At 39.0% G+C, this 72,089-nt stretch overlaps 1 protein-coding gene across 3 annotated transcripts; it reads left to right on the forward strand.

Annotated features, from left to right (window-relative positions):
* The first annotated feature begins 21,344 nt into the window (after positions 1–21,344).
* LOC136218582 (alpha,alpha-trehalose-phosphate synthase [UDP-forming] 1-like) lies at positions 21,345–58,812 on the forward strand. 3 transcript variants are annotated; one of them, XM_066005551.1, is made up of 19 exons: positions 21,347–21,791; positions 21,897–22,076; positions 22,255–22,720; positions 22,997–23,094; positions 23,233–23,621; positions 31,419–31,533; positions 31,681–31,782; positions 33,179–33,329; positions 46,769–46,857; positions 47,387–47,435; positions 52,661–52,761; positions 53,903–54,090; positions 54,943–55,060; positions 55,758–55,934; positions 56,011–56,133; positions 56,211–56,298; positions 56,397–56,527; positions 56,614–56,712; positions 58,078–58,811. In XM_066005551.1, the coding sequence occupies exons 3-19, from the start codon at positions 22,330–22,332 to the stop codon at positions 58,459–58,461; spliced, it is 2,793 nt and encodes a 930-aa protein (XP_065861623.1). In that variant the 5' UTR covers positions 21,347–21,791; positions 21,897–22,076; positions 22,255–22,329; the 3' UTR covers positions 58,462–58,811. The 3 variants fall into 3 exon arrangements, with proteins under 3 accessions (XP_065861625.1, XP_065861623.1, XP_065861624.1); XM_066005553.1 differs by lacking the exon at positions 55,758–55,934 and having other exon boundaries at positions 21,345–21,791; positions 58,078–58,812; XM_066005552.1 differs by lacking the exons at positions 21,347–21,791; positions 21,897–22,076 and having other exon boundaries at positions 22,088–22,720.
* Positions 58,813–72,089: the final 13,277 nt, after the last annotated feature.

The raw sequence follows: 72,089 nt of genomic DNA on the forward strand, positions 1-72,089 counted from the left end.
TAAGAAACTTCATGTCATTTATTATGCAAGTCACACAATGTCCAGTGCACAATTAAACTACACCACAACTGAGAAAGAAATGTTAGCTGTAGTTTTTGCATGTGATAAGTTTAGGTCATACTTGTTAGGTTCGAAAGTTATTATTTATACTGATCATGCAGCATTAAGATATTTATTTGCTAAAAAGGATGCAAAACTGCGTCTAATTAGATGGGTTTTATTGTTACAAGAATTTGATATAGAAATAAAAGACAAAAAGGGAGTAGAAAACCTTGTCGCCGATCATCTATCGAGACTTGAAGATGAGAACGGTCCCATAGGTGAAACTAACGGTATACGAGATGATTTCCCTGATGAACATCTCTATCAAATAAAAAGTGTCATGTCGCCATGGTATGCGGATATTGCAAATTATCTTGCAGCCAATATTGTTCCGGAAGGATTAAATTTCCAACAAAAGAAGAAATTTTTCTTCGACATTAAACAGTATTTTTGGGAAGATCCTTTTTTGTTCAAGACTTGTGGTGACGGGATAATTAGGAGATGCGTTGGTGAAAATGAATATGAATCCATAATGTCGGAATGCCATTCTAGCTCTTATGGAGGACATAATGGAGCTAACAAGACAGCATCTAGAATATTTGAATGTGGTTTCTTTTGGCCTACGATGTTTAAAGACGTCCGTTCATTTATTACTCGATGTGATAAGTGCCAAAGAACAGGAAATCTAGGAAGAAAAGATGAGATGCCCCTCACAACCATATTAGAAGTTGAAGTCTTCGATATGTGGGGAATAGATTTCATGGGACCTTTTCCCCCTTCTTTTGGTAAAACTTACATATTAGTTGCCGTTGATTATGTTTCAAAGTGGGTTGAAGCAATTGCAACCCCGACGAACGATTCTAAAGTTGTCGTTAATTTTCTTGACGATATATTTTGTAGATTTGGTTGTCCAAGAGTCATCGTTAGTGATGGCGGTACTCATTTTATAAACCGAAGTTTTGAAACGCTTATGAAAAAATACGGAGTACGCCACCGCGTGTCTACGCCATACCATCCTCAGTCAAATGGTCAGACGGAGATATCAAATAGAAAACTCAAATGGATTCTAGAAAAAACAGTTTCATCTTCAAGAAAAGATTGGTCTTGTAAACTAAATAATGCGTTATGGGCATACCGTACTGCATTTAAAACACCAATAGGAATGACTCCATACCGCTTAGTGTATGGGAAGGCATGTCATTTGCCAGTTGAATTAGAACATAAAGCCTATTGGGCTATTAGGGAACTTAACTTTGATTTACGACAAGCAGGTAAGAAACGTTTGCTCGATTTAAATGAGTTAGATGAGTTACGCCATCTATCTTACGAAAACGCAAAGATTTATAAAGAAAAAGTGAAAAAATGGCACGATGCCAAAATTAAAGTCAAACACTTTAATGTTGGGGATAAAGTGTTGTTATTTAATTCACGACTTCGTTTATTTCCAGGAAAACTTAAGTCCAGATGGATAGGACCATATTTAGTCGTCAAAACATTCGATTATGGTTCTTTAGAACTGGAAGGTCCTAACGGAGTTCGTTTTAAAGTTAATGGTAATCGATGTAAAATCTATTACGAAAATATTTCACAAATAGGAATTTCGTTCGTAACTAGATTATCTGGCGTATAAATCACTCAGTTTTTCGATCACAGTTTATTTTGTTTTATTTCTTTTTATATTTTTGCTCATTTTATTTTTATTTTTATTTTATTTTATTTTATTTTTTCCAAATGCCATTTTTGTGATTAGATGATTTTATGTTATGATTTAAATGCATAAAATATGTTTATTTCATGATTTTAGGTTTAATTTTAGGAAATTAGAATGCAAATTGAAGTTTCAGGCAATTCTCTGCCGAGAATTTGGAATTCTCTGCCGAGAATTCTATTTTTCAGATTTGTCCAAATAGGTTAGGTTTTCTCTGAACTTACCGAGAATAATAAATTCTCTACCATGAATCAGGAAATGGGTTACGACGCCTGATTTCCGTAAGGAAATCAGCGTGTCGCGATCGAGAATTTGGAATTCTCGGTCGCGACACGCGTTTTTCCTGCACAATCAGGTCTGAATCATCCTAAACCTTTTGACGAACCCTTTGACAAACGAAACCTTAAGTTTTTTCATTTCCGAAAGGTGTAATTTTATACCTTTTCATGATTAAAACAACACCTATTTTCATCTTAAAATCTTATAAATTAGTCCTAGAAGATTCAAATTCTGTTACAACTATTTTCATCTTTGTCAGATTTCTGATTTCTTCAAACACCATTTTTCTTTAGGTAACAGAAACTTTGTTTCTTTAAAATCTGCACCATGCCTACCAAATACAAACCTTCAAGGCACGATGCTGCCTCAAGCAACAAACGCCCAGACTTATCCAAGCGATATGGGGCGCCTTTTCCTATCTTCAATCACGATGAAGGTAGGCGTTACTGGAATCTCCGTTATAAATTCTTCACTGAAATGTTGTATATGGATGAATTTCTTAACACCCAACTTAGCATTAGTGATGACATAAGCCGCTATATGGAACGCCTAGGGTGGACAAAATTCGCCAAAATGCGATTTCCAATAATAGGCGACTGGATACTCGAATTCTTTTGTACCGTTCGTTTCACTAACAAACGACGGGTACGTCTCAGTTTTCATCGAGATGGCGAAATCTTCACTTTCGGCTATCCCGAGTTGCATGCTTGGTTTGGTTTTCCCCCGAGGGATACAATCAAACGTCATCCAGGAAAAGACATGACATCCACGGATATTTGGAGAATGCTCACTGGATTTTGGCAATTCAATTCAAAACTCGCCTATAATCACTCCTTTCGCTCCAACTCCATGCTGTATTTGCACAAATTCCTGTGTCACAGTTTATTCGGTCGCACATTCAGTAGTGTGGTCCGTGACACAGATCTTTATGTTCTTGGAGATATATTCCAGGGAAATGCAGTAGATTCTTCAAAAATTCTAATGGAGGGTCTTGTCGCCGCTTCTCGATCCAAGGATAAGAAGATTGGGTTCGGTAATATAATCTGTGGAATAATTCTTGGTACCAAGGGTACCATTTATGTTCCCTGGAGTGATGATGAATTCTTCCCGACGATAGACTATGAATTTCTCGAGCACGAAGGACTTGTGAAACGTGTCTTTTGCGCAGGGCCTCACTTTCTGTCTGCCCCGGAACGTGAAACTTTCGTGCAGTTTCAAATTGATCGTATTAAGGCTAGAAATATCCCGCTTGACAGGGATGAGTATATAGAATAGTTTAGGTTTATAAGTTTTATTTTTGTAAATATTTGTGTATTTTGTGTTATTTAGTTTCATTCTTTGTTTTCCTTATAAATTTTTTTATTTCATTTCAGTTCATTTATTAATTTTACAATGGTTAGATATATGTTTGTTCTATTTCTTATATAATCATGGTTAAATCTATATATAATCTATAATATTGAACAATCATGTTTTTCTTAATTAACACATATATCCACACTTGATCCAATTTCACAAATTTCATTCATTAAGTTTAAAACATTAATTTATTCACTTACTTAAATTCATATAATTAATATATATTTATATGCACTTATTATGCACTTAATATCATTCTTTTAACTTATATGCATAAATGAACATTTAAGTTTCATTAATTCTTCATAACCAATTTATTACACTTTAATTCAAATTATTAAGGTTAAACCTTTGGTTTTCCTTGCCATTAATGTCATTTATTTTAGTTTTTAAGTGCAGGGACACTTTATATTACATTCAGGAACCAATCCATCAACAAAATTGCACAAACCAAGTCATTAGGCATCCAAATAGCCAGTTTTGACTAATTCTCTACCGAGAATTAATAATTCTCAGTATGAGCAGCAAAAACGGACGGATTTCGGGGCAAAAATTCCCTGAAAGTCGCGTGCCGCGGCCGCGGCTTTGCTATTCGCGGTCGCGACACGCGTGTTATATGCCCTTTTGATTCCGATTTTGACACAATTTTTTCCTATTCCTATTCCTATTCTACCTATACATCTACCTAATCACCCTATATAACCCTACCTCTTACACAAACCTCACATCACCTCTATTTTTACCCAATCCCTTACTTCAAACTCTTCCCCAAAAACCTACTTTTACTCTTCCCAATTTATTCACTCCAATTTCTATCCTCTTTTCCATTCAATCACTTCCAATTACAACTCCCAAACTCATCTTCAAGCTTTGCTTTTTCTCTCAATTCCTTTTTCTTCTTCTTCTTCTTCTCAAACCCTACCCACCATTACCATGGTAAGGACTAAGCGTGTTGGTAACAAGCCCGCTGTTACGGAAGCTAATCGCCTTCGGGTTCAATGTGGAGCTTATTTCGACATCGCTTTGGCGGAGGAAGCCGCTCGTTTCAAACATTTTTCACAAGCCGACCGCCAATTTGTGGATATGCACTTCCTAGACTTCCATTCGGTAAGAGCATTGAATTTCTCTACTAGAATTGATGCTTTTATTGAGGCGTTGGGTTGGCAAGAATTCGTTAATATGCGTTTTCCGCGTATAAATGAATATGTGGTGGAATTTTTGGTCACTTTGACCATGAACAAGAAGAAAACCTCAATCTCTTTTAGGAATAATGGTACCACTTACACCATTGATTATGAAGCAATGGGAAACATGTTTGGTTTCCCTACTTCTGATTTTTATGATAAGCCTAAGGATTTTGATAATGATGCTGTTTGGCAAACTCTTTCGGACCAAGACTATTTTAATTAAAAAAACACCTCAAGCAAGTTGATTAAGGACAATTGTGTGTTCTTCTTTCACAAATTTTTGAGTTTCTCCTTGTTTGGGCGTGTTGAGAGTTCAAAGATTCAGGTTCGGGATTTGTATGTTTTGGATAGTTTATTTAAAGGCTTGAGGATTGATAGCATTGGCATGTTGTTCGATAATTTGTTCCGTGCTTCGAGGGCTACTACCATTCAGATCCCTCTTTGTAATTTTATCACCGCTATTGTGTTGGGAGCTCGGGGTGAATTGGCTGATTTTGACATGTCCACCTACCGTGGGTATGTTCCACTCTTGGACATTTTGGCTCTTGAGCGGGCTCATTTATTGCTTCCGCAAGGTCCCCCCGTCTTTATTTCGTATGCCTCCCGTATTGCCCACCTTCGTGGCACTATGGGTGGTGGCGCTTCAAGTTCTCAATTTGTAGGTACCAAAGGCGGCGGAGAGGCGGAAGGCGAGGAGGATGAACCCCAAGCTCAACCTCAACCCCAAGCACCTCAAGCGGATAATCCGGTGGATTTGCGGAGGATTTTGAACCAAATCAATTCCAACAATCGTCAAATGAACTTAAGAATTGATGATTTGGTAGAAAACAACATGGTGATGAATGACAACCTCAACCTTTTGAGGCGTGAGCATAGATCGACTCGGCATCGGATGCTTTCCTTTTTCCGACGCCGAAATGTGGAAACTTCACCTACACCTCCGGATTCCCCGCCTCAAGCATAGGTTGTTTTCTTTAATTTTATTTTTATCTTGTTATAATTTGGTACAATTTTTAATTTTCCTATGTTTGGTACAATTTTCCATTTTTAATTTTATGTTGAATGTTTCATTTGCTACAATTTATATCTTTATTATCGTATGCCTTCTTTCGTATTTAATTTTTATGTTTTCTCCATTTTTGCACCAATGAGGACATGGTCCAATTTAAGTGTGGGAGGAGATATACATATATCATTTACACTATACGAAAAAAATGCAACACTAATATATTGCAACACATTTTTTTTTCATATGTTCATAAATTAACCATAAGTTAATATGATTATTTATTTAGGTTATCATTATCGTTAGAAAAAATATTTCTATACGAATACGGGTAATATTTTTCAAAATTTTCACAAATCTCCGATACGATTTTAAGTACAATTGTCTCGAGTAAATGTATTTAAGTAATAAATTCTTTATTTTAAATCTCTATTTTATATCATGCAATTCATGATACAATAAATCTTATTTTAAATTTTCAATTAGGTTTATAGGCATTAAATTGAACTAACATTTTTAGCTCGGTTGATTTCGTCTTACATTAACACCAATTGAAGTTTTTAAGGAAACTTTAGCCATAATACATGTTGAATTTTAAGTCAATATAGGATGAATGTGCTATCTTTCTTTTTCCCAAGTTACAATTTAATTCATATTAATTAATCAATTAGTTGAATTCTTAACTTTTGGCCACGATTGAGACCAACCTTATCACAATCGAGGTATGAAAGGGAAGAAAATTAAGTACCGTTTACTTTTGGCCACGGTTGCGACCACCCTTATCACAATCGAGGTATGGAAGGAACGTTAAAAAAATATATAATAAGCGTGTTTAAGTTTAAAGTAACGATTGCGTCCACCCATGGCATGGTCGGTACCTCTTAAGCAAACACTAAGCAATAACATACGTATAAGGTTACGATCAAGACTGCCCTTATCTCGGGCGTAACCAAGTAAATAAATTAATCCAAGTACTTATTTAAATAATATATCTCACATATTAGTTTAGGTTTGGGAAAGGAAATTTGGTGCTTTGAAATGCCTTGAGACGAAAGACTCAAAAACATGTGTGCTTATATCGTCCCGAATGCTTCAATTCCAAATTGGAAATACAAGACGAGTGATATATCGTATATTATATTAAGTTAGTTTGATGTTTTGCGTATAAATTTGCCATGCGAAGTTAGTCTTTTCGGCTTAACTAATTTAAAAGATAATACAGAGATATATGTTTTATTTTCATAAAGAGATTAGTTAGAGAATAAATTCAGTGAAATTTTGCTCGGGACTAGCAAAAGATTAAGTGTGGAGATTTTTGTTAAGCCCAAAATATACCTAAAATATCATCGATAATTACATCAATATTGCTACGAATTCATGCTATTTATAACTGTTTAGAAAGCTTTTACTCTCGAATATGTTTCTTTCTTGTAAGGTACATAAATATTTGGTAAAATCCAAATAGGAATGAAAAGAGCTCAAAAACAGAAGAAGAACCCTACAAAAGGAGTCGAAGACGACGAAAATTAATAACGCCAAATCGAGGACGAGAACGAAAGTCGAAGACGACGAAAACGTTCCGTGCCGCGACCGCGGCCCCCCTATTCTCGGTCGCGACACGCTCCCTTCAGCTTCTCCTTCCCTTCATTCGAAGACCAATTGATGCTCCCCCATTCTCGGTAGAGAATTTAATATTCTCGGTACGAGCAGGAGTCTGTAAAAGCCTAGTTGCACACTTTCGTTTTCGACGAAACACGATCGTTCGGGTGGATAAAGACGTCCTTTCACAATGGATACGATCCTTCACAATGGACACGACACTTCAATCAAGACTCTTCAACATCTATAAATAAAGAGTTGATGGAGAGTTGAAGAGATGTAGAAGAAAGAGATTAGTATACAATTTATGCAGAAATTCCGAGTCAAGTGATTCAGAAGTTAGATTTTGATTCTGTAAAAAGCAATATGCTGTACACACATTGTTTATTCAATAATAACAAGTTCAGTAGCATTTAGACATTGTTCCAATTTAGTTTTCATTTTGGTAGTAGACCGACCCAGTCTCTATTACGAAGATTCAACGAGAAGATTGAGTAGAGGATCCGCCCTTGAGCCTGACAAACTCTAACGAAACCCAAGGAAAGGATTAACAACCCGTTCACTTGCAAGTCGTCGAATGTTTCCATGCTCCATGTTCTCTGTAAACTTGTATCAATTTATATTTCATCTAATAAAGTCCGTTCTATTCGATAGATTTTTATGCAGCACTTTGGTAAAGGATCCGAAGTGGATGCTGGTGTTTTCATTAAAACGTATTTAATTCAAAATCTTTACAAGGAAACTTTGTTGAACACTTAGGCAAATTATTATCTCGAAAGAGTTTTAATTTGATTAAGGGCAATTATCCCGGATAGGGTTTTGTCATGTTCAAAGCCAAATAATTAGAGGTTCCGTCATTTATTTCATCTTTATAATTCATACAAAGTTTAAAGTTGTTTTCTTTGCTTAATGCAAACAAATACATTTGTTTACTTTTCTAAAAGTACTAAACGTTCCTATCTTGCAAATTCATTCTTAAATCAGAGTATTTTCTAACATCTTCATACTATAATCTAATTCTTATTCTAGCAATTTCAAAACCAAAACCGATTAAATGATTTTCCATATTATAAACCTTAAAAGTAAATTTAACCGATTCTAAATAAGTTTTGTTTAAAAAACGTTCCCTGTGGGATCGATATCTTTTATTACTACAAGCGTATACCGTGCACTTGCGGAAATCGCTCAACAGTTGTCAAAAACATCTTTGAAAAACGCTTTAGACACTCTCTCACTATGGAGCGGTATCCCAAGATATTTGCCCAAAGATTTGGTAAGAGGAATGCCCAACATCTCACTCAGCCGTCTACAGAGACCTTGTTCCATATTATTAGAACACAACATCCGGGATTTTTGGATGTTAAGTTTTTCCCCTAAAGCAGAGCAAAAGCAACTGAGAATATCCATAATCACACCAATTTTCTCCTCACTCCATTCGACAAAAATAATCACATCATCCGCAAAGAACAAGTGCGTCACAAGGGGGCAAAACTTGTTAATGGACACATGATGGAAACCCCCAATAGCCACAGCCTCCTGTATAGGGTGAGTCAACCTCTCCATAGTAATAACGAACAAGAAAGGGCTCATAGGGTCACCCTGACGAATGCCTTGGGAAGGAACAAAATCATCCGACATATCCCCAACTAGTCATAATTTAACTTTTTTAATATAAAATACATTAACTGGATGGGTTGGATTGGGCTTGAGAATTAGCTCCCTTAATCTGGCCCAGTCTGGCCAGAACCTGATGCGGATATAGTACGAGTTGGGCCGTACTTGAATAAAGTAAGGGTGTTGTTATACCCAGCCTTAAATTCCCACCCCTAGTCCCGTGAAAGGATGAAAATGCCCTTTCAGGGGTTTTGGATCGGAAGTGGCTTTTTTTTGCCCTCCCGACACGCGTGCGTGTGGCTATCACGCCCCACCGTGTGGTCGGGCGTGGTAGCCACAGGCTCGACCGCAAGGTGGGGCGTGATAGCCACATGCCCGACCGCACGGTGGGGCGTGATAGCCACACGCCCGTGTGGCAAAAAAAATATAGTCCATGTCGAGTAAACCCGTAAAACCTGTAAAATCGTTATACGAGTAAACCCGCAAAACCTGTAAATACGATACAATTTTAATTAAAACCTGTAACAATAATATAAGTTCATGAATAAATATTATTAATTAAAACAAATAAATTCATATACATCAATCAATGTAATCTAGTCCATGCCGCTCTCCTGTCAGCATATATATTGTCCAAGTGACGAACACTCGGTTCACGAAATCCATGCCATTGGGTGGCAATGGGAGGCACTGAAAATCCAGGTCTTAAATAAAGACGTATGTAGTGTTCAAAACCCCCCAAATGATAAATGACAATCGCTCGCTCCAGTGGTCTTCCATCATCCGAATGCATCGACAGTATGGTACAACATCCTAACTGTGGCGCAGTAAAAAGGAATATCACTGCATTCAACACAGATGCAGCATCATATAAGTCATCCAGACTCACCATCCAGTGAGATTGACCACACCCCGCTCTTGTCCATCTAATACGCATGAGGGCATCATCTAGTCCGTTCCAGAACACTAGCACATACAGATCATGGTGGGCCTGCACTCATTTTCTATAAGCACTCTCATCAGCTTCCACTTCTCCTGATTATTTGTGACAATGTCGGCTAAAACACGAAATCCACAGTTACCATCTGATACAACATCTAGGTATTCAGTAATATATGAACATATGAAGTTCGTCAGTGATAATATATTTACTTTAACATGAACTTATTTATCACGAAAATAAAATATACATGGCATCGCGTTGTTATGTACAAAAGACGATGAGCTTCAGCCTCGACTTCGACTACTCCTCGAAGTAGAAGACCGAGCACGACCACGTGCACCTTGACTGTACTCCCATGCACTCGGATTCCGATTCATAGATGAATTCCCCTTTGGTCTACCCCTAACTGTGTCTTTGACCTCGGGTTCTTTGTAACTACTTTTATCCAGGTTAATTTGATCATGGATGTAGACAGATATGCTACGCGCCATTGCAGGATCTAATTTGTCAACCTTTTCCATAAGAGAGTGAAAAAACCGGTGATCCTCAGACCCGTCACCATATACGGGAGCAGTAACTGGTATGTCACTCAAACCATCAAATGCTAGAGCTCTCCAAAAAGGATGGATGCGCTCCACACTAACCGACGTATTCGACTCAATATATTTTTTAATTTCACATGCACAAGGAATACCATGAGTCATGGGCAACCCACATCTGCATTCCTGAAACACATCCACACTCAAATCGCGCATACGTACCATCTCATCATACATTACCCGCAAACAATAATGTGAAACATGTAAGTTGAGGTACGTGAAAGGAGCTACACAGTGAGACATCGCAGATCTTCGTTTCGAGTCCTCCAGTGAGTATCTGGTTATACAATAAAACACATTACAAAACTAATTTGTACAATTAAAAAGATTAAATTTAATAACAGATCAAGATGTCTTACTTGATCGCATCGATCTGAGCCTCAATGTCCTTGTGCACCTTCGTCCACACTGTATTGAGTGCACCAATAGATGAATTCAACCACTGCTTTAACTGTGCATGTGAACTCTCCACTCGACATGTTGTCGTGTTTCCTAAGTTCAACACTTTATTCGTCCACGCTCGATAGAACTTGTAACATCCGTGTCTGAAAATTCTAATATTTATTTATTTCGAAATAAATAACGTTAATTAATTACGATTTTTTTATCAGTATTGGGTTTAATTTAATGTTTTTAGGTGTAAATTAAAAGTTTTGGTTAAGTTTTATAAAAATAAATAAAGTACAATGATCAAAATCAATATTTTATATATCCTCTTATTTCTATGTTCCAATTTTCCAATTAAATATTATGTTATTTTAATTAAAAAAATAAATAACTAAATATAAAACATGTGAATGACAAGTTGATATTACATGTCAACATTTTAATATTCTAAATACACATGTCAACCATTTAAACTAAATAGTACTACATCATCATATCTTTCTTTGAAAATTTAACACATGGTATATGAGTTAAATGTCATATGTCATAACAAAATATTAAAAGGATTAATTTGCATAGAAATTTGTATATTTTCATGTTCTTACATAAGTATATAAATGAAGGGAGATGCATAGAAAAAAAGAAAGGAAGTGAATGGGAGGAAGAGAAAGAGTAGAAAAAAACGAGAGAGAGAGGAAGAAAGAAAGGAAAAAGAAAGATAAATGCTTTATATACCCATAGGTTTTGGGGAAAACGTTTTTGACTAATAACGGAGGACGTCGGTGATCGACGACAATGTTTTGCAGCTGTCAACGGATCACACCGATTAATTTCGATGACCGATGATGACATTTCGGTAACTGTATTTTATATCTAAATTATTTTGATAACTGTATTTTATATCTAAATTATTTTTAAAATGTTATAAGTATGATTTTGAGTAAGTCTAGTTTCGATAGTTTCGTGAAAGATTCACGATTAATAATTTAGCGTCTATCAATTACTAATAAAAATATAAATTTTAGACTAGTTGTCTTTTAGATTTATCGAAGTGAAATTCCGTATTACGACTTTTAGCTGTGTAACGAGTTTAAAAGTATAATCAGTCCAAATTAGCTTCATCGGTTCCAAATTACTATCCCAGTGACCGAGAATAATCCAATAAGAATATCTCGATTATTTTAAATTCTATTAATAAAATATTTTAAACAACTTTAATAGTTAGAATTAAAATATGTTGAAAATAAAAGAACCAATACTGATATTTGCCAAGTAGAGTCGGCATAAAGTCGAATATAAAATTGGTACAAGAATTCGAATATAAAGTTAGTAAAAATAGACTTATGATAATATAACGAGTCTAACGGTATATTCGGTCTAAAATAGTCATTTCGGTGATAGATAATAAAGTATATTGTTTAATATTTTTGATTTTGGTTATTTAAAGAATAATTATTTATTATCGCGGTATTTTGGAAATTTGGTCGAAAGAAATGAATTTGACCATTTAATGTGAACTGTTTTTGGATTGAGAAAACTGTTTCGGTTGTTGTTAATATTTATGAGATTTGGATTGAAATCTAATATGATTTTTATGTTGTGATATTTGAAAGAAAGATAAAATGGTTTTGTCCAAGGAAGAAGCTGAGTTCCCCCATCATGGACATTTCGAACTCAGTCTGCATCTGTTTGCTAAACTCTTGACACAAGGATTCGTCAGTAGCACCAAATATTATGTCATCTACATAGATTTGTACAAGTAGGGTATGTTTGCCCTTTTTCTTAATGAACAAGGTTGTGTCAGCTTTTCCTCTGACATAGTTCCTGGTCAGCAGGAAGTTGGTCAACCTCTCATACCAGGCTCTTGGAGCTTGTTTCCGGCCATATAGGGCCTTCTTGAGTTTATAAACGTGGTTTGAGAATTTTGGGTCTTCAAAACCAGGAGGTTGATTAACATATACCTCTTCGTTTATAAAGCCATTAAGAAATTCACTTTTAACATCCATTTGATACAATTTGAAGTTCATGAAACTGGCATATGCACACAATATACGTATAGCTTCTAATCTAGCAACTGGTGCAAAGGTTTCACCATAATCAATGCCCTCTTGCTGACTATAGCCTTGGGCTACAAGTCGAGCTTTGTTCCTAACAACATTTCCATGCTCATCTAGTTTGTTTTTAAAAACCCATTTAGTCCATATGGACTTTTGATTCCTGGGCTTAGGTACTAAATCCCATACCTCATTTCTTGTGAATTGGTCAAGCTCTTCTTGCATAGCATTGATCCAATATTCATCATGCTCAGCATCAGCAAAGTTCTTCGGTTCATGTACTGATACAAAGGCAACGTTGCTGAGGAACTTCCTAAGCTGATCTCTTGTCATCAGCTTGTTGTCAGCAGCATCAAGAATGGACTTTTCTGAATGTCCTCTTGGAATTTTTATTTCCTTAGGAAATGTTGAGTCATTTGGAGCAGGTGTTTCTACAATCTCTGCAGGAACAGATTGGTCAGCAAAGGTAATTTCTGTTTTGTTTTTACCTTTGGTCAGCTCTTGTGCTGATGACTCAGCATATCCATTCTGGTCAGCAGAAGCTGAGTTGGGTTCTTCCTCTGTGTGTTGAGTTATTTTTCCTGCAGGGTCAGTTTCATCGAAATCTACATGGACTGACTCTTCTACTACCTGAGTCATTTTATTATAAATTCTATATGCTTTACTGTTTGTTGAGTACCCCAGAAAGATCGCTTTGGCATCAAACTTTGCCAGATTATCCTTAATGTTGAGTATAAAGAATTTACACCCAAAGGCACGAAAGTATCCAATATTGGGCTTTCGTCCTTTCCAAAGTTCATAAAGAGTTTTCTTTAATATAGGTCTTACCAAGGCCCTATTCAATATATAACATGCTGTATTGACGGCTTCTCCCCAAACATACTTTGGAAGCCTATTTTCACTCAGCATTGTCCTAGCAATTTCTACTATTGTCCTATTCTTCCTTTCAACAACTCCATTCTGTTGAGGAGTTCTAGGGGCAGAGAAATTATGGTCAATACCATTAGTTTCACAGAATTCATCAAACATTTGGTTTTTGAATTCTCCACCATTATCACTTCTAATGTGAGCTACTCTTAGGTCTTTGTCATTTTCAAGCTTTTTGATTAATGTAGTAAACATCTCAAATGTTTCATCTTTGCTACTCAGCAAGATGACCCAAGTATACCTAGAGAAATCATCTACAATAACTAAGGAAAATTTCTTACCTCCCATGCTGAGTGGCTGGATAGGTCCGAAAAGATCCAAATGTAGTAATTCCAATGGTCTTTTGGTTGAGACAATATTTTTGCTATGAAATGACTTTTTGGTTTGTTTACCTTACTGACAAGCATTACATAGTTGATCTTTTTCATATTTTAGTTTGGGTAATCCTTCAACTAGTTGCTTTCTAGCTAATTTGGCTAGGAGGTCCATGCTGACATGTCCAAGTCTCCTATGCCATAGCCAGGAGTTGTCCTTTTTAGACACTAAGCATATATTTTTTGAAAATTATTTTTCCAAACTCAACATGTAAACATTTTCTACACGAGGGGCTGTTAAAATCAAGTCATTTGTTTTTCCCTCGAGTATTTGACACTTAGTATCATCAAATATAACTTTTCTTCCACTCTTGCAAAGCTGAGCTACGCTTAGAAGATTATATTTGAGACCTTTAACTAAGGAGACTGACTCAATTTTAGGGTTACCTCCGATAGTTCCTGAGCCAACTATCTTACCCTTCTTGTTGTCTCCAAAGCTTACACTACCTCCTCGTTTAAGCTCTAGTGTGATGAACTGAGTTTCATCACCTGTCATGTGTCTTGAGCATGCGCTGTCTATGTACCAAAGTTTTGATTTCTCCACGCATGTCAAGCTGACCTGCATTTTAAACTATTCGTTTTTAGGTACCCAATTCTTTTTGGGTCCTTTCTTGTTAGTGTAAACAGGTGCAAAGTCATATTTCAACTTGTGACGACATACTTTTATAGTGTGGCCAGGCTTACCACAGAAGTCACAAAAAGGTACCCTTTGAGGGTTGTACTAAGTATAGTCAGCATTGTTGTGTTAAGCATGCCAGCATACTTTTGTGGAATGCCCTTTTCTTCCGCAGAAGTCACATTGGACAATCCGCTTGTTATGCCAACACACATCTTTTATGTGCCCCCTTTTTCCACAACACTCACATTGAGTGAATTGCTTATGCTGACTAGTACTTGCGTACTCAGCTTGGGGTTTATTTCTACTTGAGCCATTCACTTGACTCTGTAAGGTTGTGACATCCTTTCTAAGTTTCTTTGACTCAGATTGGACCTCCATGACAAACTTATGCATGATTTGCATGTTGGTATGTAAATCTGAGTTGTCCTGGAGGAGATATCGGAGGTCACTCAGCTTGACCTCTTCAATCTCGTCACATTTTATACTTGTTTGTTTTATATGTTGAATCCATACCAACAAACAAGTAGTAGGATTGGAATAGCGTGATCAAAGTAGGATGTGCCATAAAGAGGTGAGTCACAACATTGCTGCCCGGCTTCGCTTGCGTCCAATGTATGTACTCAAATATCTATAGCAAGCCGATAAAACTAACTAATTACATCTCGACCCTTAAAACTCCCAGTCCTTATTTTTTCCCTGTAATTATACACATGTCTTTGGGTCGGGCAATCCTCAGGGTGTTTTTCTTTAATTGCTGCAAAAATAGCACAAGGTTTTGCTTGAGCTACACTCATTTGACAAATAATTTTTTTTGAACCGGGACTTAGTCCGCTCATCTGTCGATAGCCCTGACGATATACAACCAATCCATGATTGTGCTGTCCTCTCTCTCCAGCAATCACATTCACCACCCAACCCCTTAATTCAGCGATTTCTAGAACCTTCACCTGGAATTTGCAACCACAGTATTTAGTTTTCGTATTCCTCCGTACTACTTCCTCCATATCCCTATCCCTATTCCTTTGAGTAATCTTTATATCACGGGCACATTTTACCAATATCCATTTTAATTTGCCCCATGTTTTGTGAGAAGCTATAGTTAACTCGAAGCCAAACCGAATCGCCGTCTGTTTTGCCTAGTTAACAGCTTTCTGTTATGACTCAAACGTCTATACAGGAAAAAATTCCGCATTGTAATCGACACTGTTACCTCCGAAGTCTTCTAACGGAACCTGCAAATGATAATTAACGAACATTAGACTCAATTACGATCAATTTCGTCAATTTTTCGGTGCATAAACCCCTAAAATCCAAATTTCAGGGTACTTGGCGTGTGAGCATTATGCCCCATCTTGTGGTGGGGCGTATGAACATCACGCCCCACCACAAGGTGGGGTGTAATGCTCACACGCCCGACAACAAAAAATCCGAATTTTTTCTAAAAATTTAACAGAAATCATTATATGCCCAATCGGAAAAATACCTCGACTTCAGCGGCTTGGTCATTATCGTCTCTTCCCGGTGATAATGGATTGCTCGCCATTATACGTGTAATCTTTGATTTCGGAAAGAAATGAGTTTGGGAGAGTTTGAGAGAGTTTAGAGATTTTGAATTTTTCTAAAGGGGCGGGTTCGTCTTTTTACGGGGCTGAGGGTGGGAAATTGGGGCTGAATATAGTAATTCACTAAATTAATTACATATCAAATCCGGTTAGATGCCTGTCCGGTCCAATCCATAAACAGGTCTAATTTTAACTATATATCAAATAAGTGGATTCAATATAATAAACTAAAAATCATACGCCTCCTGCTCCCAATATTATTCCGGTGCACTGGCTTAAACCTCCTCCGGGTTGGGTTAAAGTCAATGTGGACGGCTCTGCTTTTGGCACTCCTGGCGAGGCTGGAGTGGGTGTATTTTTCGCAACTATCGAGGTTTTCCCAAAGGTTGTTTTGATTTTTCTACCCCTCCTTCTTTTGCTTATATGGCTGAATTGAGAGCTGCTATTTTCGCAATCGAACTCGCTTGGGAGAAAAATTGACATCAGCTTTGGGTTGAGTCAGACTCAATGTACGTTATTAATCTGTTTAGACATCGTTCCATCGATGTTCCTTGGAGTATTCGACAAGAATGGTTGCAATGTCTCAGTATTTGCTCTAGGATGAACATTCTCTTTTCTCACATCTTCAGGGAAGGAAATAGAGTTGCTGACGCTTTGACAAAATTTGGAGTCTCTTCTTCAATGATCAATTGGTGGCCTTCCGTTCCTGATTTTTGCCACAGGTTTATCAATGATGATATTTGTAGTATTTCACATTTGCGTTTCTCTTAATTTTTTCTAAATTTTTCTCCTCCCATCTTCTTATTGTTTGTTCTCATTCCTCTCATTTTGTTCAAACATTCACTTTTTCCTTTTTTAATATATTGCGGGTTTGTCAGTTCTTGGGCCATGGGTGCTCACCCCGCCATAGTTCTGTCTCGTCCCAATTTCTATAAAAAAAAAACTAAAAATCATAAAAAATAAAATAAAATAAACAATTACTATTAACATATAATAAAATGTAATAAATAAATTATATATTTTAAAATTTACTTTATTATATCTAATTCATATCCTTCATTAAATACTATGCAGTAGTTACAAGTACAAATAATTTTCTTTTAAAAAAAAGTAAAAATAATTTTGGAATCAAATCCTTTTCTCTTTAAAAAAATCCGTTTTATTAACATTAATTTAATATATATGAAATTTTAGGTGAAATGCAGTTAATATTAATTGATATGATTTTATTATTGATAGTAAACAAATGAAAAAAAAAAGTTAACCTAATAGTTGAATGTGTAACTTTAATACTACAATTAAAAGGTTTGTAATCAATCAAACCCAGTGTAAATTACATACGTGGTGTACAATTTTTATCTCGTTTCACATTTTGGTGTACAACTTTCATTTTTGCACACAAAACTGTACGAACTTATGGTGACATCCCACTAAAGTGTACATCAGGTAAAAATGACTGGTCAAACCAGTCAAACTGCCACATCACTAATTTTTAACTTAATTTTTAAAAAAAAAAGTGGGACTCACTATCTTCTTCAACCTTATATTTTCATCATCTTCTATCTCCTCCATTTTATTTTACAAGCATTACTTCTCTTTCTAACTTTACCCCCTCTCTCTCATCCTTCCTTCCTCTCTCTAACTCTCCTATCTCTCTAATTCTGTTTTTTTCTCTCCTACAGTGAGTTGTAGTATCCATCCACATATAACAGTCCCACCTATACCTTTCCAATTTAACCCCACATTAAATATTACAATTAAATGTTCCAATTTTATAATTAATTAAGATAATTACCGATTTTTCATGGATACCAAACTGAGGCCATGTGATTACTTCCAGAAGTTTTTCTAAGGTTCCATAACCACATGTAATTACATTTATTTCATTTTTTCTTTTATAATCAGGAGAAGTTAGCCTTCTATTTGGGTCCTCAACGTTTGGGGGTTTGTTGTTGTTATAGGATATGGTATAGATCTGCCTGTCATAAAAGGTTTTCTGACCTTTGGTGTATGCATTTCTACCTTATTAGGACACCGACTCATTGGAACACATATTTCCTTTTAAAAACATTATGCCCATTTCTATCAATGAAAGCCTCTTTTTTTAACCAACAGATAAAAAAATGCCTAGTTTATTGCTAATTTGTTTACTAGTTGAAATTTCTCCTGTAGTCATTTTGTGGGAAACATGGACAAAGAAAATACACCTCTGAATGCTTCATTGTTGATTCAAAAAGAATTTAGCTTCAAAAATTGCTATTTTCTTGATTGGGCTTTTTTTTTTCTTATGCCTTTCTCCAATAATACCAGTTGATGGATGGGAGAGTTAGAGAAAGAACGATAAAATTAGAGAGAGGAGAGTTAGAGAGAGAAAGGAAGAATGAGAGAGAGAGAGGAAAGAGTTAGAGAGAGAAGTAACGATTGAAAATAAACGGAGAAGAGAGAAAAGGAAGATGAAAATATAAGGTTGAAAGAGATGGTGAGTCTCACTTTTTGTTAAAAAATAAGTTAAAAATTGGTGATGTGACAGTTTGACTGGTTTGACCGGTTATTTTTACTTCCTGTACACTTTAGTGAGACGTCACTATAAGTTCGTACAGTTTTGTGTGCAAAAATAAAAGCTGTACACCAAAGTGTGAAACGGGGTAAAAGTTGTACACCATGTATGTAATTGGGCTAATTACATATAACTCACAGCAGGTTTAAATAAATATATTTTTCTCATTCTAATAAGATTAATCCTTATCTTGTCAAACACTCTAAACATAATACTCAAAATGTCAAGATGCAACCGTTCCTAAGAATAAGGTGAGAGTTATCTCTAAATACATTTTAGATAAATATTAAACCTCCCATGGATTTTCGCAGAATAAATATTAAACCTCCTATGGATTTTCTCAGAGTTTTTTTATAAATAAAAATAGACAGAAGATTGGACATGCTTCTCTTCCTCTCCCATGATTTAGGAATTCAAATTCATGATATTTAAACCTCCCATGGATTTTCAATGAATTTGGGAATTTTGTTTATAGGAGAACCTCCTGATATTCCAGTTTTATGAATATCAGTTTAATTGATTAAATATATGATAGATGTAGATGATCTTCAAAATTAACAGATATAAATTAGTGTTGAGGTGTATTTTACTCATCCTTCCTATTCTTATATTCCTACTGTATTAAACATTTGTGAAAGTTTCAGATTGTTCAAATTTTTATGCATTGAATCCGGAATTGTAATTTTTTACATTCTTTTCCTGTGTATCTTCTGTTCCATTTTATATTACAAAAAAAAAATCCACAAAAGGGAAAATGAATGATAAGATTGATTAAGGGAACTAGTAGAAATATTGCAAACATAAACTATTATAAAAAAATCAGAAAAGGAGGATGAAAGAAAATAAATTGAGGAAGGAAGAAGAACTACGTCTATATAAGAACAAGAAGAAAATGGGGTATTAAAGAAGAAGAAATTCAAAAGGATGGAAGGAAAAGTGGAAAGTGAATTTATAAAAAACCCTTAGTTATTTAATGTTTAATTTTGAGTATTTTATTGTCATAACCGTTTGAGTATGACAAAAGCAGTATATTTTATAGGTTATTGATAATATTATTATATAAAATTGTTTTATTGACAAACAAAGGAAAACTAACTAATTTAATTGTAAAATTAAAATAAAATCTGAGGTTCCGTGTAATTTCCTCTATGTAATTTACCCATCCAACCCAATCCAAACTAATTTCTTATGTGATTGGATTCAACCCAACCCATGAATAATGAGATGGTTATAGAAATTACAGGTTAGTGATTTTGAATTCACGAATTCTGAAATCGAAGGTTAAAGATTCAGATGCAATGGATTAACAGAATCTCAAGGTGACGTGTAAAGTTTTGTTAAGCGAGATTATAATTATACCATTTGATAAAGCATTAGTGATTAATAGTAAATTATTGTCTTAATAGACGAAAGAATGAAACTGTTACATAGAATAAAGGTAACTTAATGAATTTTTTAAATGTTTTATTTCAAAAATACCAACTTTAACTAATGTATTTATCAAAATGTTAAAGATTAATACACCGGAACTATCAAAATCTGGAAATTAAACTTGCTTGGAATGGAATAGTACTAAAATGAGTGATTTTTCCTGTATCACCCCACAACTTTTGAGTGGTTAAATGTCTTTAATATATATGGAGTTCGAATCTCCATCTCTATTAAAAAAGGATATTGCTATTTACCGCTCCCAAATTGCTTATCACCACCCCTTTAGATAATTTTACCCTTTTCATAAACAAAAATTGAAAACTAAAAATTTGGATTTTTTGGAGAATCAGCCACATTTTGGCCTAGACGGATGCTGGATCCGCCCAGCCAATGGTCAGGTGGATGCAGCATCCGCCTGGCCATTGGCTGGGCGGATTTCGACATCCGCCTAGGCATAATTTTACCCATTCAAAATCGTCAATTTTTTTTGTGACGAAAAATGCAAAATCGTTCAATTTTTTATGCGTAAAATGCAAAATGTCACCAAAAAGATACATTATTTTTTTATGGTTTCTTTGATAAAAAACGTAAACTTTAATATTTCCGACTTCTAATCATCTATTTTTGGGGTTTTTATATTGTCACACATCAATTATTTTCATAATTTCAATCATTGTTATTCGGGTTTGTGATTTTGGAGAGAGAATTTTCAGTTTTTGATCAAAATTATGAAAAAGGCAAAAAAGTCCAAAGGAGGATGGTAACTAGTAAAAAGGAGACGGTATCTAGCAATAATGCAAAATCATCGTAAAATAGATACATTATTTTTATGATTTCTTTGATAAAAAAACGTAAACTTTAATGTTTCCTTGGATTGTCATACATCAATTATTTTCATAATTTGATTGGATTTGTGATTTTGGACAGAATTTTCAATTTTTAATTAAAGTTATGAAAAAGACAAAAAAAAAAAAAAAAAAAAAATCCAAATTAAAACAGTAACCAGTAAAAAAGGGGCGATACTTAACAATCCACTTAAAATATTATTATTAGTGTGCATTGAGGAGGCAGAGAAGTTGTGGTGGGAAGAGAAGAGACTTTCTTTTCCAGAAAAAAGGAAGAACCATTCTCGGAAATTTGCAATTTAATAGAAAAATTGTGTGATAAAATAAGAATTTAATCGTTAATGCTGCGGAGAATAATAAAGGAAAAGGTCGCGTAGGATTCAAAATTAGGTCCAAAATCCACCAATTTGATTTTGTTTCCTTTTTATTTCAGAAAGAAGAAAAAAAAAAAAAAGATGCTTCTCTCTCTTTCCAATACAGTATCTTTCGGTGTCATTTGCATGGCTGTGAAGCTTTATGCACCCTATAAAGCTTACACGAGTATCTCACTACTGCTGCCTCTCTTTTACCTTTTTCTTCACTCTCTTCCTCTACTTTATCAGAAATAATCGACAAACATTAGTCTTTTGGCCGCAATTCTGGTTTTTTGCTTCAAGCCTCTGTCGCCAATCCAATCCTTGTCTTTTACTTTCGCCTTTGGTATGTGCGCCATTGATGCCCCTTTATCATCTCAATTATTTTTATTTCCTTATTTTTACTAATGCATCTCTGTCTAAATGGAAATAAACTTCATTTCTGGTTCAGAACAATTCAGGCAATGTGTTTGTTTTATAACCACACTGAAAACAAGTAGGGAGAGACAGAGCGCCATGTTTATTTATGACCCTGCCACCTGTTTCAAAGCTCATGGTGTTCGTTTTCAATGGACTCGCTAGGGGTGGTGTTGATTCTTATTCCGTGTCTGACTATTGTTTCTGGATGTTGGTATGTAGAATTTTTATTATGAGATAAACATCAGTTTAAGTAGACCCTCATTTGGTTGCCTCTGGGCAATTCTGTGGATCCCATTCTCTTTGGCCACCATGTCACTTTTGTACCTCACTCGAAGTATGTTCTACTTCATAATTTCATCGAATTGAATTGACGGTTAAACAAAATGTAGGACATCAAATTGCTATCAAGAACAACTGGTTCGTCGTACGATTGGCGGCTGAAGGTTGGTTTCTAGAGTGAGCGTATGCCTGGAAACCAGTACAACGGTAACTCAACCCCTTACCCAGGACGCGTGCAACGGCTCTTGAGGCAAAGAGAGCTAAAGCAAAAGAACAGCAGCAAAGCCTTCCATGCAAATGAAGGGACTGATAACCGTTGGGGAACGGAACTATGTGAACATGATTTGCGGTTGAGACAAGGTGACAACTCAAGCAATTCCTATATTGAGCGATACCTGGAAGGGGCTATTGCAGCTACAAGGAGTCTCGATGAGGATCATGAAAAGGAGAATTGCAAGACTTTAAGGCAACGGCTGTTGGTTGTGGCCAACAGGTTGCCTGTCTCTGCAATTAGAAGAGGCGAAGACTCATGGTCTTTGGAGATAAGTGCTGGAGGCCTTGTTAGTGCTCTTCTAGGTAAGTTGTTTGATCTTCAATTATGCATTGTATGTTTCAGAGAATAAGGCTAGATAGGAAGGAGTAGAAGAGGAAGAATCATATGGTTGGACCCTGACCCATTGATATTTTATGACAAACTGAGTCAAACGTTTTTTTTCTTGAATTTTTGTTAGTAATAATTATCTCTCTGTGTTTGTTCTGTTAGCCAGTCTAATTACTCTAATGTTTTACTGGATCCTTAATTTTTTCTTCCTCTCAAATGAGGAGCCTTATACATTTTGGATGTCATGTAAGGTGTGAAGGAGTTTGAGGCTAGATGGATTGGCTGGGCTGGTGTGAACGTTCCGGATGAGATTGGCCAAAAGGCACTTACTAAAGCTTTGGCTGAAAAGGTACAACTATATCCATCCAGAAACTTTTGAAACTGTGTTGTTATATTATGCATTATCCGTGAACGGTGACATGGATGTCTTGGGTGTAAAAATTCCATATTCTGACCTGCTGAACAGCTTAATGGTTCGTTATGACAGAGGTGTATACCAGTATTCCTCGATGAAGAGATTGTCCATCAATATTATAATGGCTACTGTAACAACATCCTATGGCCTCTTTTTCATTACCTTGGACTTCCTCAAGAAGATCGCCTTGCCACAACGCGAAGTTTCCAGTCACAGTTTGAAGCATATAAGAAGGCTAATCAAATGTTTGCTGATGTGGTGAATAAGTACTATGAAGAGGGTGATGTCGTTTGGTGCCATGATTACCATCTTATGTTCCTTCCACAATGTCTGAAAGAGTACAACAGTAATATGAAAGTTGGCTGGTTTCTCCACACACCATTTCCTTCTTCTGAAATCCATAGGACATTGCCATCTCGATCTGAGTTACTGCATTCAGTTCTAGCTGCAGATTTAGTTGGGTAAGCTTCGATTTGTAATGTATATCTCCTAAACTACGTGAAATGTTTAGTCGATAAAGTATATATTATCTACATTGCAGTTGATATGCATATCCACTTCTATGTGACTATACTGGATTACCCCGTTTCTGTGCGTCTATCTATGATCTGAGTACATGGACATGAAATGAGATGTAGATTTATCAGTTTCATACAATAGATAAAGACTGATTATGCTTCCTTGTTATATTCAAAATTTTCTTGTTGAACCTCATCTTAACAATTTTTGCACTTGGTAGAGGAACTTGTAGACTGATTAACCCTAAGGGTTCACATTTGATGAGGCATATTGCATACACTATCCTGAAGCTTTTAACTGGAGTTGTAGAATTTCACCATCATTTATTTTTTCCTTCCTTGGTAACTTTAGTCTTAGGGTGTTTAGAAAAGGACTAGGTTATTAATTTGGGTCCGAGATATACTCTACTGTCGATGTTACTGGACCTTTGAGATCCTAAGCTTTGACATTTGGAAATGTAGAAAACAAGTAATGAAGCTAATTATATGCATAAGGGTTTCTGCATATTTAAACCTGATTATGTAGCACCATACCATATCAAGAATGATGAACTAAATCTTTTTTATATTTACCCTTAGGATCCCATATTGTGATAGACATATTGTGTAACTAAATTATAATATGCTACAGACTGCTGCCAGAAGACTTTAGGCTACTTGTAGGGTAGATATGGGGTAGATATGGGCTGCTTGTAGGATAGAGTTCACATTGACTTTAGAGGTAAATCCAAATCTGTATATATATGTACTCATGTAAGATAAAGTGTGAGAAATACAAAATACAGGAAATTACATGGTATCAGAGCCTTAGGTGCTCTAATTTTTTTTTGGGGTTTCTGGGTAGTATTTCCCAGGGAAGAAGAGTTTAGTTTGGTTTCTGGGTAGTATTTCCCAGGGAAGAGCTTGGGTCTCTTGAGCATATTTTAAGGTTTCAGTTTATCTCACCACCTGTCCCAGTCACCTTCTCCGCCTCCGACCGGCCACCTTCCGAAATCCGACCACCGTCTGACCTGCGCGTGAGCCTCACGCGCCTCCGCAACTTCCTGCTCCGCCACCACGCGCCGGCGCGTGACAGCGCGTGAGACCTCCTCTGCCGCGCCGTTTTGTCTTCCCGGCGTCGGAATCTCATTTCCGGCCACTCTGTTCACTCACGTTTGCCAGGCAAGTCCCTCTTTGACACTCTGTTCTCCTCCTCTCTAGGTTTAGCGTGTATTAACCTGTGGGCTTGTTAGTGCTGTTTACTTCCTTTTTTTTTTAATCTAAGTGTACTGTTGTTTACTTTCTTTTAAGTGTACTGCTAAAAGAAAAACAGAAAAAAGGGAAAATCTAGAAAAAAAAAAAAAAACACAGAAAAAAGGAAAAAATACATATAGTCTTTGCTTTCCAATGGCAGAAGTGGGTGAAAAGAAAATTGTCACCGAATTCACATTAGGCTCTTCCAAAATTACAGATAGAAAATTACTTGGGAGTCAAAACTATACTCAGTGGCAACGCACTATACGTAGGTTTGTCAACAGTGTAGATTTAGAAGACCATTTCACTGGTAATCCCCCACCTAAAACAAATGCTGATGCTCGTAAGAAATGGTTAATGGAGGATTACAAACTGTTTAATCAAATCCAAAACACTCTCGATCCCACTGTTGATGATGTTGTAACTCACTGTGAAACTGTCAAGGAGTTATGGGAATATCTGGAGTTTCTGTATGCTAACAAAAAGGATATGTCTCATCTTCATATGTTACTGTTAAAAAATTTATCGTGCAGAACAAAAAAATCGCTCTCTTCTGCAATATTACACTGAGGTGAAGCAGGCATACGAGGAAGAGAACAGTATGTTCCCCATTGTATCTGATGTGAAACAAATGCAAGCACAGAAAGAGCGTGTTGTTGTTCAGTGTTTTTTGGCGGGTTTACGTCCTGAATATGATGTGGCCCGTACACAGCTGTTGACGAGTGGCACACTTCCATCCTTCGCGGAAGTCTATTCTCGTTTACTCAACGTCTGTAAGGATGGTGTAATGGGTTCTAGTTCGTTGTCGTCTGACACAGTAGCATTGGTAAGCAGTGCCAATCAAGGCCGTAGAGGTGGAGACAATACTCTTCCCAATGGTAACCGTAGCTCCTCCCGTACTTGTTATCATTGTGGGGGAGAAGGGCATGTTAAGAAACATTGTTGGAAATTACATGGTAGACCGCCTCAATACTCGGGACCGAATGCTCCTAGGAGATCAGCAAATATTGCAACTCATGATGGTATCGTCCCAACCCCGTCCTCTGTCACAATTTCTGCAGATGAGTATGCTCGGTTCAGCAGCTTTCTGCGACTTATGATGCAACACAACCATCAACCTCCACCTCCGTTTCAACTGATCCAGGTAATCCTGCTGCATGTCTATCCACATCCTCTCGTAGTTGGGTTATTGACTCTGGTGCTACAGACCATATGACCGGCAACACAGGTATCCTTTATTCTTTTCAACACATGACCAATTTACCATCTGTTATGTTAGCCAATGGCTCAAGTGCTTCTGTAATTGGACAAGGGACAGCTCACCCAACATCTACTATTTCTTTATCAACTGTTTTATGTTTACCCCATTTTCCTCTAAACTTATTATCTGTCAGCCAACTTACCAAGACTCTTAACTGTTGTGTTGTTTTCTATCCTACCCATTGTTTTTTTCAGGATCTTGGGACGAAGCAGATTATTGGTAGAGGGAACCTGGTGAATGGATTGTATGTACTTGCTTCAACTTTTCGACAGGTGCCAAGATCCATTGCCTGCACAAGCGCCTCTCTTTTACAACTTCACTGTCAATTTGGTCATCCGTCTTTTCCAGTTTTGCAAAAATTATGTCCGAGTCTTCCGCGTGATTGTACTCTAGAATGTGAAGCTTGTCAATTTGCTAAGCATCATAGAGTTCCATATCCTCCGCGAATCAATAAACGTGTCGAGTCTCCCTTTTATTTGGTGCATACTGATGTATGGGGTCCATGTCCTGTTGTGTCCAAACTTGGTTTCCGTTATTTTGTAACCTTTGTTGATGATTATTCTCGTGTTACTTGGCTTTATCCTATGAAATGTCGTTCAGAATTATTTACTGCCTTTTGTGCCTTTCATGCTGAGATTCGCACACACTTTAACACATCTGTTTGTATTTTGCGAAGTGACAATGCTAAAGAGTATGTATCTAACACATTTCAATCATATCTTTCTCACCATGGTATTATTCATCAGACTTCTTGCATCGTTACCCCTCAGCAAAATGGTGTTGCTGAACGTAAGAACCGTCACTTATTAGAAGTTGCTCGCGCACTGTTGTTTCATATGCAGGTTCCTAAAGTTTTTTGGACCGATGCGGTGTCCACTGCATGTTTTCTCATCAACCGTATGCCCTCTTCTGTCCTCAATGGTCAGATTCCATACTCCCTTCTATTTCCCTCGTCTTCTTTATTCCCTCTCGCACCACGTGTTTTCGGGTGTACTTGTTTTGTTCAAGACATGCGACCACAAGTCTCCAAACTTGATCCCAAATCAATCAAGTGTATCTTTGTAGGTTATTCTCGGACTCAAAAAGGGTATCGTTGCTACTCTCCTTCTTTGGGTCGTTATTTGGTGTCTGCTGATGTTATGTTTTTTGAAAGCACTTCTTTCTTTAGTCGTGAATCAACTCCTTCGGTTAATGTGTCAAGTCCTGTTGATGATGATTATCTTGTTTACAATGTGAGTGAGCAGGTGGTTTCTGCTCCTTCCCGCCCGATCATCCATCACGTTTATTCTCGACGCACACATCCCTCAAGTGCTGCAGCTCCATCTGCTCCAGTTGCCAGTGTTCCCCCTCCTGCTCTGTCTCCAGATCCTTCCCCATCTTCAGATCCTAGTCTTGAACTTCCTATCGCTCTCCGCAAAGGTACCCGCCAATGCACTTACCCAATTTCTTCATTTGTATGTTATGATGCGTTATCACCCTCCTCCAAGTCTTTTGTAGCCTCTTTAGATTCTGTGGTTGTTCTTCCTTCCTCTCTCTCTGAAGCACTGACTCATCCTGGCTGGCTTCAAGCAATGAAAGAAGAAATCCATGCCCTTGAGCAGAATCATACTTGGGATCTTGTGTCTCTTCCATCTCAGAAGCGTGCTATTGGTTGCAAATGGGTGTTCACTGTCAAATTCAACCCGGATGGTTCTGTTGCTCGACTGAAAGCTCGATTGGTTGCCAAAGGTTATGCTCAGACTTATGGCATCGACTATTTAGAGACATTTTCCCCTGTTGCCAAACTCTCCTCCATTCGATTGTTTGTTTCGTTGGCTGCTACTTACAACTGGCCACTTTATCAACTTGATGTCAAGAATGCTTTTTTGAATGGTGATTTACGTGAGGAACTTTACATGGAGCAACCACCTGGGTTTGTTGCTCAGGGGGAGTCCGGCAAAGTTTGCAGGTTGCGTAGGTCCTTGTATGGTTTGAAGCAATCTCCTCGTGCCTGGTTTGGGCGATTCAGTGCTGTCGTACAAGAATTTGGTCTTCGTCGAAGTGCTTATGATCATTCTGTGTTCTACTCATCATCTAGTTCCGGGTGCATTTTACTGGTCGTGTATGTAGATGATATTGTTGTTACTGGGAATGATGGGATTGGTATTAAGAAATTGAAAGACTTCCTTGGTACTTGTTTTCAGACTAAGGACCTAGGACAATTGAAATACTTCTTAGGGATTGAAGTTTTTCGGAGCCGTAAAGGGATTTATCTCACTCAGAGAAAGTATTGCCTAGACGTGTTAAATGATGCTGGATTGATTGAGGCAAAGACTTGTGATGCACCTATGATACCAAATGGGAAGTTGAAGACTGGCGATGGAGAGTTACTTCCGAATCTTGAAAAATACAGACGGATCGTTGGAAAATTGAACTATCTTACAATCACTCGTCCTGATATTTCCTTCGCAGTGAGTGTGGTCAGCCAATTTATGTCATCTCCTAGAACTTCACATTGGGATGCTGTCAGTCACATTCTGAGATATCTAAAGGGGACTCCAGGGCATGGGATACTGTATCAAAATCATGGTCATCATACTGTAGAAGGTTTTAAAGATGCAGATTATGCAGGAGATCTTACAGATAGGCGTTCTACTACGGGTTATTGCGTATTTGTCGGAGGCAACCTCGTATCGTGGAAGAGTAAAAAACAGAGTGTGGTATCCAGATCCAGTGCAGAATCTGAGTACAGGGCTATGGCGCAAACTACGTGTGAACTTGTATGGCTACGGCATCTTCTTGGTGAGATTGGGTTTGCTCAGACTAAGCCTATGAAGTTATGGTGTGACAATGAAGCAGCTATTTATATTGCCACTAATCCTGTATTCAACGAAAGAACAAAACACATAGAAGTTGACTGCCACTTTACTCGAGAAAAGCTAGAAGATGGCACAATCACAACTCCATATATCAGAACAGGGGGACAATTAGCAGATGTATTTACCAAAGCGTTGCCGGGTAGTCGGGTTAACTATATATGTAACAAGCTGGGCATGATTAATATCTATGCCACAGCTTGAGGGGGAGTGTAACTAAATTATAATATGCTACAGACTGCTGCCAGAAGACTTTAGGCTACTTGTAGGGTAGATATGGGGTAGATATGGGCTGCTTGTAGGATAGAGTTCACATTGACTTTAGAGGTAAATCCAAATCTGTATATATATGTACTCATGTAAGATAAAGTGTGAGAAATACAAAATACAGGAAATTACATATTGAAATAGGGCTTCTAATTGGGTAAGATTGACCTATATTTCTTTGTTCTGAAAATACCTAAACATGGCACAATTAAGAAAATAATGAACGTGCTCCAAAGAAAGAAAAAAACATGCTATTTTCCATTGAATTGTATAATAAATGTCACTTCTATCCTAAGTAACAACAGTGAAACTAGCTAATTTTGGATCTATGCATATCTGAATATTCATCATATAGGTTGGGACATTGCCTCCATGTGCACACTCATCCCTTAGGGAATAATGGATAGTTTGTCTATAGATTCACATGGTTGATCAGTTTAATCACTTTCAGTAGAAAATGCAGGATTTTTTTTCTTTTGATTGTTTGATTATTTTACATTGGTCTGTGAATTATATTCTTACACCAAAGTTTTTGAATATCCATGCAACATGATGCAGAAAGGGTAAATCTAGGAGTCTGGGATAAGTATTGAGGGAGGATATTGGCACCTGAACTCAATACAATGTAGAGTAGAATTTGGAAATCCGTAGGTTTGATCCAACTAGATTGAGATCAATCCTCTTGTGAGTTGAGTTATAGTCATAGTTTATGTTATGTTAATGAATCCTTCTTCTACCTTTACTCTCTTTGGATATAATAAAAGTATTTGCAGGTTGTCTTGATATTCTCAGTGATTGCACTTCACTGAATGTTTTCACATAGCCTCAGTTGCTCTCATGTGAAATACATTTTTAGGTAATCAGGATATTTATTACATTGCCTTTGTATAATGTGTAAACAAATAACTAAAACATAGAACTACTTGGATGTTCCTTTCTATAAATGCAATATAACATAATTATATTTTTACGAACCAAAATTTCCAGCGTTTTGATTAAAACCATAAGTATATATTTTTGCAATTTTATAATATATTTCACAGATTTGAGGGCTGCAGGGAGTCATTATAGATTATATAATTCATTGTATTCAGCGTTATAGACCTATGAGGAGGAGTTCAGCGTTATAGACCTATGAGGAGGAGTTCTTTTGAAATTTTCTGACGTTTTTGGCAGATAGGTCTAGAGGATAGGAAGCAGACTTATACTCATTTTACAATTAATTATATCTAGCATTATGCAGAGTACAGTAAAGGATACAAAAAGGGCGGCCCGGTGCACTATGCGTCCCCGCTAAGCGAGGGTCCGGGGAGGGGTCCCACCACAAGGGTGTACTGGGAGCAAGCCTTCCCCTGCCAATATTTTTGGCAAGAGGCCGCTCCTAAGACTCAAACCCATGACCTCTCGGTCACACGACAACAACGTTTGCCGTTGTGCCAAGGCTCGCCCTTTTTGTATGGAATAAAAAATAATTTATCTTAGTTTAAGTATATCTATATAATTATATCTACACACATTTTGTATCTTTAATCTATATTCCAGTTTAACCCAGGATCTACACCCGACACTTCCAAGGTGCTATCCATACTCTTCAGGTGAGACACTGTATATACATGAGTACATACCTACTCCTTGAGGATTATGTTCAAACAACCAGATCATATTATTTGCTACTTTCTGTACTTGTACATGAATATTGTGTTTTTTTCGCCGATGATTTGTGATCTGTAGCTAATTTTTTATTTTTTATTGCTCTTTCAGCTTTATTTTCTGTTGTGGCTCTACTCTTAATGTTTCAGTTTTTACAACTTACCCTTTTACTACTCATCTTTAGTTTTATATAGCTTTTGATTGTTTATTGGTAGCTCAAGTGTTTCACATTAGCAATACAGAATATATATGTTATATTGTATTGATTGTAAATTTCAATCTAAGTTAGAACTTATGGATACTCAGAGGCATTGTTCCTTTAGTTATACAGGATTGTAACTTAGAACTGTGGTTTTTATGTTTCTATGTAATCAGTTCATCAATTGCAACATTTTTCTTGCTATAGTTTTCTACACTTGTATCAACATGTGCACATTCAAAAAAGGAGTTAGATAGTTTCATTCTCTTCTTCAGATTCCATACCTATGACTATGCAAGGCACTTCGTTAGTGCTTGTACACGTATTCTTGGACTCGAAGGGACCCCTGAAGGAGTGGAGAATCAAGGAAGGCTGACTCGAGTTGCTGCGGTACGTCTGAATACAACTATTATTGCAATTTACTTGTGTGCCACTAATTACCTTTTGTTGTTTCACCTGGCATCAGCTGTTTCACATTGAAGAAATACATGATTACCTTTGTTATACTAATTGTGATCATTTTCTTTTGCCCACTAGTTTCCAATTGGGATAGACTCTGAACGGTTCATAAGAGCACTAGAAGTCCCTCAAGTCCAAGATCACATCAAAGAATTGAAAGAAAGATTTGCAGGCCGAAAGGTAGACATGTTCTTCATTTCATAATTTTGCTTTGTATGACTTAGTTGTGACATTTGTTAGTTACTTCAAATCTGATTATTTATATTTTAACTACAGTCAGAATATAGTCAGCATTGTTTAATTTTTTCTATATAGGCAGCATATTGCTTGCGTTTGGTCAATGTAACTGTTCAAAGAGAGAACCAAAAGTTTTCTTTTTTCTAGAAGGAAATTCATTTTCCCAATCATTCAATCTCATAAAAGATGGTACTTTTGAGGAAACATTGGTGGCGCTTATAAATCTACCAAACATTACTGATCATCTTTGTTTGCCAGCTCCTGCCAATTAGATGGCTTGAATTTTATGAATCAGCTTATGATGAGACAACAGGTTAGCTATCAAGGTTTTGGGGGATGTGTGGTTGGATTTCGAATGTCCTTTTGGAGCCTCCTTTGATATATACAGTTTCTGCTTGACTATAAATTTCTGGCTTGTCTAATATTGTCTGAAATTGCAATTAGGATTTTGTCTAATTATTTCCTTTCTCTTTCTTACTATGTTGACATGATGGATAGCTAGTGCAAGTAAGAATGATTCCTTTGCCTTGTATGATCAGTTAGTTCATAATGATGACTGAAAAATTAAAGTAGTGAAAATGATTCTCACAACAAAGCCATTTGTGGAGGCTATTCCAATTCGCTTCCAGTGTGAAAGAAAGAAAGAAGAGCACAAGTTAATTTTGTATCCTGATATATTCTTTTAAATTATTTAGTACACAAGCAATCAGAAGTACTTCATGATATATATAATATAAGAACATGATATTTCTTTCCACGTATAAAAGGGCGGCCTGGTTACACGTCCCCGCTAAGCAAGGGTCCGGGGAGGGGTCCCACCACAAGGGTATATTGGGGGCAAGCCTTTGTGCTGGGACCCCTCCCCGGACTTTCGCTTAGCGGGGATGCGTAGTGCACCGGGCCGCCCTTTTATACGTGGAAAGAAATATCACGTTCTTATATTATATATATCATGAAGTACTTCTGATTGCTCATGTACTAAATAATTTAAAAGAATATATCAGGATACATGTTTTTCATTCAATTGCAAGGTTAAACAAAAAGGCTCCTTTTCAATTTAGATATAGACCTGTTTACAATATGATAGTTTTTTAAAAGATTGTTGTGAACTTATGATGAATATGTAATGCTGCTGGTGATATAATGATACTTGAGAAGCTGTGATGCATTAGGAGAGCAAAATATTCATATACCAGAAAATTATATAAGTCTTTGCCACATTTGTTTCGTAACTCTAAACTCAAAATTTCAAAAAGTTTATTGCCTGTTGCTTTTTCCCCATAGATGTGAAGGTTACTTTTCTTGCTATCTGGTTACTGATGTTTTTATTAATTTGCAGGTAATGTTAGGTGTTGATCGCCTTGATATGATTAAGGGAATTCCACAGAAGATACTTGCATTTGAAAAATTCCTTGAGGAGAATCCTACCTGGCGTGACAAAGTCGTTCTTCTACAGATTGCAGTGCCTACGCGTACTGATGTTCCTGAGTGTATGTTTCCTCATCAAATGCTTCTTGTTCCTTAACCAGTGTTGTACTGCTGTTCATCTGATGTTTTCACTAAATATCAGTTATTTGTTTGGTATATTTTGAGTGTGAAGCTTGAGGTTTAACTTGCCTAATCTATAAGAAGCAACACAATGGGTTGTGCACAAGAAATTTATACCTTAGTTATTAGGCATGGTTATGGTAAAAATATTTCTAGGTGTCAATTATACATTGCACACAATGCTAACTGATGGTGTAACTTCGTCGTCAGTCACATAAATTACTGAATGCAGAATCATATGAAAAAATTTGGGATCTTGTTTGAGGAGGATTAGATTACAATGTGTTAACTTGCCTAAAAACATCTTCAGCAGCGTCTTACATTCATTTTTAAAACTGACAATCACTGTATCAAATATAATTATTGTATAGAACCCACAGTTGTGAAAGGCACAAGGGGGTCCTGGAGCGCGACGGAAGGCACACCAAAACAAAATAACATATAAAATTATAAATAACAACAGTTAACAATTCTAAAATTACACAAATAGTCAAATAACAACAATTTTAATCTGTCCCCCAATTCCTTTGATTCCGATTCGATTTCTCCTGATTTTAAGTTACCTAGCTGTATTAGAACTAGAACACTGTAAACTCTCACTCTCACACTGGCTGGCGGACAATTTGCACAATTTGATGAATATTCTTCACGATCTTCTGCAAGTGCATTTCCCTTCGTAGAAGAAAATTCAAAGATGAAGGCTTCAAGCCTAGAAGTCAAAGCAGGCCAATCCCCTTAAAGTAAATAGAGCATGCAAGAAGCAATAAGATGTCCAGAGTAGAGTTAGGGGAAGGCTTCTTGCTCACAAAATGAAGAAAGACTTATTGAGAAAATTAAGGATTCAAACTGGTTGGCTTTTTTCATTCCTAGCGCTCATTGACATTGTATGTGGGCCATCGGGGATAATAGAAAAAAACTCTTCGGAGCTCACTATCGCTGGAACAGCCAAAGAAGATGGAGTTTCCGATTCCAATCCTGAGGCAGGAGATGGATCTAATAGTCAGCCTTCTTTTCTTGCGCCCTTGACCTTGGCATAACCCTTCCTTTTCGTACGTTGCATACAGGAAGAAAGTGCGAATGCCATGTTTATATAGGTAGGCCAACTTGTAGGGAGTCTTACCAAGTTTCAACTTGAATGCCTGCAGTCGCCTAGATGAACCTTGTAAGAGCCGTTGATGGAAGTAGCAATTCCAACCATGATTCATTGCTTCACTCCCCTGCTACACTCACTCTATCGATGACTGTTCCCTCTGCTGCTATCATGTGCTTGCTCGAGCAATACCTTTGGGCACTCGGTCGCCCGATCTCATCAATCAAAACAAATCATTTCTATCCAATTCGGTGCCTAGCCTGACACTTCTTTCTTCTCTTATCAGATTTTTTTTTTTTTTTTGGTAGGAAAGGAAAGGAAAAACAAAAAACAAAAAAACCTCAACCCGGGATCAGCCTAGGGAAACTGACTCCCACCATATCCTCCAAAATCAAAGAAGAAATGAAGCCCGGAGGGGAAGAAAAGGTAGAAAGACCCAACAACTCAGAGTGCCCTTCCAACGCCAGACGATCCGCAACGCGGTTTTGCTCTCTAAAGATATGAGCAAACTCAATAAACTCAAAAGAGGATCTGATCCTTATAATACTTTTAATGATGTTCATATTATTTCGGCAAACAGCGTTGCCTTCTGAAATCATTCTATCCGCTTCTTGGTTGTCCGATTCAACAAGAATCTTTTTCACCCCTAGATTTTTAGCAAGCTTAAGACCTGAAAAAATACCCCAAAGTTCTGCCGAAAAGGAAGAACCAATGCCCAGGTTCTGGGAGAAGCCAGAAACCCATCTACCGCCATCATCCCTAAGGATACCTCCTGCAGCAATTCTCCCATCACTAAGACAAGACCCATCTGTGTTGAGCTTAACCACCCCTTCCCTTGGCCTACGCCAGCCTAAAAGACTAACCTCCTTCCTCTGAACAGCTCTAGCCAAAGGGTCATCAGCAAAACTATCAACCATGGTATTAAGTCTCTTAGAGAAGAACTCAAGGACATTAGGCTGAAAAGACTCTCCACCTCCAAAGATCTTCTCATTCCGCCATTTCCAAAGCTGATGGCAAACCACCACAAACAAACAGAAGAACCCCCTTCTCCCCAGGCAGGAGAACCCCTTTTACTCCATCAACAAACCAATCATTCTCAGAATGGGTAAGAAAGGAAGAAAGCACATCCCTCGGGAGAATTTTCCTCCACACCTCTTTACTATCCTCACAATCCCTGAGAGCATGGCACAGGGTTTCCTCAGAACCTCTACATCTCCCACAGGCTCCAGAATCCACCAGATGTCTTCTTTTTCTCTCCGCATTAGTAAGCAACCTATTCCTAGCCCCCAGCCACAGGAAACTTCTCATGCGGTACGGCACTTTTAAGGCCCAAATCGTCTTCCACACTCCCGGGGAAGAAGACTCCAAACCCTGATTAAACGACTGAAAAGCAGATTTACACGAATAGGTCCCATTGTTTGTCAGGGCCCAACAGTAACTATCCTTGTCCTCCAAATGAGTACTGATCTGAATCCCTCTAATAGATAGGAGCGTTTCCAGATTGAGGAAAGACTCAAATTTATCCCACATCCACTCTCCCTCAGAGTTCACAACGTCAGCAATCTTCCAGTCATGGATGTCCAAAGGAGGCAAGGAAGTACAAACTTCCAACAAAGGTTTTTTCCCTAACCAAATATCCTTCCAGAAACTGATTGACCTGCCATTACCCACATTCCACCCAATACCATGACAAAATTCAGCAAAAATAGCATTGATACCTTTCCAAAGAAAGGAGCAATTAAGCACTCTATCCTTTGGACCCCCAAAAACTTTATCCTTTCGATACTTCCCACAGAGAAGCTGGACCCATAGGGCCGAAGGGGATTGCCACATCCGCCACAGGAGTTTCATTAATAAGACTTTATTATTGTCTTCAGCTCTCCTAATGCCCAGACCTCCCATAGCTTTAGGCTGACAAACCTCTCTCCAAGGAACAAGGTGAATTTTCCTTCCCTCCTCAGCTTCGCCCCACAGGAATCTACGATTAATTTTATCAAGATCTTTAAGCACAGGGCCAGGAAGATGACAAGCCTGCATAATGTGGTTGGGAGCCGCACAATTAACAGATTGGATCAGCGTAAGGCGGCCAGAGAGAGAGAGAGTCTTAGCTTTCCACGTGACACATTTCATATTAGCCTTATCCAAAGTATCTTTAAAGGACATTTTAGAAACTCTAGCACTATGAAAGGGGACACCCAGATACTTCCCCAGAGAGTTGGTCAGAGGAATACCCGAGATATCACTCAACTTCTTACAAACTTTTTTATCCATATTGTTAGAGCACATCATCCTGGATTTTTGGATATTGAGCTTCTGACCCGAGGCCGAACAGAAACACTCAAGGATGTCCATAATCAAACTCAACTGCTCTTCATTGCCTTCTAGAAAAATAAGAACATCATCTGCAAAGAAAAGGTGAGTAACCTGAGGGAAGAAACGATTGATAGCCACCGGGTGGAAATTCCCACTATCGACAGCATCTTGGATCAGATGAGACAACCTTTCCATTGCGATAACAAAAAGGAAGGGACTCATAGGATCACCTTGACGGATACCTCTGCCCGGAGAAAATTCCTCTGACATATCCCCATTAATCATAACTTGAAAAACAGGAGAAGAGATGCAAACCTTAATAAGGCTCCTCCAATTTTCAGGGATCCTAGCTCTCTCCAGACTCTCCATAGGAAACTCCAGTTGATGCGATCATAGGCTTTCTCCAGGTCCAACTTAAGAGCCACAATGCCCTTCTTCCCCTTCCTAATCTTCATAGTGTGGACCATCTCTTGGGCAATAACCACATTATCCATCATTTGTCTACTAGGCACAAAACTACCCTGATTCTGACAAATGATATCCGGGAGAATGCAACGAATTCTATTAGCCACAATCTTTGTAACAGTCTTATAGAGAACATTACAAAGACTAATAGGCCTCATATGCAAAAAGGAGGAAGGCTTCTCAATTTTAGGAATCAGAACCAGAAGGGTTTTGTTCACCAGCCCAATATCTTGAGAACCATTAAAAATACCTATGATAAAGTTATAGATGCCCTCCTTCACCACCTCCCAGTGCTTATGGTAAAAGCCAGCAGGCAGGCCATCAATCCCAGGAGCTTTAGTCGCCCCAATACTCAAAATAGCTTGATCAATTTCCTTCACGGAAATAGGTCGGAAAGCATCCCGAATAGCCTCCTCCCCCACCATAGGGAAGGTAGCCACAGAATGAGCCCTCTCCAGCTGAACAGGTTCCTCTTTAAACATATCCTTATAGAAATCCAGGGCCAAATTCCGAATAGCATCATTCTCATAGACCCAATCACCATTGGGGTTCTTAATAGCATCAATTCTATTCCTCTGCCTCCTAATGATGGTAGAGAGATGAAAATACTTGGTATTACGATCCCCATCTTTGATCCAGGATTTCCTAGACTTCTGAAACCAAAGAAGCTCCTCCTGCCTGAGCACCGCTTCAAGCTCCTTCTGAAGGGTACGAAGAAGGCCATTCAAACCATGATCAAACCTAACCTCCAATCTATGCTGAATGCCCTCAATTCTATTTAGTAACTTCTTTTTCCTCCTGATGATATGCCCAAAGACATTCTTATTCCACCCCAACACATTAGTCCTGAAGACATCAGCAGCTTGAAGGACATTCGAATGAGGTTTCCAGTTATCATGGACGAACTCCTTAAAATTAGGATGAGATTCCCAAGCCAACTGATAACGGAAAGGCCTCTCACCCTTAGGACGATTGCCTCTCAACAGTCTAAACAAAATAGGGCAGTGGTCCGAGTGGCGGAACGGCAGGTTCAACACAGAGCACTCAGGGAAGGTAGTCTGTGCTAAAATATTAGCATAAACCTTATCCAAACGAACAAAGGTACTATTGCGCTTCCAAGTGAACTTATGCCCAGAAGCCCCAAGGTCCGAAAGACCACATAAATCCATACTATTCTTGTGATGAAGGCAGCGATTGACATAGTGATGCGAACCCCCTCTTTGATCACCCATAACAGCAATATCATTGAAGTCCCCAGCAACAAACCAAGGCTCAGATATGCTAACACTCATAGAATAGAGGACTTCCCAAAGACGTTTACGGTTAGCCAAAATAGGGTCGGCATAAACCAGGGTAACAAAAAATGATTTATTCCCCGAAACACACACTTTGCAATGAATAAACTGCTTATCCATGCCAATAATATCGAAATGAATCCGATCTGGCTTCCAGAAAAGCCAAATCCCACCAGCACGGCCAGTCGCCTCCGATCTAACACATTTCCAGCTCCTAAACTTATTAACCACCTCATCTGCTTTGACTCCACTAATCTTAGTTTCCAACAAAGCAAAACAAGAAGGATTAAACTGATTAATGAGATCATTAACATGGACACGGGTAGCCTTACTAGCCGCACCTCTAACATTCCAACACAGCAAATCCATAGAAAGGAGGACAACCGACCGTACCCACAACCCTAAGATAGGTATTTATTAGGGGCTCCTAAGAGCCTTGCCGAGGTACCCGCAGGCCCTCTCTTTTCAGGTAACCCCAAAGAATTAAGGCTACCTTTCTGTTTGCCTTTAAGCTTTTTCATACTAGATTTATTAACACCCATACTTTTCCCGATTCCAGGATCCCCACCCTGACTAGGAACACTAACCTCAATCAATTTTTTCTTCCTTTGATAAGCCAAAGTCTGGGAACTTCCCTGGGAAACACCTTTGGATACAAAGAGGGGGTTAACATTTTCAGTCACCTTAGTTGAAGGCTCTATAGATTCTAATCCTGGCATGCTTTGATCAATTTGTTCGTCAACCATACCAGAATCTCGATCTTCCTCAATCGCCAGGGCCCCAAACCTGGAACCTGAAATGATCTCAGCCCCAGCCCTGGAAGCCTCAATGACTTTGGGGTTAGGTTTTTCTTTGAAACTAGGCTTGTCATTAGGATTTTGAATGATAGCCTTTGTCTTGGGGTTTATATCAGGGGGACGATTCTGAGCAACAGAAGGCTGAGTCCTACGTCTAGCAGGCCTCTTCGCGACCATCCAGGGGCCAAAATTCCTCCCCTCACCTTGGATCCCTTCAGTTCTTCCAGCATTACCCTCAGCTTCCATTTCCACCACCCTCTCCCTCTTCGGGCATCCCTCCCTAGTATGTCCATACATACCACAATCATAACAGATGTTATGTAACCCTTCATATTCAATAAGGAACACCTTATCACGAACACAGAATTTTGATAACAGGGGTTTAGCAAGATCAACATCAATACAAACCCTAGCAAATTTACCTCTGATAGCCCCCACCGTAGTTTTATCCACATGATGCACCTTCCCAACCATACTTCCTATCTTGTTGAGGAAAGTTTCACTATAATACTCAATAGGCAGGCCCGGAAACCTAACCCAAGTCAAAATTCTGCTTACCGAGCAATCATGAGGGTTAAAATTAGGAACCCATGGCCTCAAAGCCAGAACCTGGTTGGAAATGATATATGGCCCTCCTTTGACCACAACATTATAATCTTCCACACGAGTAAATTTAACAACATAGTAATCATTCTCTAAGTCGGTAATCGTCACTTTACCTTTCTTAGCCCACTGTGCTTGTATCCTCTGGGCGAAATAGTGAAAACTAATTCTCTTCCCAAGAAGAGTAACTATAAGGGATAGCTTCCACTTTTGTCTGAGATCGCGCTTTTCAGCAGACGAGAGTCTAATCACCGGACAAAGCGGGTCATCATGTTCACCATCCTCAACATCTGAATCGGAGAACACCTCTTCATAATCCCCTTCCATCCTAACCTCGTCCATACAAGGCTCCTCCTCCACTACCCCCATAACAGTATCTTTCCACGAGAGTTGGCCTATACCATTATTCCCCACCCTTGATTTGGGAGAAACCGAGTTACCCTGACTCTGAATCCCACACTCCTCACCAACCCTGTCCGACAATCCATTTATTTCCTTAATATGACCTAAGGCAGCCTGCACAAGAGCCGCCGCCCCAAATTGACCAACCCCTATCCTGCTTGACCTCGCGCCAGCCCCCTCCCTAGACTGCCCAGCAGGATTGCCGGCAGCCCCTATGCTCGGCCCTGCAGAACCGCCGACAATCCCAGCGCCTTGCCTAGCCGTCTCGCCGGCATCCCCTGCACACTGCCCAGCAGGAGTGCCGACACTCCCCACGCCTACCCTAACTCCACTGCTGGCAAAGACGCCGGTACTCTCACCAAGCCGCCCCGCCCTTTCCGCATCAGCTCCCGCCTGCCCGCTGCTAGAGATAACGCCGGCCCCCTCACACGCCTGCCCCACCTCATCCGCAGCGGAATCGGCCTGCCCAGGAGGCGCCTTCCCTCCCGCGTTGGAAATAGCCCCTGCCCCAGCCGCACGCCCGTGCACGGTCTCCAGTCCATCAGATCCCACCGATACTGCCACGCTGCTTATGCCATCCTCCGATCCGCTTTCCTCCACGCGGCCCCGCATCTCCTTGCCCCCATCCAGCGCACCGCCCCAACCATCACGCCTTCCTACCCTATCCCCGGCGCCCTCCTCCACCAGATCCGCCCAAGCCAAAGCCGACACCACCCCTAAACCTCCACCCGGCTCCCCTCCCTAGATCTTTCCCTAATCCTTTTCACCATAAACCCTAGAAGAGAGACAAGAGAGAGAGAGAGAGAAAATCCTTCTCTTATCAGATTCTGATTCCCCTTATTATTAGTCCCATAGCAAGAAGGGGTGCTTCTTCAGAAAATCCTAGCTTACACACTGGTACCCCTATTAAATAGGGGCCGACCTCGATTCTGAAAGGAAAGATGAAGGGAAAAAAAGTAGAAAAAGGGGGTTAAAGGAAGGAATCAAGTCGGGAAATAAGACTGGAACCGATGAACACGCTCGATACCTGCAACTGATCCTGCTTAGGGTATTAAATAAACAGGTGGACATGTATCTGCAGCCTCTCTGCTGGTAGAAAATGCATGAGATAAATTCTAATTAACTACTTAAACATAAGTATAATTCACAATAAAATTTAAATCTAAAGACCAAAGTTCAACTTCAACTAAACACTAAGCTAATAACTAAGAGTCTAATAATAATTACTTTTCCTCAAGCAAGACTAAACTCTTTAGTCTTTATAGTCCCTATTCATCATCAATGGATAGTGGTGCTTGATTTTCGAAGTAGGAGATGTATGAGAAAACGAACACCACAAGTGGAGACTAAGATTAAGTGGTGGAAACTGCAAGGGGAGAATCAACAAAAATTTGTGGATGAGATGGCCAAAAAAGATATTTGGACTTGTAATATGGATTTAGATATAGATTCGATATGGGCTAAGATGGAGCATAGTATAAGGGAGGTAGCGAAGGAAGTTCTAGGGGAATCTAAAGGTAGCATGCCACCGGGTAAGGACACATCTTGGTGGACAGAAGAAGTACGACAAGCAGTAAAGAGTAAGCGAGAATCCTATAAAATATTAGGGAAGTGCAGGAGTGATGAGAACTACGAAAAGTACAAAGAGGCTAAAAGGGAAGTAAGAAGGTCATACGAGATGCTAGAGCAAAGGTGAATCGGGATCTGTACACAAGATTGGATACGAAGGAAGGGGAAAGAGACATATATAGAATTGCTCGGATGAGAGATAGGAAGACGCGAGATCTCGGAAAAGTTAAATGTGTGAAGGATGTGGACCAAAAAGTCCTAGTTGGAGATAAGGATATCAAGGAACGATGGAGGTCCTATTTTGATAACTTATTTAATGGAGATCGCGGACAAGAGGTTGGAGATATAAGTATCCCTCACGATATGATAAATCGTGAATGCATACGGAGAATTCAAAAGGGTGAAGTCAAAATGGTATTAAATAAGATGAGATTGAAGAAAGCAGTAGGACCTGATGGCATCCCTATTGAGATTTGGAGATGTTTGGGAGAAAGAGGAATCGAATGGTTGGCGACGTTCTTCAACAAAATTTGGAGAAACAATAAGATGTCATCCGAATGGAGGAAAAGTATCCTAATCCTGTTGTATAAGAACAAAGGCGATGTCCAAGATTGTGCCAACTATCGAGGAATCAAATTAATGAGTCACACTATGAAACTGTGGGAGCGAGTGATCGAACAAAGGCTAAGGAGGACGGTGAAGATCTCGGAAAACCAGTTTGGCTTTATGCCGGGAAGATCAACTATGGAAGCCATCCATCTAATGAGACAATTAATGGAGCACTATCGAAATAAGAAGAAAGACTTGCATATGGTTTTCATCGACTTGGAGAAGGCATATGATAAGGTACCAATGGAAGTACTTTGGTGGGCCTTAATAAGGAAAGACATTTCGCGGAAATATGTTGACATCATAAAGGACATGTATGAGGGAGCATGCACGAGTGTACGCACCAGTGTTGGGAAGACTGAAGAGTTCCCTATTACGATTGGAGTGCATCAAGGTTCTGCACTAAACCCATTTCTTTTTGCCATCGTTATGGATGAACTAACGAGTTCACTCCAAGATGGTATATCATGGTGCATGTTGTTTGCAGATGATATTGTGTTGGCTGATGAGACGAAAGAAGGCGTGGAGAGGAAGTTGGAACTATGGAGGCAAACTTTAGAATCTAGAGGCTTTAAGCTGAGCCGAAATAAGACAAAATATTTGGAGTGTAAGTTTAGCGGCGATAGGAGTAGGGAGGCAGGGACAATCACCCTAGATGGGAGAGTTGTTCAAGCATCGGATTGCTTTCGGTATTTAGGATCTATTATCCAAACGGATGGAGAAGTAGATGGAGATGTTGCTCATAGGATTAAATTTGGTTGGGCGAAGTGGAAGAGTGCTACGGGTTTCCTTTGTGACCCTGGCATGCCAAATAGATTGAAGGGAAAATTTTACCGCACGGCAATCAGACCAGCATTGTTGTATGGTACGGAATGTTGGGCAGTGAAACACTGTCACACTCATAAGATGTCGGTGGTGGAGATGCGTATGTTGAGATGGATGTGTGGTCATACGAGAAAGGATCGGGTGAGTAATGAAATAATTAGGACAAAAGTAGGGGTTACATCTATTGAGAATAAAATGAGGAAAAACCGACTAAGGTGGTTTGATCATGTAAGACGAAGAGCGCTTGATGCGCCGGTTAGGAGGACTGAAGAGTGGCAAAGGGATGTAGTGGTGAGGGGTAGGGGAAGACCTAAGCAAACTTGGAGGAGGGTGATCGAGAGTGATATGAGTTTATTGGGAATTGAGGAAAATATGGTAGTGGATAGGAAAGAGTGGAGGGCGAGAATTTGTGTCGCTGACACGACTTGATTTTACGGTTTTATATGATGGTTCATGTTAGCCGACCCCAAATCATTTCGGGACTAAGGCTTTGTTGTTGTTGTTGTTTCTAACTTAATCTGAGTCCACCATCATAAGGACTTTCTATTGCTGTGATTAGAAGCTTAAAAAACCTTAAAATACCCTACAATTGCTCCTAGGCGCACCCGACTCAAGGTGCACAGAGGCACGCACCTTGCTGACATCGCCTGCCTCACACAGGGAGAGGTGCTAACCCCTGATTGTTGCCTGATGCGCGCCTTTAACAACTATGATAGAACCTTAAGTTTATGTTAGATAAAGTAATGGCTCTTCTACTTTTTAATACTAAACGGGTCCTCTCTCTTAGAATCATGGTTACATATGAACACCAATCAACCTATCACAAGAGGATTTATTTTTTCGTTGACTGTATTTGTGTCAACATCATTTTGAGATGATAAAATTGCAGCAAGTCAAGTCAAATGGAAATTCTTTGTGCATTCACATGCTTAATTAACAATAAAAGTAAATTCTTTCTCTCTCTTTTTTTTTAAATTCTTGAATAAAATGTAATTTTGAGAAAATATCAAGATTTGATCTACTTTTACAATATAAATTTTAATTTCCAAAGCATGAGGAAAAATTGAGAAAGAAGTGACTATATTGTTTGTGTTAAATATGCTATTTCTTGTTAGGTGCATAGTTGTTAAAGGCGCGCCTCGAGCAAGGCTCAAGGTCTTGAGCCTTGAACCTTAAAATTGAGGCGCTGTAAAAAAGGCTCTCGCCTCACTCACGCCTTGGAGCCTGGTGTGCCTGGCAGTTTTGCTTAGGGTTTTTTTTTACATTTATTTTTACAGTTTTTTTTATTAAAATAACTGCTTTATTAATCTCAACCACTAATCTAACTTAAATAAGATTAATCATAACCCTTAATTTAAATAAGAATATGAAGTGTCCCAATCATAATTAAATATATAAAGAATAGAGAAATATTAGGAGAAGTCAAGTTAAGTATATGTTAGGAGAAGAAGTCACGTTAAGTATATGGAGAGGACCATATTAATTTGGAGGATGATCTTGATGATGATGATTATTAGTTTTTGTTGTGTGTTCTTTTTAATTGACAATGAATGGTTATTAATTTACCAGCATTAGTTATAGTTCCGCACTTTAGGTTAAGAAGTTAAGTATACGTGTCTTTATGAAGTATGAACTTAATTTGGCGTCTTTATGAAGTATGATTTAGTATTATGTTTTTATTTGGTTTTGTTTGTGTGGTCATAAATGTTGTTTTTTTTTTGTTTATGCTTAACTAGTAATAGAGTATATACTTTTATTTTATTTTATGCGCCTCGTGTTTCTAAGGCGCGCCCCCCCCGCCTTGCGCCTTTAACAACTTTAACAACTATGATTAGGTGGTCTTTAGTTAGTTGATAGTTTAAGTCACTAGGTGTGTCTTGGCTTGTATTATTTGCTTAAAAATGGGCCTTCTTCATTTCCTCTTTAAAGTTTAAAATGAATTATTGAGTCTTGAGCTGACATTTATCTGAACATATTTATATGGGCAACTAGACTTTACACCCATATAGGGGCATTAGGATAGATTTCCATGATCTTAGAAACTATGCTGATTGGGGTTCACTAGAGTTTCTGATACAGTTTTAACATGTGCATGTCGTGTAGGCCTCGCACAAGAATGCACTATACCAAAGCTATTCATGATTTCAATTAGTCAAACTTGGAGAAATCCATGGATAAGTTATGTCCTCTCACTAAGAAGGGATAGAAAAGTGATGGATTATGATGTACTGAGGTAGCAACTAGCGAGCATATGGCCATTGCTCAAGTTGCAGTCCATTTTTACAAAATGTTGTGTCAGTGTCTAACGACAGATAAAATGCTTCAACTTGAATTATTTATATAAAAAAAGAATTTATGATTGGAAGAAGAGGGGCTAGAGTTGAGTCTCATTATTGTTGGGAGATCTATGGAAACTAGTTATCAACAAATGGATGAAACTTTCCACATTAGTTGGATTGTATGAGGCTTTTAATTGGGCAGGAATTACTATTAGTAATAGTAGAAAAATCAAAATCTTAAATCTTTAGATTTTTAATGTGTGTGTGTAGTTATAGACATTTTGAACTATACATTTATTTGACCTATTTTCTTGATTTAGTTGAATGATGGAGCTGGGAAGATATTTCAATGCAATAATATTTGGAGTGATGCCTTCTTAATTGTGCAGAACGAATGAGTCATCTTGTTTTGTGAAATTAAGTTACAGAGCATACCATAATGTTAGATTAGTGTATTTGTATTCAGCCCCCGTAAGTTTTTTTTCTTTTTGAGCTATTAAAATGAGATTCAATTGTTGAAATTTCATGAAGATAGTGAAACTCATCTCAATCATAAAGTTTTGTTGTTTGTTCCTTTAGAGGATACAACTGATTCTTCTATCATTTGATGGCTTAAACTATTTTTTGTAATACACTCTGAAGTATACATTGTGAATTAGCGAAATTCCATGTAGAGGAACATAGTTTTAATTGTTATTTTGCAAACATAAATAATACTTAAATTTAGTTGTTATTGGATGTCATATATATAAAAAAAGAAGACTAAAGAACAGTTCCAAATTTATAAATGAATAGTGCAAGTGACATGATGATAAGCTAAAAAGAACATGAGTCTACGGTCATACGAGTCTACGGTCATACTCTACGTCAATAGTTGAAATGACTTTTGACTCTTGATGATTAAATCCATAGCATTTAGGGTTTCTTCATGGACTGCTACATCTTTATTAGTTTTCATGTCAATATAATTTGTTTAAGCTTTGTCATTATTTTCTTTATATTTGAGTTTGCTTGAATTTTGTCTGATATGCAGTGCAACATATAGTCAACTACTTGGCCTTGCGTTGATTATAAAAATTTGGTTATGTTACTTGAGAAATCATGCATCAATTTATGCTCTTGTATTACTCACAGATCAAAAACTTACTAGCCAGGTTCATGAAATTGTTGGGCGCATTAATGGTAGATTTGGAACATTGACTGCTGTTCCAATACATCACCTGGTATGTGTTTTGATTGCTACTTTTTTTTTCTTCATTACAAATTGCACGTTGTACTTTAATTATTATCTTTGAAATAAATTTTGAATGGCATATTTCTTCTTGAACTTCATACTAGATTATATAATCCAACTATATGATTTTCTTCAACGATTGGCGTTTTGGCAAATTATGCAAGGGTTGAGATCTTTAATAATTTGTGCACTGATTCTATCAAACCAATAGTCCTCAAATAATCTTATGAGATTTCTTTGGAAGTCCACCATTACATGAGAACTAGTACTTAAATTGTTGTACATCTTTCCTGAATAAATAATCATCCATATAATTTTGTCATTTAGCATAAAATAAGTAATACAGGAAAGTTTTTCAAAAAAAAAAAAAAAGTAATACAGAAAAAAATAGTAATATAATGATAATAATAATAAATGGTCTAAGACGCGATGGTTTCTCTAATTATTTATCTTAATATTCCTACTAAAGAGTCAGTAGAACTTCAATAAAAATCTCTTTATTTATTTTGTGCTTGCAGGATCGCTCTCTCGATTTTCACGCATTATGTGCACTATATGCTGTTACAGGTACTAACTGACATGCTTCAACTATTTGATGTTATAAATTGTAGAGAAAATTATCTTTTAAGTTGTTTTTAGGATAAGCTCCTTTTTATTGAGGACATTATCTTTATTTGTTCATGTTTTTCTTTTATTTTCTTGTATTTATTTTATTTATGTATGTGTGTCGTTTTTTGTTTATTTGTGATTACAAGTTGCTAATGCAACTTAATTCTTCTTGGCGCATATTTTCTTTTGCTTTCCATGTAGAATTTTTATTTCAGTGTCCATGAGATTGAAGAAAGCAGTAGGACCTGATGGCATCCCTATTGAGATTTGGAGATGTTTGGGAGAGAGAGGAATTGAATGGTTGACGTTCTTCAACAAAATTTGGAGAAACAATAAAATGCCATCAGAATGGAGGAAAAGTATCCTAATCCCTTTGTATAAGAACAAAGGCGATGTCCAGGATTGTGCCAACTATCGAGGAATTTTAATGAGTCACACTATGAAACTTTGGGAGCGAGTGATCGAACAAAGGCTAATGAGGACGGTGAAGATCTCAGAAAGCCAGTTTGGCTTTATGCCGGGAAGATCAACTATGGAAGCCATCCATCTAATGAGACAATTAATGGAGCACTATCGAAATAAGAAGAAAGACTTGCATATGGTTTTCATTGACTTGAAGGCATATGATAAGGTACCAAGGGAAGTACTTTGGTGGGCCTTAATAAGGAAAGACATTTCGCGGAAATATATTGACATCATAAAGGACATGTATGAGGGAGCATGCACGAGTGTACGTACCATTGTTGGGAAGACTGAAGAGTTCCCTATTACGATTGGAGTGCATCAAGGTTCTGCATTAAGCCCATTTCTTTTTGCCGTCATTATGGATGAACTAACGAGTTCACTTCAAGATGATATACCATGGTGCATGTTGTTTGCAGATGATATTGTGTTAGTTGATCAGACGAAAGAAGGCGTGGAGAGGAAGTTGGAACTATGGAGACAAACTTTAGAATCTAGAGGCTTTAAGTTGAGCCGAAGTAAGACGGAATATTTGGAGTGTAAGTTTAGCGGCGATAGGAGTCGGGAGGCAGAGACAATCACCCTAGATGGGAGAGTTGTTCAGGCATCGGATTGCTTTCGGTATTTAGGATCTATTATCCAAACGGATGGAGAAGTAGATGGAGATGTTGCTCATAGGATTAAATCTGGGTGGGAGAAGTGGAAGAGTGCTACGGGTTTCCTTTGTGACCCCGGCATGCCTAATAGATTGAAGGGAAAATTCTACCGCACGGCAATCAGACCAGCATTGTTATATGGTACGGAGTGTTGGGTAGTGAAACACTGTCACATTCATAAGATGTCGGTGGCGGAGATGCGTATGTTGAGATGGATGTGTGGTCATACGAGAAAGGATCGGGTGAGTAATGAAATAATTAGGACAAAAGTAGGGGTTTCATCTATTGAGAATAAAATGAGGGAAAACCGACTAAGGTGGTTTGGTCATGTAAGACGAAGAGCGCTTGATGCGCCGGTTAGGAGGACTGAAGAGTGGCAAAGGGATGTAGTGGTGAGGGGTAGGGGAAGACCTAAGCAAACTTGGAGGAGGGTGATCGAGAGTGATATGAGTTTATTGGGGATTGAGGAAAATATGGTAGTGGATAGGATAGAGTGGAGGGAGAGAATTTGTGTCGCTGACACGACTTGATTTCACGGTTTTATATGATGGTTCATGTTCGCCGACCCTGAATCATTTCGGGACTAAGGCTTTGTTGTTGTTGTCCATGACCCCTCAACTTTGCTCTTACTTCCATTATGGTCCTTGAGCTTTGCACTTTACTAATAAAAAGGCCCTTTTACAGTTAATCAAGATGACCACCAATAGCAGGTAACTCGCCATTGTAGAGTTGATCGAAATGATTTTTAAGCAACTTTAATTTTTGAACTTTTTAGTTTTGTGGTTCTTTAGATGTTTTTTTGGTTAGGAGGGAGAAAGTGTTTATTCAGAGACAGGAAGGTCCGAACATAGTGATTTAAAAAAATCGAAAACGGTAGTTCCATGGGAAATGTGGTTCTAAACAACTTTGATTATTGGACATTTCCATTTTTAGGTTGTCATCGCTCATTTTAGATTGCTCAATGGCAAAAGGAGTTACTATGTCAGTGAAGTGTAAAATTCTAAGGCCATAATGTCCAGTTTTGAAATTCAGGGGCTATAATGAAAGTAAGGGCAACATTGAGAGGCCATGAATGTAATTTACCCGATATATTAGAGTTGACTTCTGAAGCTGGTGGTTAGTGAATCTGCCAGAGCAACTGTTTTAGTTTTGGACACAACGGGACAAGGATCACATACATCAGCGTGCACTAAATAAAAAATAGACTCGACTGGTTTATTAATTCGTGGTGTATATATGAAACTGTATGATGTTTTAGCAAACTGACAAGCTTCATATTCTAGAGTAGGATTCCCGAAAGAGTAGGACATTGCTTTTAGAAACTCTGGAAGAGACGGATGACCAAATTCACAGTGAAGTTGTAAAAGTAAAAGGTACAGCTAGTGCAAGCAACAGATCATGGCCCTTGCGGAAAAGTCGAATCAAGAGGATACAATCCATTCACCATGTTCCCTCTACCAATAATTTGCTTCGTCCCAAAGACCCTAAAAAAGACAATAAATAGGTTAGAAAATAACACAACAGTTAAGAGTTTTGGTAAGTTGGCTGATAGATAGTAAGTTGAGAGGAAACTTGGGTAAGCATAAAACAAATGATAAGGGAACAGTGGATGTTGGGTGAGCTGTTTCTTATCCAATTGCAGAAGCAGTTGATCCATTGACTAACACAATAGAAGGTAAATTGGCCAGAGGTTGGAAAGAAGAAAGAGTACCCGTGTTGCTGGTCATATGTCATGATCAGTGGCACCAAAGTTAATAACCAACTACAAGTGGAGGTGGATAGAAATGCAGTATAATTCCTTGTATTATTAGCCAAAGAAGATGTTGAGGTTGATGGGATGTTATGCATCATAGGTGGCAGAGAGTTGTTGAAACTGAGCATACTCATTTGCCGAAATAATGACTAATGTAGTGGACAAAAGAGATGGTAAGATGCTATCTTGAGTTGCCATATTTGCAAATCTCCTGGGAGCATTTTGTCCCGAGTTCCCCATGCAATTTCCAGCAATTCTTCTTAATAAGCCCTTCTCCCCCACAATAATAACAAATTGCTAGGGGAGCTTCGAATTCTAGCAGGAAGGTATTGTTTCAGCCTTTTACGACCTGGAACGTTGTTGTATCAGTGATACCATACCAGCGACCTTTTTGCCATCCTTACAGACTTTTAAGTAAACATGCATAGACTTCCGAGAAACATGGGAGTGTCCCACTAGTTAATAGTTGTGTGCGGGCCACATCGTATTCAGGACATAACCCTGTCTGAAAGCACTGAACAACAACCCACTCCTTTTGTGCTTGCATTTGTTTCCATTAGCTACAATGGGAAACATAGTGTTCTCTTGTTCATAGGCCTATTTCACTTTAATATAATTTTGAAAAAGAGTTCGATTCTTTTGTTCTACATGATAAATATTTAACATTCAATTGTAAACACGAGGTATATTTATTTATTAGCATAAAAAAATTCCAGATATTCCCGTAACCCTTTAACAGTCTCGCAATGCATCACAACATCATCAATAGTGGGGTCGAGGGTGTTCTGAATCTGATTGAATAGTTTATATTCCTCAATTAACCATTTCTTATGAACATAAAAATTTGTTTTAGGCGGGGGATAACCAGTTAAATGATCCTCTAAATCAGCAGTGTTGGCAAACCTATGGATAGGTTGTTGCCACTGAGTACAATTTTTACTCCTGAGTAATCTTCTATCCGTAAGTTTGGAGCCTAATATAAGTTCTGTGACAAGTTGCTTATCACTATTTTCTGGCATTTTAACCTTCGTACAAAGAAGAAAAGGAATCACTACCACAAATAAAACAACCCACAAATGTAGCAAGCCCACACCAACAAAAGATTTAGAGTCAACCTCAATATCAGAAATAGCAAAAATCCAGAGAAGCAGAACCTAATTGAAGCAACACTCAAGGGGCTGCCAGCTACATCAACACAAAGAAGAGGTTTCATTGGAAAACTAACCGGACATGCAAAGAGAGGAGACATAGGTGAGATTAGAAAACTTGACGACATAGAAAAGAATCTCCCACGTGCGTACGATGCTTCGCTTGACTATGACGATCGGACTTTGCAAAATGACCTGTGTTGCACGTGCACTCCTGTTTAGTAGCGTTTCGGTGTTTCATGTCCGTTTTCATTTGAAGGCTATTTTATGAATATTTATGTTTTAAAAATAATGTTTCTCAATTTCTGTGTCCATGTCCTTTTTCGTGTCCGTATAGAGAACGGATGATCGGCGACAGGGGAAGCTTGTGGGGGTTGGGGGTGGGCGGTGAGACTAAGCGAGATGAAGAAACTTTCACCCAAGGGCCAACTTCTACAGACTAAGATAAACCTCTAGGAAACTCAACCCAGAAACCAAAAACAGAAGCCAAGCTAGGCTTGGATACCATGAAATTAGTGATGGAATTCACTAATATATTTACTTGATATCAACATACACAATTAATAAAATGCACCCAAAACAAGATGATGGGAAAAACATGGAGTGATCATATGCAGCTCTACTTAAGCCAAATTTAATCATTGTAGCACTAAATCTCCCAAACCATACATGAGGAGTTTGCTTCAATCCGTACAAGGATCTTCGTAACTTGCTCACCTTCCTAGACCCCTGAGCAACAAACCCAGCTGGTTGCTCCATGACCCCAAAAGCTTATGCTGAATGCTAATAGCTAAGACCCAAAAATAGTTTTTATGTATCCTACATTTGGCATGATTCAATGTTGACTAAGTTTTTGGTTTGTGGTCTTTGAGAACTACATTTTTGTTTCCAAAATGGATATTAAATTGTTGTATTTGATATCGGTAATAGTCTCAAAAATATACTGAGACCTACTCAAGTCGCCCAATTTAGTGCAAAATAAGTTGTTTAATAAGCTTGTGCTTAGCGATATTGTTTGAATATTGATATTGACCAAATTTTTTTGATCTGCCTATCAATGGTATTTTATCTTGAGTATTCTCGTAAAAGCTGATTGTTGATACTGGCATCTTACTAGAAATCTGGTAACATTATTGACCAAATTTAATGCCTTGCTTTCCACAGATGTTGCACTCGTAACTTCCTTGAGGGATGGAATGAATCTTGTCAGCTATGAGTTTGTGGCATGCCAAGATTCTAAAAAAGGTGTTCTCATTCTTAGTGAGGTAATGGCAAGTTAGTTTTATTTTATCATTGTGGAGTTATTTCCCCAACTCCGCCTGTGAGGGTCACTTGGTGGCATTTACAGCCGGTCCCAAGCCCGGACAAAGGAGGAGGGTTGCGGTAGGTTTGTGGCGGCCAGCGTAAAACTTAGCCACATCTTATGACATGAACCAAAATATATGGTTCATGTTAGCCGACCCCGAATCATTTCGGGACTAAGGCTTTGTTGTTGTTGTTGTTGTTGTGTTGTTGGAGTTATTTCCCCCTATTGATGCTGTAGATGAAAGAGATAATACCATAGCAGTTGCATTTAATTGTACTTGTACTTCTCATATGCTTTCGTGAACATGCTAGTGATCTTCTAGACTGTAAGTTTTTGTTTTATGCCCACCTGTTGAGTCCAAACTTCTGTTCTGAAGAGTTTGCATTCAGTGGTTTTTTCTCTTCAGACTAGATAAATGGACAGCAAATTTGAACTTTGTATGTATCTTACAATTTTCAAGATGTAAGTTGCTATAGTTAGTGATACTTGAAAATTGGAAGATCCTCTTTTATATTGTTGTTGCAAAGCTATAAACTCTTGCGGTAATGGAACTACTAATTACAAATTGGAACACGACCCTTGAGAAACATAAATTCAGAAGTTCCAACCTTGGTTTCTAGAGAGTAATGATTTTACTTTGAAAAGCTTTTTTGGTCGTACATTTTCTTTTACTATAAAATTTGTCAAGTTAAGTTCAAATATCTGGTTTGGATTTGAATAAATTTTAGAAACATTTGGATATAAGTTACCGAAAGCATAATAAGAGATCTGGTGAAAATAGTGTTGAAAGTTGGTAGTTTTGGAGCTTTTCAAGCACTCAGGAATACTCTCTAGGGCATACGCTACAACAATATCCTGCTTCCAAACTGAAAGGATGTTTGCTGAACTTTGAAAACCTTGGCTTCCCAGATCTCCCCTTCCAAAGTAAGTGTAAGTGGGTATGTCAGGAGGTGGACTTGAGTGTGATGCCCATCCCATGATTTCGTCAAGAACAAAAACAAAATGGACATTCTCTCCTAGTTTTAAGTAGAAGTCTTCAGTGTGACTTGAGGCTTTTTAATATTACAAGCTTTCTTGTAACTTGTTTATTGGTACTATAGTTTGCTGGAGCAGCACAGTCTCTCGGTGCTGGAGCAATCCTTGTGAACCCATGGAATATTACTGAAGTTGCTGATTCAATAAGACAAGCATTGACCATGTCACGTGAAGACAGAGAGAAAAGACATCGCCATAACTTTGGGCATGTCACGAATCACACTGCTCAAGAATGGGCAGAGATCTTTGTGAGGTACCTGAAGTAATGTTTTAAAATGATGATGTTTGTGGTTAACCATTGGTGTATATATATATATAGCTTTGAACTTTACCTCCACCTTACCTTAACTGAAATCTTTGTTGATTATAAGATTTTTATGCGTATGATGAAGATAGTGGTAGCTCGAACAAGCTTTAAGCACCAAAACTAAGGAAGGAAATAGTCTGATTCATAAAGTAAATTTTAGAAATGGCATTATTTTATTCATCAGAATATTATGGACTGTTGTATTGAATAATCTGGAGCAGCCATGTCTATAGATATTTTGTTTGAGATACTTTCAGATATAGTTGGTAGTCCATTTTGTGACTATTTGCAAAGATCAGTTGCATTATCACTTTTGGTAAAATTATTCTACAGGCAGAGGTAAAATACTTGTTTTTGAATAGCCTGTTGGGTCTTTCAAGATTTGATTTCTTTGAGGCCAGCTACTATACTTGACACTACATTTAGATTAATGAAGCATGTCCAGTTACTTGTTTTAAGCGTACGTGTTAATACATATTATCTTGTTCACTGTGAGAATCTGATTAACTAGCTTTTAAAAGCTTGACTTGATATTTTTGTCAATAAAGGAACAGATTGCCAATGGTATTGAATTAACATGCTTGATCTACATGAGTTAAAAAAATATATAATGCTTGCTATCATGTTATGGCAGATATCATATTTTATATCTACAATAAACGTCCACAGGATTCCTTTTATTTGCTTCTACGATCCAACTTGTCCAAATGCTAGGATAAAATACGAGCACTTTAGATCAATCATATAGTTATAGTTTATGGGCTCTAACATCCACATTTTCCTTTAATTGGATAACAGTGAACTGAATGATACAGTTATTGAGGCCCAGCTAAGGACCAGGCAAGTTCCACCAATACTTCCAGAAGAAGATGCAATTAAACGTTATTTGCAGTCTAATAATCGGTTGCTCATACTGGTAAGATCTGTTCTATTAAGGGAATTGTTTCTGGAATAGGAACAGCCAGCCCATCTTTAATAGACATCTGCATTGCATAATGCTGTTGCCATTTATCTCTTCTCTGTGGTTAATGTACTGGAAACTATGGACAGCTTTCTTAGAAACTTAAAAAAATTACCATGAGTTTTCTTTTTTTAATCTTGTTAGATAAAAGGTTTAATTAAGCTAAAGTTACTCCATATATATATTCTTTTATTTAGAAAAAATTTCAACTCACCTCTTGGAATAGCAAATTATAAATTTCTCTGTGCTTTCTGCTACAACTATTTCAGCCATTTTGCGTCAAATCAGTCTTTGATTTAGCATAGCAATCCTGAATGTGGAACTGCATAATCAAGTCATGAATTTTCAATTCCTCGGAAAGCTTACTGTATTCTTTATATTTCCACTTTCCAGCAATTTTTCCCAGATCTAGGCATGATCTTAGAATATAATTTAATTTTGTTGATCCCTTGCTGCAACTTTGCGTGGCTTTTTCAGTTTCCATGTTCCAATAACTCAGAGAAATCTGAAGTCGTCACTTTATTGTTGAGTTGTGAACAGTATTTTCTGTGGCAACGTATACAATTGATGGCTTCATGGTCTGGATTTTTTAGATGTATTGTGATAAAAAAAATTATTTGTTGTTCTTTCATTTGTTGGTGTTTAAACACAGGGATTCAATTCAACATTGACTGAACCAGTAGACTCTCATGGGAGAAGAAGTGATCAATTTAAAGAAATAGAACTCAAGTTGCACCCGGAGTTGAAAGAAATATTGACATCACTGTGTAGTGATCCTAAGACAACTGTTGTTGTTTTAAGTGGGAGTAACACAAGGGTCTTAGATGATGTATATATCCTAGTTTTGTATCTCTGCTCCTATTTCTGACATTTAGTGTTTAACTGAATTTCTCTCATGTGCACAGAACTTTGGGGATTTTGAAATGTTCTTGGCTGCCGAGCATGGAATGTTTTTACGCTTTACAAGGGGAGAATGGATGACAACAATGCCAGAACATTTAAACATGGAATGGGTCGACAGTGTGAAGGTGTCTATATTGAACTTGCATGTATTTTCAGTTGTGCTCTAATGTTTTCTGCCTCTGACAGCTTGACTTGTTGTCAGCATGTTTTTGAGTACTTCAGAGATCGAACACCGCGGTCGCATTTTGAACTTCGGGATACATCACTTGTGTGGAATTTTAAGTACGCAGGTACAACTTTATCTAGATATTGGAGGGTAATCTTTTGAACTGTTACAATTTTTCTCTCCTCTTTCAATGCTCATTTTCATTTTTTAATATGCCTGTAGATGCAGAGTTTGGAAGACTTCAAGCCAGGGATATGTTACAGCATCTCTGGACAGGCCCAATTTCTAATGCTTCTGTTGATGTAGTCCAAGGTAGCCGATCAGTTGAGGTTAGAGCAGTTGGAGTCACAAAGGTAAAATGCATGTATAATTTTGTCATAACCTGTTTTTTTTCTCTTTTTTGTATTTTTGGCACTTGAGTGCTTTCTTGTCTATTCAGGGTTCTGCTATTGATCGAATATTAGGAGAGATTGTTCACAATAAATCCATGACAACACCTATTGACTATGTCCTATGTATTGGGCATTTTCTTGGAAAGGTAACTTTTGCTGAATTTATGTAGAGTGATATATATACTCAAAACTGAGTTCAGTATTGCTGAATTTGTCAGGTTCTGTTAAATTAATTTGGTGAGCTCATATGGGGTCAAGTTGTCTGGATCATAGTTGTTAGAATCGTACGATTCGATTCTTGATGATTTCGGGTCGTATCTATGGTACGACTCAAAATCATCAAGAATCGAACTGGCCGAATCAGTATAGAAGGCTCCTCTTTAGAGTTGTGCGCAGAAGAACTAAAACTATTTAATAAGAATTTATGGAATACAAATAGATATAGAAGACTCCTGTTTAGATTTCATAAATTCCAAACCTTCCGTTTCTCTGTTCTTTCCTTTTCATTTTCTCTTCGCTTCTATTTATTTGTTTTTTTCAACTGTCCTCTATAATATTCTTTCGTTATCTTCAACTTTCTGTCTCTGGAAGAGGAAGATGATGATTCTTTTGATGCCGATGAATTCTTTGGCAATTAGTTTTATTAGGATTGCATTAGATTTGAATTTTAACTTAAGTGTTTGGTTGATAACTTGATATAATTTCTATTTGGATATTAAAATTGCATTTTTAGACTAATATTTAAAGTTAGACATGGTTAATATTTTATTTTTTATAATATTTTGAATTTGATCCGAATTTTACGATTCGGTTGATTCACGAGTCCCGATTCACAAAATGAGGATTTCCAGTCACAAGTCGATTCTCGTTTTAACAACTATGGTCTGGATATATTGAACTCATGATGCATGTGAAAAATTGAAATACTAATATTGGTAACTGGTAAGCATACATCGTATGAACATGTTCAGATCAGGTGCTTCTGGAACACTACTGAGTATTCCAATCAAATGCGAACATTACGGCAGACTTCATGAATGGTCTTGGTGTGTTTCTCCAATAATTTTACTGAAAAGTAAATTGGATAAAATATGGTCTGTTTTCAATGGTTCTGGGTGCACAATTTGCAAAATTAAATAACACCTGCTAGCCATATCAGGACTTTTCTCCGAGATTAAGTCTTTCATGGGATTCATTTGGCGTGTATTATAATCACATCAATTTACAAAAGCCATTGGGTTGGAGAAAAGCCATGTACATGGACCTGTAAAGTGAAATCTTAGGCTTGCCATTTTCGTGCTAGAGGGTGGAATCTTTGAATGCAATGGTGCTAGATGATAAGATTTCTCCAGGTTCTCCTTTGTAGTTCTGAAGAAGCATAGTATAGTTTGCATTTTATAAGGTGGTTAAGTAGTTTACATAATAAATTCCAGATTCAGGAGTGGAAATAGAAATAAGCTGATGGATTTGTCCATATGCTCTATAATTAGATTATCTTCCCAATGTTTCAGGATGAAGATGTGTACACCTTCTTTGAGCCAGAGCTACCTTCTGATGGCATAGGTATTGCAAGAATCAAGCCGACTAATGGATTGCAGTTGCCTGGGGACAGGAGACCCTCTATGAAGCCTCCAGCAAGTAAAAGCGGTCCGAAATCCTTTCCAGGTAAGACAAATAGACCTTCAACTACTGAGAAGAAACTGAATAGCAATTGTGGGACTGGTAGACGACAGTCACCAGAAAAGCTTTCATGGAGTGTGCTTGATCTCAAGGGAGATAATTATTTCTCATGCACTGTTGGGCGGACTCGAACAAATGCTCGCTACCAACTACAATCGCCTGACGATGTGGTTGCGTTTCTAAAGAAACTAGCCAATGCATCATCATCGGCTTGAGACATAATTAGGAAGTTGTAAGACAGTTGTTCATTCTGCAATTCACATCATCAAACTGCAGAATTCAAAGTTTGAGGAACCATACTCTGCCTCTGAAGGTATGTGGCATTGTACTAATAATTAGTTTAGAACATTATATGCTTGTCTTAATATGAGTGAGTTGATGGGAAGCATGAAATATAGAAATGCTCTTGGAAAGATGCGAAAAGTTCCAATTACTTAAATTAATCATTCCGCTAATGTTCTCTTTTATGGAAATTCTCAAGTTTTTCTTGGTGTATATCAACATCATTTTTCCTTCAGTATTCAACTTCAAAATGTGATTTGGATGGCATATTATTCAAACATCTCCATTTAATTTAATTTTTCATCAAGGTTCGAAAGTAACATTTTGGTTTAATTAATTTTGTAGATTTCACAATAAAAATAACTATTTAATTTATTCATATTTCTCCAAAGACGCCAATATTTCTTATAAATTTTTGTATCATGCAAACTCTGAATAATTGCAAAATAAGTTGAAGAACTAGATTGGAGATCAAAATACAGATGTAAGAGATCGGAACATTAAAATCAACATTCACCGAGTTTCAAGTAAGTGTCAACTGGTATCATATGAATTTCACTCAATATTTTATCAAGTTTCAAATGAGTTTCAGAAGTGATAACATTGTGATATTATCCTAAGGATCAAAAGGGATATTCGCCTAAAAACGCCACGTGTTTGATCACCTGATACCGGAGTATCATGGCGTATTGAGCAGAAGGATCCGACAGACGGATCACCAATACCTCACCACTAGAGATCCGCGGGCAAACCTGTGAGGCGAATCGCCATAAACATTCAATCCGCTATTGAAACAGCTGAGCCAATTCCACAATAAAGACCATTAATAAGCAATCAATTTCCTAACGGACATGCTTAAGGGAAATCCGTAACCGCCATTAATGGAGCATTAATGGAGACTTTCTAGTTACTAAAGGTTACAACTTCATGACTATATATAGCTAGTATCTCGAGCTATCAAGGTACACATTCACTCACCCTTTGTCAATTCAGTTTGCTCTCTTGTTCTTCTATACTGACTTTGGCATCGGAGCTTCCCCCCGTCGAACCCAACGACGCCACCACAGGGACGAAAGTCAATCGGAAATTCTCCACTAGTCATCAGTTGGTGCGGTGATCGTGGAACCTTAATCAAATAAAGGGTTTTCGTTCACATTAAAAAGATATGACGAATGGAGAATAGAACCCCTCCTCGGGGGTTGAAACACCATCGGTAACACCATCAAGTCAACCTGAAACAAGCGCTGGTCGCGTTGATATGAGCACTCCTGCGACGCAGGATGGAAGGGGTATGTCGCCGGATACATTCATTGAACATGTGCAGGATCCATAGGAAGGGCGTTTGGCCCTGAGATGGAAAGACGCCTAAGGTCGTTCATGATAGTACCAGAGCTTCGGCGCACAAATCCTACGTCGTCTTTATGGCAACAGGCCGCTATTGGATCAAACGCTCATGATTCTTCATTCTTCCAAAGTCAACCCACAGATTCCATGGTGACTACTACCGTAGCAGGCAATAACCCGCCACTCAATCGGCAATTATTTTCTGACGGAGCAGGAGGAAGTCATGGGAATAACCAAACTCCCCCTGGGGGATCCGCAGGCCAAGGGATAAATCTGGGCGGATCAGGTAACCTAAGCCGCCCGCGGTCGAATCTCCCCGAAGGCGGATCAGAAGGTCGAAGGCACAAAAAGCGGAGAAAGGGGAAAAGCAGGCGGTCGAAATCCCCTTCGCCCCCGAGACAGAGATCTTCCCATCGGGGTAGATCACCCCCATCTACTGGGCGTAGACACAGCAAGAGGCCAGTAGAGACGCCACGTTCGGATAGGCCACCGCCACCGCCACCACCAAACCAAGGAGAGGATAGACACGTTCCTTCGGGAAACCATGGAGGGGATAACGGCCAAGCTCCTCCTGGAGGACAGAGTGGTGGAGGTGGGCATTCGCCATCAGATCCATCGTCCGGGTGTAGCTCCTCATCTTCTCCTAGTAGATCTCCCCCTAGAAGACCGCCGAGGGCGGGTCCGGAAAATTTTGATGATCGTGTTAGAGCTGCGGTGCTTCGCATTAATGAAGAGAATGCCCGACATAATCCATTCGCTAATCGTGATTCGCCCTTTACAGCATGGATCGAAGCTGAAGAAACGGAGAGGCATTTTAAAATACCTAATATACCCGTTTACATGGGTGCGGACAACCCGGAGGTCCATGCAAGAAAGTACCGAATGTTGCTCAGCCTAAACCGTGCAAGTGAGGTGGTCTTATGCCGGATGTTTATCACCACCTTAGGAGGCCCCGCCTATGATTGGTTCCAATCTTTACCTCCTGGGTCAATCGACAGTTGGGATCAATTGAGTAGAGAGTTTTGTGCTAAATTCGCCGGATGTATTCCTCTAGTGGTCAAGTCACGGAAGCTTTTTGAATTAAAGCAGAAGGCGAATGAACCCCTTCGAGAGTATGTAGACAATTTCAACAAATTGTGTATACGAATTGTCGATGTGGATGTCTCCATGGCAGCGGAGGCTCTAGCGAAAAATACCACGTGTAAAAGCTTGCAGGAAGATTTAATTCGAAAGAAGCCCAGAAGCATGGCGGAATTAATTGAAAGATGGAAGGACTTTATGGAGGTAGATGACATTCGCAGGGAGTCATTGTCTCCGCCTAAGAAGGACAGAGGCGAATCTCGCCATCGAGATAAGGAGAAAGACAAGCACCAGGACTCATCCTCTAGAGGTCGGCGAAGAGGCTCTAAGAACAAATCGGCATTTGTGTCATCATTTACGCCGCTCACTGCCTCTAAAAACGAAGTGCTCATGTGGATTGAGAACAGTCAGCACAAGCGGAGCATTTCATACCCCGAACCAAAAGGGGGGGAGTACACCAACACTGGGAAAAATCCCAAAAATTATTGCAAATACCACAGGAAGAATGGCCATGACACTGACACATGCTGGGAATTAGCAAGAGAGATAGAAAGGCTTATCGAAAGAGGAAAGTTGGACCGGTTCGTCCAAAATGATGGCAAGAAGGGAGATGGTGATAGATCTAGAGATGATCAGAAGAAGAAGGCAAAGGGGACCATCAATGTCATAGCAGGCGGACCTGGGTACCAACCTGTGTTGAAAAAGGCAAAAACCACTGCTCTAGACAGGACATCACTTAATCGCCCTTTTGCGGATACCGGTCCGGAGATCTCTCCACATGCAGATGCTCTGGTCATTACCATGATGGTGGAAGGTTGGGAGATGAAAAGAGTGATGATTGATACTTAGAGTTCATGCAATGTCATCACAAGAGGAGCATTTGCCAAACTCATGGTCGACCCAATCCAAGTGGAAACCACTATAGTGGACATTCTAAGAGTAACAGGACACACCGTCCAAACAAAAGGCCAGGTAACATTAGATTGTGAGTTAGCAGATGAAGATCAAATCTGGAAAGGCGATCTGGAATTCTCCATCCTGGATGGCCAGTTAGCTTACAATATCATCCTTGGGCGACCCTTTATCTCCGAGGCAGCAGCTCTTATCTCCATACGCCACTTAACTCTTTACATCCCCACGGCCAAGGGAGGTGTAATGATCAGAGGAAGCCAAAAAGTGGCCCAGGAGACATATTCAGCATCGTTAATGATTCGCCCACAGTCTAAGGATGAGGACGAGGAAGAGCTTGTCACAATGGCCTTGGGTGAAACAGAGATGTACCTCATGGTGGATGAAAAGCAGGTACGGATGGCTAAAGGGCTAAAGGGAGAAATTAAGGAAGCTATCACCAAGGTTCTCCATGAGTCAGAAGATGTCTTTGCATGGAAAGATGAGATCCTCCCCGGGATTAGTCCAGATGTGATCACTCACAAACTCAACATCGACAAAGACGCGGTACCGGTGGCCCAAAAACGAAGAAACCATGGCCCTGAGAGGCAGAAGGTGATAGAAGAAGAGATCACCAAGCTCATACGGGCGGATGCCATCGAAGAGGTACTTTATACACAATGGCTGGCGAATGTGGTTCTAGTCAAGAAAGCGGGCGGATCATACCGCATGTGTATTGACTTTACAGATCTCAACAAAGCTTGTCCCAAAGACAACTACCCCTTGCCATGTATTGATATCCTAGTAGATGGAACCGCGGGACACGCCATGTACTCCTTCACTGACGTGAAGTCGAGTTATCACCAGATCCCGATGGAGCCTTCGGATAGGATCAAAACTTCGTTTGTGACTCACTAAGCCACCTATTGCTTCAAAGTCATGCCCTTTGGGCTTAAGAACGCGGGTGCAACCTATCAACGGATGATGAACAAAATATTCGCAGAAAGCAAATGTGAAAACTTTTCTGTCTATGTGGACGATATGATCATCAAAAGTACCACTGTGGAGAAACATGCGGATGACATAAAGGAGGTACTGGGCGTACTCCGACATCACAACATTAAGTTGAACCCGGAGAAATGTACCTTCGGGGCGACATATGGAAAGTTCTTGGGGTTCATGATTAGCCAGAAGGGAGTGAGCCCAAACCCTGATAAAATCAAAGCAGTTTTGGAGATGAAAGCGCCACAGAATATCAGGGAAGTGCAACGTCTTAATGGGCGTATCGTAGCCTTGGACAGGTTTATCTCATGTTCGGCCCGACGATGCCAGCCCTTTTATGAAGTAATCAAGGAGCAAAAGGCGTTTGAATGGAGCGAGGACTGTGAGAAAGCTTTCCAGGGGATCAAACGGTTTCTCACGGAACCACCCCTTATGAGTCGTCCCATGAAAGGTGAGAATCTCTACATGTATGTTTCAGTTACAGATAAGGCTGTTTGCACGGTCATGATAAGGGAAGAAGAGGGCCAGCAATATCCTATCTATTATGTGAGCAAAGTATTAAAAGATGCTGAAACCCGATATTCCAAGCTGGATAAAATGGCATTGGCAGTCGTCACCACCTCCATACGCCTCAGGCCTTACTTTCAAGCTCATACTGTCATAGTTCGTATAAGTATACCAATGAGGAAAGTGTTGCAAAAGCCAGAAACTTCAGGAAGGTTGATGGAATGGGCAATCCGCCTTGGAGAATTTGATATACGATATGAGAGCAGATCAGCCTTGAAGAGTCAAGTCTTGGCAGACTTTGTGAATGAATTCACTGAAGAGGGGATGAATCTCCCCAAATCTAAAGTCGAGGAATGGACGATGTATACGGATGGAGCCTCCTCAACGGAAGGTGCATGTATAGGCATCGTGATCAAAGGTCCCCAATATATAAAGCTACGGTACGCAGCAAAATTGGATTTCCTTGCAACCAACAATGCGGCGGAATATGAGGCCTTAATATTAGGGCTGCGCCTGCTAAAAGAAATCACTCCCGAGCGGATTGTGATCTATAGTGATTCCAAGTTAATGGCCAACCAGGTGATCAAAAATTACGAGGTAAAAGATGATGTTTTGGCCAAATACGTTGCTGAGGTCAAAAAATTGCTGGATCACCTTGAAGCCAAAGAAACTAAGTGGGAATTGATTCATGTACCTTGAGGATCAAACACAGAAGCGGATCACCTAGCTAAAATGGCTTCCAGCAAGGAGAACTGGGCGGATCCACAATGCCCACTCGAAGTCAAAACAGCTCCTACATTCGCCTTGGAGGAGGTATCCATATTCACAACAGTAGAAAGTGATTGGAGATCTACAATACGCCAGTATCTGATAGATGGAGCTCTACCTGTGGACAAGGAAGAAGCTCGGCGGATAGTCAGGAAGGCGGCCTATTTTTCCATGATAAATGGTTGCCTCTACAGAAAGTCTTTTAGCCACCCTTGGTTAAAATGCATTTTGCCAGAGGAGGGACAACAAGTGCTCAAGGAGCTGCACGAAGGAACATGTGGAGCCCATGAGGCATCCGCCTCCATCTTGAAGAAATCCAGGTTAGCGGGATTTTATTGGCCCACAGCGGAACTTGATGCACAAAAATTGGTGGAGTCTTGCCATAATTGTCAGATTCATGCAAATGAATCACACACCGCTAAACACCTTCAAAGGCCCATCATCGAAGGTCGGCCCTTTGTGGCCTGGGGTATTGACATAGTTGGACCATTTCCTCCCACCAGAAGACAAAGGAAGTATGTTGTAGTGGTTGTGGATCATTTCACCAAATGGGTAGAGGCTGAGGCTGTCTCCTCTATCAATGCTGAACGAATGGTGGAGTTCGTTAAAGATAACATCGTAGGAAGGTATGGAGTTCCTCATACGATTATCACTGACAATGGAACGCAATTCAACTGTGCAGAGTTCAAAAATTTTTGTAAAGAATTGGGCATTCTGAACAGATTCGCCTCAGTTTATTATCCTCAGTCAAACGGTATGACCGAAGTTACGAACCGGACGATCGTTAAAGGAATAAAGAAAAGATTAGGAGAGCATGACAAGAAATGGGCGGATCAGTTAACGAGCGTCCTATGGGCGTACCGCACCACTCCCAGAACAGCCACAGGCGAGACGCCGTTCGCCCTTTGTCACGGCGTCGAAGCTGTAATTCCAGTCGAAATACAGGTCCCAAGTGACAGAGTTGCATTCTATTGCGAGGATGAAAACAGCCAAAAGTTGAAAGAACGTCTTGATCAAGTGGAGGAAAGGCGAGAAAAGGCATACGTACGCACGGCGGCTTACAAGCAGCGGATTGCAGCTTATCATGACAAGAATGCCAAACTTGTAAACTTGAATGCGGGAGACCTCGTACTCCGTAAAGCAGACAAAATCCAATCTAAGGAAGGGAAAGGAAAGCTGGGACTCACCTGGACAGGCCCGTACAGAATAATCGAAAAGATTGGGTTCGCCACATTTAAGATTCAAGACATGGAGGGAAACACGCTGCCGCGTACATGGAATCTCCAAAATCTTCGCAAATATTTCGCCCGAAAATAGAATGTAAACAAGGTCTTGAGTACTCTTTTTCCTTTAGTAAGCTTTTTTCCCATGAGGTTTTTCTTATTAAAGGTTTTAATGAGGCTCACATCTAAGACCCGCTTGCTGTAATAAAGCGTATCTCCAATCAATAAAAAGCAATTATTCTATTGTCAATATTCTTTTTAAGTATTTTCTTGCAGCAATATAAATATTCCAGTCTAAAAAAGAAGGGGGGCACCCAACGCTTCCCACAACAAAAAGTACTGCTATCACATAGCTACTTTTTCTCCTCAAAAGTAGGAGATCAATCTCATGGGTGAATCAATCCTTAATTGATCACCATTAGAGATAGAGTTAAAACATTTCTCGGACGCGAGATCTTTACACTCTCTTACATCCTTCCCAAAGAAGGGTTCACAAGTCCTAAAGGCGGATCGATTCACCTCAAAGATAGGTAGCTAGACAATCTCTAAGGCAGCTTAACTTCCTCTAAAGGAATAAAACAGCTTCAAACCTTCACAAAGGTTCGCACAATGGAGTATGGCTGGCCACCTACTTCAAAACAAATCCTGAAAGCTTATAAATTTACTTACGCAAACGTAAAGGTAAAATAAATAAAAGTAAGGATTAAACAACTGTACTTAAGTTTTACAAACAAAATTAAACATTGACAGGAGCATCCTCCTTAACATTCTTCTCGCCTGATGCGCCTTCTTGTGGGGCTTCCTTCTCAACGGCTCCGGATACGCCCAACAAAGAGATTTCCTTTTCCACAGAAATGGTTCCCTCAAGAGGAAGAGTGCCATCAGTTATCAGCTCCTCACCCGCCTTTGGAGGTACTTCTTCAAGGTCCACCAGTTTGATGCTAGCAGAAGGTTTGCTTTCTTCGGCGGATCCCTTCATCCATTTCCGAACGTGATCACGGATGTAATCCTTGACGTCCGGGATTTTGCGATATTTGTGGACAACATCCGGATCAGGAACGGTGAACTCCGGATCTGTAAAATCAATCTCGGGATACGCCAATTGGACATATGCCATGATCCATTCGCCATAAAAGAAAGCTTGCTCCCCCACCATGAATTCAGCATCTGCTAAGGCATCCTCATGCTACTTAGCATCCGCTTCGATCTTTTCCTTCAGCTTTTGGTTCTCAGCATCCTTGAGGGCAATGGTGGACGCGACATTCGCGTTAGCATCAGCGACTTCTTTCTCCAACTTTTCTATAGTGGCCTTATCCGCCACACCTTGAAGGAGCTCAGCTTCCATGGCACGCAAGCGAGTATACATCTATCAAGGCAAACAGTTCATTCAAACGAAAGAACCATAGCAAAACTCTCCCCAAAGGAGATCACTTATTCATCCAAACAATAACAAAAGGACAGAAGGAACTTACCGTTAGAAGCTCCGTCTTTCCCATTCGAACATGGGTTGATCCTGGGATCTGGTTTTGGTTCTTCTGCACCTCGCCCAACTGACCAAGAGCTTCGTCCAGATCATTGATGACAGACTCATTTTCCAAGGATCCCTCAACACCATGTTTGGCAGACCAATAACCGCCCAGGTCAGGCTTCGCCATCTGCACAAAGGGGAAGGGATCAGAATTTAGATTCAAAATATGGCAAGAGGAAAAGGTAAAACAGCTTACTTGTTCCTTCTGCCAAAAGTTGTAGGCTTCCTCTTCTTCAGAGGCGGATCAGCCATTATATCCGCAGGACGTTTCCCTGCACCCTTTTGAGGATCCGTTGCCTGCCCTTTCTTTCGAGCCTCATCCTCCTTCAGTTTCTTGCGCATATCTACAAGAGCGTGATTGGCCTTAGATAAACCCCTGACAATGAGAACAATAAAGTAATCAAGGTTCAAAGAAAAGAACAAAGTTACCTTGGTCAGATTCAGCAAACTTTGAATGAATGAACTTGTCCCCTTCTCGGCGAATCAAGGGAATGTCATTCATCATGAAGTCCAAGGCGTCGGCGTATGTCCAAGCATCCGCCTTGACACTCTTCATGAGTTCCGCCACTACCTCATCACTATCTATCAAAATGCGCATATCTCCCGCCATATGCAGAGGTTTGGCATTCCAGTACGATGGAAAGCCTAAAGACTCGCCCTCTTGAATCTTTACGTAAAAGAATTTTTCGTCCCAAAGATGGACGTTGGACATCTTGCCGCTAAACGGCGAATATACTCCAAACTTTGCAAAAGTGAGGAAAGACTCAGACTTTCGCTTTGACGGTTTATGAAACGATCGAAAGACACGGGGGGTGCACACTACCCCTAAGTTTGAAGCTAGGTAACAATCTAAAGCTAGATTTAACCAGTCATTTGGATGTAATTGGCTGGCAGTGATGTCAAAGTAGGCAAGGATGTCCTCCATCATCTTTGGAAGAGGGAGTCGGAACCCTCTTTCTACATGACTACTATATACAGATAGATATCCGCTTGGCGGACAGGCGGGTCGTTGATGGGCAGCCGCCAACTGGGTCTCATAGTTATTTATCCACGGAAAGCGATTCGCCAGATCCGCTAGATCCGTGGCGCTCATGCGAGACGGAGTAGACTCCGCACGAGGCGCCTTTTTCCTAGACGGGGCAGAAGAAGAAGCCACCATCCCGGAAAATCGCCTAAAGTCTATTGCCGGAGCGATACCAGTAACAGGGGGGAAAGGTTTTGAATTCTACTTGAACGAGTTTGACCACTATTACGCGCCAAGTAACGCAACTCAGCTAAATTAGAGCTAACTGTATCTCCGGAGGAATAAGAATTTTTTGATGAAGAAGTAGTATAGCTAACTACGATTTCAAAGGAAGAGGTCAAATTAAAAAGTTCGAAGGTCGATTCGGAGGATGAAGAAGAGCTCCTAAACATTCAGAAAAAATAGAATGAAAGAGATGAACTTACATGAAAGTAAAAGCTTGGAGGACTCTGAAACTCCGGGAAAAACTCTGGGCAAAGAAAACGCAAAGAGAATTTGAGAAGACGAGCAAATGAGGAAGAAAGAAAAAGAGAAAGGAAGAAGGCGTTTTCTCTTTTCTCGAGCGGCGTTCCCACAACACGTGTCACTCATCGATTGGCATCGAACAGAGTGACCATTAATGCAGGTAATCATGACGGCGCGCGAAGAAGCTCAAAAGCCCTAAAGGACTTTAAGGGAACTTTAGGGGGGCTTCTGATAACATTGTGATATTATCCCAATGATCAAAAGAGATATTCGCCTAAAAACGCCACATGTTGATCACCTGATACCGGAGTATCACGGCGTATTGAGCAGAAGGATCCGACAGGCAGATCACCAATACCTCACCACTAGAGATCCGCGGGCAAACCTGTGAGGCGAATCGCCATAAACATTCAATCCGCTATTGAAACAACTGAGCCAATCCCACAATAAAGACCATTAATAAGCAATCAATTTCCTAACGGACATGCTTAAGGGAAATCCGTAACCGCCATTAATGGAGCATTAATGGAGACTTTCTAGTTACTAAAGATTACAACTTCATGACTATATATAGCTAGTATCTCGAGCTATCAAGGTACACATTCACTCACCCTTTGTCAATTCAGTTTGCTCTCTTGTTCTTCTATACTGACTTTGGCATCGGAGCTTCCCCCCGTCGAACCCAACGACGCCACCACATGGACGGAAGTCAATCGGAAATTCTCCACTAGTCATCAAGAAGGTCATAGGACATGGAAGGCCATGTTCTTTTTGACTTAAATTAAATTAAATTAACTTAACTGAAATTAAATTAACTGGACTGAACTTAACTGAACTATATAAATTATAATAAAAAATAAAAAATTATAAATTATATATATGTAATTACAATTATAATTATAATAAATTATATATAATGATATATTTTATATATAAATAATTATAATTACGATAAATTATATATATATATATATAATATGATAAATTATATATAAAACATTATAATTATAATAAAAAATAAAAAATTATATTTAAGTAATTATAATTATAATAAATAATGAGGGGGACTGGATCTGGTCAAAGTTTGATACCTTCTTTAGCCTGGAGACTCTCCTTAGAATTCGGGGAGTGAAGGTTAGTAATCAAGAGGAAGACATGGATAGGCATTGTTGGGCGCTGACTAATAATGGAGTTTATTCTTGCAAATCTGCCTTTGAAGCTTTTACCCTCAACAGGTCCGATCCTCCCTCGGATATTTGGAAATCCATTTGGACCCTCAAAGTCCCTTACCGTATTAGGAGTTTCCTGTGGCTGGGAGTTAAGGACAGGTTGCTTACTAATTCGGATAGGCACAGACGGCATTTGGCGGACTCAGGAGCTTGCAGTAGATGCAGAGGCCATGATGAAACTTTGTGCCATGCTCTTAGGGATTGCTCTAACAGTAAAGAGGTTTGGAAGAAAATTCTCCCACACCATATTCTCTTTTCCTTCCTGGCCCACTCTGAGAATGACTGGGTCTCTGATGGTATTAGTGGGAAATTACTGACTTACATGGAGCATGGTGACATTTTCTTTGCTATCATCTGTCACCAAATTTGGAAGCGGAGAAACGAGGAGATTTTTGGTAATAAAACTGTTTTTATTCCAAACTTAGCTGAGTTCTTCTCGAAAAAAACTCTCTATTATTATTGAGAGTTTCAAAGGGGATTCCCTTGCCAAGTCTACCCAGAAAAGTGATGTCCATCTCGTGGGATGAAGCAGGCCGAGAGATGGGGTTATAAAGTTGAATACGGATGGCTCCTGCCTTATCAATGGTAAGATTGCTGCCGGAGGTGTTCTTAGAGATGCGGGGGGCGCCTGGCTTTCTAGGTTCACCCAGAATCTAGGGTTAGGCTCTTCCTTCTCTGCGGAGCTCTGGGGTATTCTCTCTGGTATCAAGCTTGCTAAAAGCCTAGGCGTTAAGAGGCTATCTGTGGAGTCTGATAACATGGAGGCCATCAAAATGATTTATGATAATCATGCTATTTGTCTTAATAGCCGCAACCTTATCAAAGCTATTAAAAGGCTTTGCTCTTCCTTTGAGATCTTAAAGTTCAGTCACATTTTCAGAGAGCAGAACCGAGTTGCGAATCGCTTGGCTGCGGCAGGCCATGAGGGGATGTTAGGTGTTACTACCCTTTCTGATCCCCCTATATTTCTCTCTTATCTTCTTTTAGAGGATAGGATTGGGGTTAGCTTTCCTAGGCTAATCCCAGGATAATTGTTCTTTGTTTGTTTTTTTCTTTCCTGTTTCTACCAAAAAAAAATAATTATAATAAATAATGATAAATTATATTAAATTATAAATTATATATCAATTATAATAAATAATAATACATTATTTATAAATAATGATGAACTATATATAAATAATACTAAATTATAAATTATATATAAATACTTATAATTATAACAAATAATGATAAATATAAATAATATTAAATTATAAATTGATTCGGAATATCAGCCTTAGGCCCAGCAGGCCCATATGCCCAACAGGGCCCAGGATCCAAGGGGCGAGAGACCTCAAAGGTCCAAGGGGACTTACTATAAAGAGGGAGGAGACAACCAAGACAAAAGGGGGGAGATCGGGTAACATATTTCCTAACTCATTTCCAACAAATATATAATTCCCCTGAGCGACTAACTGTCTTGATCGTCGGAGTGTACCCAGGGACCGCTCCCCGCACAAAGACGACCTTCGGAGAACACGAGCACCATTCCCGAAGAGACCTCGGATCACTGTTCCACGTATCCTAATTATTTGGTGCGGTGAACGTGGACTACAAGTGACTTCGGAGCCTCCAGCAAGATGCAAACGCCAATTGAGTCCGCTCCAACGCAAGCGCCGGAAGTGGGAGCAACTAGCTCCATGACAAACATCGAACTTTCCGGACCGACCATTCCAATTTCCCCTAAAAACCTAGGACCACTGATGGAAGAGGTGAGCCCGGAAGAAGAAGAAACTTACAATACCACGCAGCTCCTCAGTGCGATACAAGGCTTTCAGACCACTCAAGCTATTCATACGGCGGCTCAGATGAAGATCATAGACCAACAGAGAAGCTTGCAGGAAGAAAATGCCAAAATCTGGCAATACCTCAAAGAAGCAGCGGAGATACAAAGAGAAGGCGCGCCCCCGGGGGAGTCCTTGGGACCCGGAGTACCCGCAGGGAGAGGGGCCGGAGCCGTCGCGGCCGGAGAAGGCGGTGCGCGACACGAGGAGACGGCGGCCGCGAGTAGCGAAGACATGTTGGAACTAAAGATCCAGCGCTTTCTAGACAAGAGAGCCCTCGAAAGCGTCATGGGAGGAAGCATCACATCCAGTAAGACACCGCTGGTGCAAAGGATCATCGAGACAAGGTTCCCACGAGACTGGAAGGCTCCTCGCCTATCACAATATTCGGGAACCGAAGACCCAAACGACCACGTGGCATCTTTCATGAGCACCATCAACTTATATTCAAAAGACGAGGACATCATGTGCAAAGTTTTTCCTACCACACTCTCATCCAGTGCCCAAGAGTGGTATCGAGGACTAGCTCCTGAGTCGATTGACTCATTCGATCTCCTAAAAGACCTTTTCCTCTCCCGTTTCACCGCGGCAGCAAAAGTAAGGAAGATCAGCTCGGACTTAAGCAGCGAGCAACCGAGCCACTGCGCAACTTTCTTTCCAGGTTCCAAAATATGGCC

The sequence above is a fragment of the Euphorbia lathyris genome, chromosome 2 (assembly GCF_963576675.1).
Source record: "Euphorbia lathyris chromosome 2, ddEupLath1.1, whole genome shotgun sequence".
NCBI classification, from domain to species: Eukaryota; Viridiplantae; Streptophyta; class Magnoliopsida; order Malpighiales; family Euphorbiaceae; genus Euphorbia; species Euphorbia lathyris.

Bases quoted from the DNA above. Each gene is read 5' to 3' on its own strand.
- LOC136218582 (XM_066005551.1), top strand. From the start codon at position 22,330: ATGCCTGGAAACCAGTACAACGGTAACTCAACCCCTTACCCAGGACGC. The intron at 46,858-47,386 runs GTATGTGTTTTG...TTGTGCTTGCAG, and splicing joins CTGTTCCAATACATCACCTG to GATCGCTCTCTCGATTTTCA. The intron at 56,134-56,210 runs GTGTCTATATTG...ACTTGTTGTCAG, and splicing joins AATGGGTCGACAGTGTGAAG to CATGTTTTTGAGTACTTCAG.